This window comes from Solanum dulcamara, chromosome 9, assembly GCF_947179165.1.
Source record: "Solanum dulcamara chromosome 9, daSolDulc1.2, whole genome shotgun sequence".
NCBI classification, from domain to species: domain Eukaryota; kingdom Viridiplantae; phylum Streptophyta; class Magnoliopsida; order Solanales; family Solanaceae; genus Solanum; species Solanum dulcamara.
This window is the reverse complement of record NC_077245.1, coordinates 9,980,569-10,041,516: the sequence shown is the minus strand read 5'-3', so window position 1 is coordinate 10,041,516 and position 60,948 is coordinate 9,980,569. Positions and strand designations below refer to the sequence as shown.

The following is a 60,948-nucleotide window of genomic DNA, read 5'->3' as shown; positions in this document are numbered from 1 at the left end:
CAGATTATTGAATTAATGATTTTTAAATGATTTTATAAATTTTTTGTTGGAATATTAAGTTTTTTATTTTAAAATTTTAATTAATGATTAAATCAATAACATAATAAACCTATACTGAAATTAATTTTTTTTATCTCTAATTTTATAATAGTTAATTTAAATTTTAAATACAAATCTTATTTTCTTTTGTATTTTATTGCTGTTGTCTCTTGGTAGCGTTTTGTTTCTGAAGTCGTTGGTTTGGTGGGTTCTACCCATTAATATGAACTAGGAACTAACCTTATTTTTCGTTTTGCGAACTTGTTACAGTGCTATTGCATCAAGTTTTCTGCTCAAGCATGAAGAATATAATTTATTTGAATTCCTTCTATTTGTAATTCGTGTAGACTTTTATGCATAAAGATAATGTATAATGTGTAAATAAATTAAAAAACAAATAAAATTGTAAGAGCATTCTATTATCAATTAAATTGAATGATTAGAAACTAAAAATTAATTAGCTGAAAATAAAAAATTGATGACAAATATTTTAATAATTTATTATTATTTAATGTATTTATATATTAAAAATTATAAAATTAAATCGATAATATATGAAATCGAACAAATCAACCGATAAACACCTTGTGGGAAAAAGAAAGAACGAAAAAAACACGTCACAAACTTTACAAGCTTACATGGGACCGCACCAAGACCTCATGAACGGTGCGGTGCACCATAGCCACGGATTTCGTGCTCTCAAGTGTTTCGTCTTCTGGGTCCACCAGTGGGTAAACTAACGCCCTGTGTTCCTGCTTATAAGTACAAGCTTTAGCTCTCTCCAAACTTCGCCATTTAGCAAACAAAGCCTTAGTGTTTCTCACAAATTTTCATTTAGTTTTCTCCGTTTAATACCGGTTACTCTGAAGGACTCCGAAGATTTTTTCCGGCGGTGAAGCGGTTACTTTTTCCTTTTGTTTCTCGTGAAAATCTCTCAGCTTCCGATAATTTCAAGGTTTGGTCCTGGAACTTCCTTTTCCGGCAACTATTTCCTTCTAGAATGTACTGTAAACGACGTTTTACACTTGTTTTTTTTCTTTTCAATTTGTGTTGTTTAAGTTTCGGTTTTCTATTATAAATTGATGAATTTTCAGTTTCATTGCCTTTTTTGTATGCTAGTACCTGTGAAAATGCATGTTGAGTTTATTCTGCGCTGAGCTTTTGATATTAGTACTTAGTTTTGGTGTTGTTAAGCTTTTTATTCCACTAAATTCTGGCTTAATGTTGTTAAGCTTTTTCTCCACTAAATTCTGGCAGTTTTCTAATGTTTTGCGAAATTCACCTTGGAATTTAAAGTTTTAATGTTTTACTTAGCGCGGTGGAGCTAGGATTTAAGGGTTTAAAATATGAAAAAAGTGAATATACAAAAATCTATTATATATACGTAAAAAATATTTTAATAATATATAAATAGTATAATTTTTTTATTAAAAAAAATTTCGAAGAATCACCTGGGGCTACGCCACTGTTACTTAGTAGACATGTTTTTTTTTAAAATTAAATAAATATTCATATAAATGGTTTAGTATTTCAACTTTTTGCTAATTTGTTTGTTTAATTTCCTGGCAAGTGAAAACTTGTCAAATTAGTTCATGAATTCTTATTTTTATGCCTTTTCGAGTGCTTATTTAAGTTTCGTTTTGGTGATTTTAGGATAATGGCTCTCTCTCAAAATCAGGAGTTGGAGTATATGGTAGATGAGTACTATGATACTACTGATTTTGATGACAGCACTTTCGGGGATGAATCGCCACAAAGCACTGGTCCTGATGTCTCTGTGGACTCTGATTTTGAGGACGATTTTGAAGTGGTACAGGGACAAATTTAATTTTTTTGACATGTTACTGGTGTTATTCCCTCCGTCTTTAGTTTAACAATGTCGACTTACTGCTCTTCTCGTTCTTCAGAGAAAGTCAAAGCTGGATACATCAGCTGAAGAAGCTAGAAATGGCAAGGATATACAGGGAATTCCTTGGGAAAGGCTTAATTTTACCAGACCCAGGTACCGAGAGTCGAGGTTGAAGCAGTATAAGAACTATGAGAATCTCTCTCGCTCTCGTGAAGATCTTGAAAAGGTTTTTCTTCTCTTTCTTTTCCCTTCCCAAGTATTGGAGTGTATGGTATACCTTTCTCGTATTTTTGGCTAAGCTAAACCCTATACGTTTCTTTCCTCACCATTTTAGGAGTGCAAGGAAGTAGGAAAAGGACACAGCTTCTACGACTTCCAGTTCAATACAAGGCTCATCAAGTCAACTATTGTGCACTTTCAGGTACATAAATTCTTTAGAATTTTCTTGTTTTGGTTAGTCGGATGTTAACCTTTGATCAAGAAACTCGTTGACTGGTCTGCTTCCCTATAGTTCTTTGTGTCTGATTTAGTCTGTTGTCTCATTTTGCATAATTCAATCAAACGACTCCCATGACTGCCTTTCTCATTCTTGCCTTTCATGTTATTTTTTCCTCATTCATTTTTTAGCCTGGGGTTTTGAGGAATTTGTTATTTTACATCATTATAAGTTAGTTAAATAATAGGATTTGTATTATTTTTTTTGGTGAAACTGGTAAGGTTTTATAGGATTTGGTTATTTATAGTCTTGTCATTGTGTGAGCTTTTTGTCGATGATCCCTGTCACCTTTTTCTTCTTTCCATGCAATAACTATACTTTTGCAGGTGCTCTGCTCCTAATGTTCTGGATATTTTGATTTAAACTGTTAGGCTGTTAGTTCACCCTCTCATTCTTCAGAGGTATGGAGTTTGTATCCTCATCGAAGAATTTAGTGAGTGATGCTTGATATGGAATTACTTACTTAAACATTGACTGCATATGTCTCTAACGCATGCGTGGACTGCTTTCTGGAATAATGTCACCACAGCCAGTATGTTTGAGATGATGCCTATTATGGCCTCCAAGCTGATGAATTTGCATCTGATATAAATTTAGGGTTACCTTACCATTTCTTGATGCAGCTTTCTTTTTCTTCTGTTCAGAAAACCAAAAGGTTATGCCAAATTTGACTTTTGTCAGTTTCATTTGTTGCTTCTAGTAATGATATTTTGGCTACGTGTCGAAGCAAACAAGATTGACATAGGAACCATTCCTTCTGATATTCTGTATTTAGTTTTTAACTCATTTTTTTCAGTAAGAAGTTTAGGCTGTGCCTAGATTGATGTTGTGATCCGAGAGCCATGTTCACAATCTCCTTTTTGTGCAGATTATAAACATTTAGAGAAGTATCTCATGAAACTTTATAATTGTAGAAGATCCTTGTTTGGAGCTTCACTCTTTGAATATTTCATCATGAATCAGCTGAATGTATTTTGAGGACTGGGCTTTGATATGGAAGCTCAGGGGTGAGGACAGAACTCGGCTTATGCTGGATTTGTTGTTTTTTGCTGACATAGAATATAGTTCTGACTTCTGAGTCAATGTTGTATGTTATGTTTCATTCTACTACTTGTGTGATAGATTTAGTTTTGCAGTTTCGAACAGAATAGTTGAGGCTGATGGTTGAAATTTCCGAACTTCCATTTCCAGTTTGTGTGTACCTCTAGAAAATAATCTTGATTTTATTTCTATTCATCTGCTGTGGTCCTCCATTTTCAGTTGGTCGTTAACTAGATCTGTTACCTTTTCTGCATGGTTCATCCCTTTCTATTCAGAGCCCATAATCATTGCATACCTTTCTCGGCTGTTGCTTTAGAAGATAGTGAGTTGATGAGCATTTTTTGCTAGTCATTATGTGTAGTGCTTAAGTTTTAATTCTTGTTGTAAATGATGTTTGTTTGAATTGTATTCTTTCAAAAAATTAACCAATATCGTGTGCGCATTGCTATTGTATCTATCTTTCAGCCTTAGAAGCTGGATTGCAGTTATTATGTGAGCAGCTGGCGCAAGCATTTTCCATATGGTATGATAGGGAATATCTGCGAATTTAAGAGGCCTTTATGGTCATTCTTCTGTTTAGTTTTGAGCTAACTTGTTAATGGCAGCAATAAGGTATTAAAATATATGTGTGCTGCTTCATCATTTGAATATTTAGATGGTTATCTCTTCTGGTGAAGATGGTTGTAGTCATTATCTTGTTTATGGTTATCTCTTCTGTTGAAGATGGTTGCACTTTTTTTCTTTTTGTTTGTTAGAGATGGATTCTGCTCTAGGCTCTCCAAGTACTTCCACTGTGTGGGTTGTAAATTCTGATTGCTGTGTCACAGTTACCTCACAGTTTTGATCATTATATAATCTCTTAGCTACAACTTCTTTTGTAGCTGTCATCTGCATCTAGTAGCTGTTTCCATTAGAAAAAGAAGATTTGCTGATTTGATACTCCGTGGTCCATCGTTTAAACTTTCTGGTAACTGAATTTTTGCATTATACGAGTGGGAGAGTTAGATTGGATTATGTGTGTCATTCATTTGAGAGTCCGTGACTTCATTTTGAATTTTCAGCGACTTTATTGTGTTTTTCTTCCATTGATCAATCACATTTTTGAACTTGGGAACTTAATTGCTTACTTACTCTCTTTGTTATGTGGTGTTGTGCCCTTAATTAATCACATTGTGAACTTGAGCGCTCAATTGTTTAGCTACTGCTCCCAAGAGTTTTCCTCTCTTTCCTATATCCCTTGGTGTCCATTCCATTCCTTGGAATAGAATGCCGAAGAACCCAACACTTGTATTTGCGGTCTATCTATTAGGCTATTTGAACCCCGTTGACGTCTTTTGAAATATGTACTGTTCATTATGGTTGTGCTGCCTTATAGTGATTATGTACAATTTCCGAGTTGTTACTTGCTCTCCCATTTCCTCTATTTTACCTTTTGTGTTCCTAGATTGTGGTGAGTCATCCCTTTTGAGTCTCTGTGGCATTCTTGTTTTTTCTGCATCATTTTTCCTCATGTCATCATCGCGGTTGACATTTCTGACTTTTCTTTCATAGGTTTCTTTTCTGCTTTGATCTATAATAGTGTAGGAAAGTGAACTATTTTTTAGCTGCTCGATTTGCTTTCCAGGAAATCTGCTCTATTGCAGATGATGAGTAATAGGTAGATTGTTCAATTGTGGACTTGTAGCAAGCTAGCAGCTGTTCCATCACTATTTTATGCATCATTGACCACTAGTATTTAGGACTAACGACATGCTGACCTACGACCTAACTTTGTGTTAGGTGTTTCGTACATTGATCTCTTTTATTTTCTTTATTCCTCTAGAGCCTGACCCTGCAGGAGGAGGGGGGGAGGGGGGATTGATTTTTGTGGTCCATTCTGCATCAAGTTTGTGTAGGTTATTTATTCCCAAACTACTGTTCTCTCAGTTTGCAGTATGGTTGAGACGGGGAATGAAAACTGTCTGAACCCTGAAGTTTTGCGTGACTGCTGGTCTTATCATTTTTCTGAAAAATTTTATGAGCTTTTTCTGCAAGTGCCAGCACTCTGGAGTTCTTGTTTTTGCTTTATTTGATATTGTGTGATGTTGTTGTTTGCTTCATAGGGAACTGGTATGCTGTCCATTGACGAGTGTATCAACCTGTTTATATTTTTGTTTCAGTTGAGGAATCTCTTGTGGTCGACATCAAAACATGATGTGTATCTCATGCAAAATTACTCTGTGATGCACTGGTCCTCACTTCTCAGGAAGGGAGAAGAAGTGCTAAATGTTGCTAGGCCATTGGTCCCCACTACGGTTAGCAGTACCTTTTGTCCCCCTTCTATATACTTAAATGACCTTTGGCAATCAAGAATTAACTCTCTGGTTGGTGCAGAAATACCCTGGATCAGCGTCTCAAACACTTTCCCGAGTGCAGATCAGCACTATGGCTGTTAGAGATGGTTTGATGGCTGCTGGTGGTTTCCAAGGGGAGCTTATCTGTAAGGTAGGATGACAATATATATTCTGAGCAGATTTGTACCTTTTCTTAAGTAATGCATACTGATATGATTTCAACTCGTGCAGTATTTAGACCAACCTGGAGTTGCATTCAGTACAAAAATAAGTAAAGGAGAGAATGCTATAACTAATGCTGTGGATATTATTTATAGTCCGACGTAAGTCCCTGAAATTTGTCTCTGTAGCTTTTCTTGAATTCAATGTGAACTGTTGTGTACCAATGCTTATATGGTTCTTTGCAGTGGCTCTATGAGGGTAATCACTGCTAATAATGATCAGCAAGTCAGGATTTTTGATGCAAAAAGCTTTGCTTGCATCAATCATTATACATTCCCTTGGTCTGTTAACGTGAGTAGCGGATTTTAATTTCTACTCTGCAGTTCCATAATTTTTGGTAATGCTCCTTGGCTCTCTACTCACAGTTTTCTGTTTCATTTGCAGAACACCTCTGTTAGCCCCGATGAGAAATTACTTGCTGTCCTTGGTGATAGTCCAGAATGTCTACTTGCTGACGCTCAAAGTGGGAAGGTTGGTCTCGTCCATATATCTTTTATTGAATGAGAGGTATCAACTTTTTGATGATTAGTTGCTCATGTGTTGACCTGTGACTGATGGTTCAGGTTGTCAGCAACCTAAAAGGTCACCTAGACTATTCATTTTCATCAGCTTGGCACCCGGACGGAAGAATTTTGGCAACTGGTAACCAAGACACAACTTGCAGATTGTGGGATATAAGGAACACGTCGCAGTCCATAGCAGTGCTCAAAGGAAGGATGGGTGCCATCCGTGCAATCAAGTTCACATCAGATGGGCGCTTTATGGCCATGGCAGAGCCAGCTGATTTTGTCCACATATTCGATACACAATCTGATTATGGTGCCTGTCAAGAGATTGATTTGTTTGGTGAGATTGCTGGGATATCCTTCAGTCCTGATACTGAAGCTCTCTTTATTGGAGTGGCAGACCAAACCTATGGTAGCTTGCTGGAGTTCAACCGTAAACATTACCACCACTACCTTGACTATGCTTTGTAGTGAAAGGCACCTGCCTGTGTCGGTTAAATTCCAGCATCTGCTTGTTTGGTATATATATGTATAGTTTATGTATAGTATGAGGAGAACTTGGGGTAAATTCGTGTAACTTGGCCTTATTATGAGAATGGTCTGAAGGCAGGCCTATGATTTGGAGAAGTGTGATCATGAAAGAGCTGGGATTGTAGGTGCTGTTTCTGCGGAAGTATACATACATACAGATATAGGAAGACCTTGCAGTAGTAAATGCAAATCGGCAGTGCAATTGTATGTCAGAACGAATTATGTGATCTAGAAGTTTGTTAATGGCCAATTATATCACAATTCAATGTATTTTGCTTTCTTTTTTGTTTTAATTTAATCCGAACAGAAACAGTTCAAGCTACAAACTTGCCCTGGTTAACACTCGAGATTAGCTTGTCCCTTTTGATATTTGCTTCACTCAAAGTACTTGGTGAGCTACAAGACGAGAGGCATTTCAACTAACTTGTAAAGTATGAACATATGAAAAGTTTAGTTTATCATTTCAATTGTCATAATATCTATTTCAACGACTAGCAATTTCCAGAAGAAGCCACCAAATGTGACCAAATCCAAATTACTAAAATAAAATATCTGTGACTGACAACAACTAGACGCTGATGATCATACCTAAGCAATAAAAATGACAAAGATTATAGGATAATCTCCTTTTGTTTATCTTTTGAAGATTATTTAATAAGACTGATGTAGACTTTTACTAGTATTTTCTAAAAGAGAGAATGAAAATCAAGCCGACAACCGAATAGTAGGAGTAACACATAGCCATTTATCTTGTTTACATTATAACTCGTTTGAATAGATGATTGTTGACCCCTTCGGCAGAAAAGTATATTATTTATATATGATTAAAATAATTTTTTATGTATATATAGTAGATGTTGAACCCTTTCCAACTAATTTGTATATCTATTTTTTCAAATTTTGAATTCCCTTAGTCAAAATTCTGACTCCGCCAACATTGACTTGCAGAAACTCCCCCTCCCCTATCGAAAAATCAGCCCTACTTTTTTGAGAGAAAGAACCTAAATTTGTTGAGGAAGATCAGCTGTAAGGGAAAGAACCCGACAATCCCCGTATGGAGCCACTGTTGTTTCGTCTAGAAAAGCTCCGGAGATTCTATGGGAAATTGAAAACGTTGAAGTAAGAGCTCCACTCTATCAGTCCTATGGCCTATTGTTCACCAGTTCTATGCTGCATTTTCCCTAAAAAATACGAAGTCCCATTCATTCGTTGGTTGGTTGGTGAAGGTCAAGTTAGCAGTTAAGTATGGATTAACAACTGTCTTAAACTCCCAACGACAACTTTTAACTTTTTGTATAACACACACCAGGCAGCTGAAATTTGTTGACAGGATTTGAAGGGAATTTTCGATAGATCGATTTGGACAAACTTGTAATAATTATTAATACATGATAAATAAGACGTAGTTCATGAGGTTTCTAATCTCTAGTATATTCGGGACGTAATGATCCTGATCATCACTAGAAATTTCATAAACACACCAATAATTTATTCTTGAATATGTAACTTAGGATACAAATATAATGATTTTTATATGGCATAATACACAAATATAATCTTTAATTGGACCTCAAATGGCATTTATGATGTCCTCCAACTTTGAATGTACACAAATAAACATTTAAATTAGTATAAAGTTGAACAAGTAGACACAGGCGTCTTACATGACATAATACACAAAGATGCCATGTAGGATATTGTATATGATGGAAATTGCCACATAAGACACCAAGTAGGATATGTGTGTCTACTTGTTCAACTCTATACAAATTTAATTGTCTACTTATGCATACTCCAAAGTTGAAGAACATATATATCAAATGAGACCAAGTTAAAAAAACGTGTTTAAGCATTATGCCTTTTTATATCTATGTTTAACCTTCTTCAGGACAAGCTGCAATATATGCTCACGTTCACCATTTCCCTACGTACCTAACTCCCAAATAGTGGCTTTCAAACATTTCTAAACTGTTGGGCTAAAGTCAATTCAAGGAAACTATTAATATTATGCGATACTGTTTACTTTGATCAGTAGAGTGTGTATCTTTTTAGTATCCGAACACTCCGTTTCATTATATCTGCCGTTTTGGTTCAAAAAATTTGTTCCAAAATATTTTATTCGTCTATTTTACTTGTTTAATATTAATTTGACATACCTCTTAAGGAACAATAAATAAAATGACAATTTTATTATATTATTTTTTGAATATAATAAATTCAATATTTCGAAAGTAACAATAGTTAATAATAGGTATAAATTAGAAATTAAATGATAGATTATCTTTTGATTTTTCAAATTAGATAAAGTAAAAATGGACGAGGAAATAATTGTGTAATCTAGCCACTAAATAAGTCAAAAGGGCAGGTTTGACCTCATAAAAAAAAAATTAATTTGAGGTGGGCAACTTATCCTCAAGGGCAAGCTACCACACAGGTCGATAACCAAATCACTCATATTATTACTCATTTGTTTAACAACTTGACTGAACTTTATTTGCTAGATGAAATTGGTTTCACAAGCTTCGACAAACAATTTAAACTTCAACTTGAAGTAATATAGGTGGCATTTTGGTTATAAATTAATGTTGGGGTTTTCTCCACACAAAAAAAATGCCTCAAACCAAACTTCTAAATTCAACTTCAAATAATGTATTTTCAACCTCAACTCAGATTTTGACCAAATGTATGTTGATTGATTACCATTTTGATATGATTTATTTTATGGGTAAACAACCAAATCTCACTAGCTTAGTGTCTAATTATGTGTCTTCCTGTAAGTTTTCGAAATTATCTTTCGTGCCAAATTTCAGTCCCCAGATACATGTATTTGAACGCGTCCAGATACATGTACCTCGAATGCATGGGGTCAAAATTAAGTGTAATTTATTTCAAATACATTGTATCTAAGTGGATTCACATTGATGTTGGATACACTAACTCTCTCACTTGCCTCTCTCCTATCTCGCTCTCCTCTCTCTATGTATTTGTATTTCAGAATATATCTGGAATGTATTCGGTATCCCAAATACATGTATTTAATGTGATTCGGATGTATCTGGGATACATCTTGCCTCTCTCCAATCTCGCTCGCCTCTTTCCCTCTCTCACTCATCTCTCTCTCTATGTATTTGTATTTTAGAGTGTATTAAATAGCAAAAATATATGTATTTGATATGAAATTATTAATTCGTGAAACAATATGTAACTATTTCAAACTACATAGGAAATTAGTATATATATGATAGGAATGTTTGTAATTAGGTGTTTTTTCCTTATTTCATCAAATGCTCAGCATGACTTCAATTGGGCTGGCTTTAGAGCCCACCCCCTAAATCTCTACCTTAAGCCCATCCTGGTTGTCCCAAACCCGATATTCACTTGGGCCAGGAGGAAATATAAATTTAGATTTTTTAAAAAAAATAGTGCTTTTCCACATATATATTTATCTAATTAAGAAAATATTTGCATTATTGGTTGAAACAATTGACAATATGTTACATCTTTTACTGCTACTAATTTTAATATAAACATTTATGGAAAATATGGATTAGATTATGTCATATTGGAGATTTTGAAATAATTTTAAAAAATCAATAGAAAGAAAGGCAAATAAAAGAGTACTTAACACGAGATGGTTATAAGAATCAAATTCTCAACCTCACTTAGTAAAAATTCATACCCCTCATTTGAAATATGTTGGCTGACTATGTATAACAATAACATATTTAGTATAATTTTACGTATGTTGGCTTTATATAATAGTAATATTTGCATATAAGACAATTTTAATTAGAAAATTGCTGATTATCAGCATCAGTAAAAACAAAAGCTGAAAAGTCTTAAGAAAGTACAAATCATTTCTGAGTCCACATATATCTAGAAAATGTTAAAAGAGTCAAAAAAGAATAAAAACCAGTAGGGTTCTTCACGTGTTTTGTTGTGCATGTAAAAGACAAATATTATTTTCTTGAATCTTTTTTTTTTTTGGGTTCTGCAAAATATCTCTGGATTACAATGACCGGGTATATCTTTTTTCAACTAATAGTCTTATTTATCCATTAATTAATTAATTAACTAAGAGGAAAATAAAATGTTAATCACCTCCACTTAACTCCAAAATTCAGTTTTAGGTCGGCAACTTTGATTACTGTTATAGTGGGCTTTGATGTTTGTTGGGTCAGCTGGGCTTTAATTGGGCCTAGCCTGCTCTTTCCGAGAGAAACAAATAAAAATCTTTTGGGCCACGAAATTTTATCAGAATCTTCTCGGAACTCTTTATCTTATGGGGAACCAAAAAAAAACATAAATATCATCTTTTTCAACTTGTGTTATTGAAAAATAATTAATATCATAGAAATTGTCATGAATTTCCATTTGTAAATTTGAAATTTCAGGACAATAATTATATGGGAACTTTCAAAATCGACAAACACAATTTTCCTAATGTATATTTAACTCATATAATAACCCTTAATGTGAAACAAGAGATCATCTCAAGCTCTTTTTGACAAAAAATTATAATGTATATTTAAATTTAAAATTATTTTTCATGCTGAATCTCTTTGATTTTAATTTTATTTATATATTTACTTTTTTATATTTTGAACCCTTAATGAATGTTTTAACTCTGCCGCTGAATTCTCTACTCGGATTGCAGAAATATTCAGCAAACTTGAAAGAAGAAAACAACTATGACGTGTTTTGTCGTATAAAGCACATATTTCTAACTTTGAGATTTTTTTTATTATTACTATTTATTTATTTTCAAATACAAGTGATGATTGTATCTTTGAATACAATGACAGGAGATTCACTACATTTAACTTTTTGAAATGACTATACTAATTATTTGCACCGGACCACTCTTTTTTATTTTTTTTAAAAAAACGACTATACTACTTTTTTTGAAAATGACTATACCAATTAGGTTTCCTTGAGAGTTTTGTGAGCCCTTTATTTAGCTCGAGTTTCTCTAGAAAATGCTTGCTTTTTCCATGTTTTGAACGGGCAGACATTTAAATTTTGGACAAAAAAAAATGAGTTGTCGAATCATACTATAACTTGGAGTAATTAAGTATTTAATAAATCATTAATGGCTTAAATATGTGTCTTATTCTGGTAATGATTATAGTAGTGACTTGTTCATTTTGTCTACGGCTCTTCTAGTCAACTCAATTTTTGCCCTTTGATGTTTGAATGATGGCCGGAAACTGGATATTTTTCAAATAAATGATTCTGATATTTGATGCACCAATTTTGCAATATGAAAAAAAAAATCGAAATATTTTCCAAGGATTGAAGAGTATTAGGCGTTTGGACATAAATTTGATGATATAACTTTTTGGAAAAATAAAATCAATTAAAATTAAATTAAAAAAGAGTAATTGAAAATTGAAGTTGTATTTGAACATGCATTCACTTAAAAAATAATATTAGGTTAGAACGTAATCTGTTTTCTGCTAAAAAATGGTTTTGGAGCCTAATTTTTTTTTAAAAAAATGTTAGATCATGAGGAAAGAATTGTTCAAAACCATATAAGAAGACCAAGAACGCATCAGATGTGCGACTCCAACATTTTCAAACTTGAAAAACTTAACCCAAGTTAACTCAACTTGAAGTTGAGTGAAACAAATTGACCAAAATACATAATGAAACAATTTATTTATTTATTTTTAAAAAATAATATATATATATATATATATATATATATATGTCTTGTTTGTTTTAAAAATGGTCTTCCTCATAGAAAAAATTGAAGCAAATTGTTTTAGAACGACAATCTAATCTAGATTCTTCAAAGTTAATATTTGAAAAAAAAATGTCACATAAATTAAAACACTAAATATCATTTAAATACTTGTGTGTTTTTCGGAGAAATGAGTAACATTTGTACAGTACTAACTTTAGTATCTTTCAGTTTAAAGAATCTTTGATTGATTCCAAGATATGATGAAGAAAACTGATAAAGGGATTCTCTGTGCTTTCTTAAGAAAAAGAATTGTTTGCTTATCAAATTGTCATAACGAATCAACACTTTTTTTAAAAATTTAATTAATCCTTCTATATATGTCACACTTCATAAGAGACAAATAACAATTTTTTCACCCATTGACTTAAAAATGGAAGGACGAAAATTAGAGAATAATTTCATTACGAAAAAAGGAGTCTGAAACAGAAAAAAGAAAAGGGTAAAATTCCTCAAAAAGAGAATCAAACAGTTGAATTATCTCAATTTCGCTATGGGATAGTGGTTTTATTCTATCAAAAAGCATATATTATATACACTCTATACGTTGAATATTTTTCGTGTGGAACGTAACTAAGTCCTATTCCATGATCACATTTTAAATACTCCAACCTTATTTCTGTTTGGAAATTCTCAATAGGAAAAAGATAAGAAAAACAGAAGTAAAGAACAAAAGAATCTTTTAGAGATAATGAAAGGTTGGTGTAGGAATTGTGATAATAACATGTTAAATGTGAGTTAGATTCAGAATTTAAAATTGATTTATTAAATATTTATAGAATTAAAACTTTGTTATAAATCCATTGAATTGATGGATTCTTCATTTACTTGATACACGAACTACTTACATTTATGTATACATATCTCCTAGGTTCTATGAATCATTTTAGATAAGGATGTATCTATTAATTATGACATTTAACATATTGACTTTTGGAGTGATTTTTCAGCTTATATATAGGATTGTCCTTCCCTATTATAAGAGACACATTAAAATATTTGAATAGAACGATCTCTACACTCTAGTCTCTATATCTCTTATCTATATTTCTTGTAGTATATTGTTCATATTTTACAATAAAATCTAGATTTAATAATTTTAAAAAATTTAATTAATTTTCATATTATTAAATCAGTAATTTGCATTAAAAATATTACATTCAGATGAATTTATCGTTAAAAGCTTATATCCTCCATTGATTGAGCGCCCAATAACAAATGAGCTTAAGTGTGACAAAGACTAGTGCAAAAGAATCATTTGAACTATCATGTCATCCTACGAACATATGAATCTCTTTAAAATGTGATTAATTTTGAAAATAAATAAACTACCTGCTACAATAAATTTCCAATAAATAATTGTGTCAAAAATTCTTACATAACTTTTAATCTTGGCTTACCACTTGCAAGTTACAACTCACCAGACATGCTTTAAAGACAAATTTAATTAAAGTTTGGCTTGAATTAATTGTGATATGGTTGTTTAAGTTTTGATTTAGTCTATACTTATTTCAAACGCCAACTTAGCTGTTGACCCGTGAAATGCTGCAATTTCATTATCTTCCAATTAGTAATTCCATCAAACTGTTTTTAGATAGGAAGTATTTATAATAATCAAAGGTCTAATCAATGAACAATTAATGCGTAAAGTTCCATCAACTAATTTGTATAGAAATACTTCCTCAAAAATCTTAAACTTGTCATAGAAATGTCACAATCAAAAATCAAAATGTCCAAAACTACATTATTTGAATTAGTGTTATGCCTTTCATTTTAGTGTGAGATTCGTTTAACATACCATGCACAAGTTTTCTTTAATAGTCTGCTAGCCAAAAAGCCTGTAGCAAACAGCCAGTGGAATCTGATATGGTTAGATCGAAAATAAATTAAACATAAATGGATATAAAATCTTGTACGTCAATATTTAACATGGAATTGTTATAAAGAGTTCTATAAGAATCTGATATGGTTAGATCGAAAATAAATTAAACATAAATGGATATAAAATCTTGTACGTCAATATTTAACATGGAATTGTTATAAAGAGTTCTATAAGAAGTTGCAATTCACCTTCAAATGTTTAAATTATTTTGAAAACCAATTGTGTACTTATAAATAAATTTCACAATTAACAAGCATTTCCACAAAAATTAAAATTTCACTTAATTGTTATATTTCAGTGTACGATCGAGTCAAGTTTAAATTCAACCAATGTTAATTGTTTAAGTTTGATAAGTACTAGCCATGTTGCATGAAAATAGGAGACCAGCACATATCACCGAAAGCACTAAACAAGTGTATAGAAAATTACAAAGTTCAATAACAGTTGATTCCGCCTAGTAAGTACTCTTCATTTAATCACGATAGAGTCATAAGTACTTCTTCATTTTTAAACAAAAGTTTTGGGTTTAAGTCTTCTCGTTTTTATTAGAAAGCATTTTATCCTTTAATATGAGACTTTTCAACGTGAATTTAGAATTAGTCGGACTCCAATATAAATAGATACCGAATATTGAGTGGAATTTTAATTTTAAAGAAAGTACTCTTCCTTTATAATTAGTGGCATCACTTTAAATCTTGGATATGAAAATTACCATTTACCTGTGTTAAAAGAAGCATTTTACTCTTAAATGTAAGATTTCCCAGCAGCAATATATATGTATTCATGTCTTAATACAAATATTGGGTGAAAAAGATAGTACTATTTTCTCCGTTTATTTTTATTTGTTCATTCAAGAAATGATATAGTAAAGTTGTCATTTTTGTTTTAGTTAATTCAAAAATAATGACATATTTTTTATATTTGATAAAATTTTAATTTTAAAATATTCATTTTATCCTTAATAAAATAATTAATAGTCATACAAAGATCTATTATTTATTGTAAACCATAAATTTTAAAAATCTTTTAATCTTACTTAAATTTCATATCAAATCAAACTAAATCGTATATAATAAAATATAAAAAATATAAATTACTCTAATTAATAATATAAAATAAAAAAAAAACTTATTTCAAATCAAAATTCAAAAGACACCACTTAAATTAAATCGAATATTTAGTAGTTAGAATTAGCGGGGGGTTGAAATAAAATAAAGGAGGGAGACATTGAATGCAGACAGCTGAAAAAGTGAAGTGTTCACACGGAAGCAGGACGTAAATGCCAAATCAGCACATTTGTACCACGTGGCTACTGCTACAAATTTTGCTAACTCCGACACCTTTTTTGAAGTTGGTCTTCTCTTTCCCGTGTTTTGAATTTCGTGTAAAACGCGTTTTTGTTTCACCTGGAATTAATTGCAAAGAAAAGTTTGAACTGACAACAAAACAAAATAATTAATTAGAGCACCTATTTCTGAAATTAACTGACCTAAGTCCGACTCTTGTGTAGGTATCAAATTCTCTCTTTTAACTTATTTTTTGATGAAGTTCTATTATATGTTTAAAATTATATAAAAGTTTTCATCATATTATCATTTTATAAATAAACATATTTCCTTAATAAATAACTTTATAACATATTTTTTCTATTTCATATTAAGTGAATTTATGAGGCAATACGCATATATTAACAAAAAAAATTAAAGGACATAATTTGAACAACCATACTTTTCATTATTGTCCTTTATAAAATCATAAATATAACTTTGTAAGTAGTGTGATTTATCTCTTAAAAAAATATAAAACTTCAATAAATGAAAAGGTAAATATGAAAAAAGCTTCAAATATCTATTTTGAACTTTGAACAATTCAATTATTTTAAACAATAAAAAATTCCTCAAAAAATCACTTAATATGAAATAAAGGGAGTAATTGAAAACAATCAATAATAATAAAATAATTATATGAGTAAAAGCAATACATTAATTGTATACTTAAACTTGTCAATGATTCAGTTGGAATTATAATCCATTAAATATTTTTAAAACTTTTCAAATACTAGAACTTGACCCAAATACTAAGAATATGTTTGGAAAGTCACCTAGTAAATGGAATTGGTGTAATTACTAAGGTAGTAATTAGTAATTATACAGTGTGATAATTACGATGACTTTTTTGTTTGCCACAATGTAATTACAATTGTTCTGTTTGGTTACACAAGTGTATTTACAAGGTTGTATTAAATTTTAAAAATAAAATTTAATTTTCTAAATTTAAAATTTATATTAGACAAATAAGAATCTTTATAAATGATATTAAATTAAATATTAATTAATAAATATATGTTCTTAACTAATATTATAAAAAAATAATTTATTATATATTTTTTAAATTAGTATATTTTAAATATTTTAATCAAATAAACTAAAAGTATAAGATTGTTATGGACATCATGAAATGTATGTGTTGACAAAAGTGTTAATATTATTAATATAATGTCATAAAATTATTAAAATATTTGACAAAAAAATAATCTATCAAATTTAACTAAAAAATAAATATTTTGCTATATGAAATATCAAGTCAACAGTACTAAAATATGTGATCCGCTATAAATTATAAATGTGACCTAAAATTATATAATTTTGTTCGAACTCCGTCATTCAACATTAGTGTTATCAAGATTCAAGAGTCATAGACATTTCTTAAAGAATTAAGACTTAATTATCAGTCTACTTGTAATTATATCAACGGTTCATTTACCCTTTCAAGAAAAGTCTACCGTGAAATTGGTGCATGCCAACTAGCATCTCAGAATTATGGCCTCTACAAATACTTCAAGTTAGCCTAATATCTATAAAATATTATTTCAATATAATTTATATTATTTGCTGTGCAAAAATTCCTTTAATTTTGAGTACAAGGTACGACTTTAAATAACTCTAGTCATAAAAAGGTATAGTGTTAAATTATTCGATCAACATTTCCTTATTTTGAGTTTGTAATGAGGTATATTCCCTACGATCCTATATATTTCTTCTATCTCAATTTATGTATTTTTGTTTGACTTGATATAAAAAAAAATTATTTTTTTTTTAAATAAATTAAAATTTTTTTAAAAAAAATATGATATAAAATAAAATTTAGATATTTATGTGAATATAAATAATTTTATTAAAAATAAAAAATAATAATTTCTAATTATAAAAATATAATATTCTTTTAAAAATATATTATAAAAAATATGTCATATAACTTGAGACAAATATAATATTTACTTGTCATACATAGAAATAACAATTGTTCCAAAAACAAGTCAGACACAATTCTTTCCTTTCCACGTTGTCTCAAAAAGGAACAGTGAAAGAAGCATACTAACTACTGATTCGATCCCGGGTGTGGGGGGGGGAGGGGAAGGGGGGGTAAAAGTTTTTTTTTTTTCAAAATAAAAAGTGTTTATTTGTTTTTCAAAAATATAGGTGTACCAAGCTATACAAAAAGTATTAATTTTTTTTCAAAAAAGCTTTAAAAAAATACACTTAAAACACTTTTAAAAATTTGATCGATACTAATTATTATTGAAAAGTATTTTTCAAAATTTATTGATTAAATATAAGTGGCTTTCATCAAAAATATTTTTTTAAAACAAATTTTTTTTTAATAACATACTTCTCAAAATAAATTACTTTTAAAAGTCTGACTAATCAGATTGGACTAAGAAGAATTCAATTTTGTAATAAAGGATTAGAAATTCTTGAAGCTATTTTTCTTCAAAGGATCAATGTTATAATGTAAGTCTAATTGGATTTTAAGTGTTGTTAAGTCAAAATAGTGTTAATGTATTTTTGGAGTGTGAAAAAATTTAAAATTAAGCTAAAACAATAAAAATAACTCAAAATTCATAAGTGAGAAATTCTAACTTTTTTTTGACTTATAAGTTAAAAATCAAAAGTCAATCTTAACATGCTCTAAAGTCTGATTTTGTGAACATGTTTGAATTGACTTATTTTAAGAGTTTTTAAATCAAAATAACTTTAATTTTTTTTTGGAGTGTCTGGGTAACTCAAAAAAGTGTTTAATTTTAAGCACTTGAAGTTGTTTGGTGTGAGATATAAAGTATAATAATCTCGTAATAAAATACAAGATTTTTTTATCATACACTTGGTTGGAGGTATTGGGTAGTTTTTTAATTATTTATCCTACCATTTATATTATAGTAATGAAATAAATTATCTCATATACATGGTGAGATAACTTATCCCTAAATAATTAATCTCAAGATAACTTGTTCTTAATCAAACAATCCTTTAATTTCAAATTAAAAAATAAAAATAAGTCAAAAATTAATTATAAATTAGAATTAAAGCCATAAGTTCATCTAAGCTAGCTCAACAGACAACGGTTGCCTCAAAAGTTAGCTGTCATATATCACTGCCTTAAGAAATTTCCTTTACAAAAATCTTTGAATGTAGCAAAGAGATAAGTAGCATAATATTTGAGTGGCTCTTGTGCCTCAACACTTTAATATTCTTTTATACTCCATTCATAGAAAGTTGAAAACTCTTTTAACTTTAGTTTAACTTCAACTTCAGTCATTGAAAATTTATCCGGAGTTTACATCATCGATAATTGCAGGATATGTATACCATAACAGATCGATAATTGCAGGATATGTATATCATAACAGATATATATTTTATTTAACATGATGCTCAAAAATAATTTTTGAAACTTGAAGTTGCGATTGAATATGAAATTTCTTTTGAAAAAAATTAAAGTTTTTTTGAGTGCATGTAAAATTTCACTCAAAAGTTAATATGTATCAATTTTTGAAATTTAAAATTTTTTTAAAGAAAATTTTCAAATACTGATCAAATTTTATAAACAAACAATGCTTTCAATTATTTTTTTTCAAGAATCCACTCTCAAAATCTATGATCAATAAGAAAGTGAAATCAATTCACCATTTGTGCATTTTAATATTTTTCATATAATTCGTGCGTTTTATCAAAAAAAAAATAGATAGAAAAGATTGGGAAACAAGCTGCGTGCACAAGTATGACGGCTCAGAATTAAAATAAGGGAATTGGTTTCCGTAATTAATAATTTACTTATAAAATATACGTAGAAGACCCACAGGACATGCTCCGTGTTTGAAGAATGAAAATATTGAAGAAAATTCAATAACTTGACTCAAAATTAGCTTAACCACACCCTACTCAGATTTGCGGCTCACCATTTTTTTTAAAAATTTTGCTTTATATTTTTTGGGTAAACCAACATTTGCCAAAAAAAATTCCCAAGGAAAATAGGTTAGAGGGTGTTTGCTAAACTAAAAATATATTTCGACTTATCTACACCTATGAAAAATATTAAAATTGACTTTAATTCATAGGATTAAGGATATAGGTAATTCTTTTACTAATTTTTTTAATTATTAAATATAATCAAGGGAGGAAATTACTAAGGTTTCAAATTGAATATTTATCAATACCACTAATTTATGACTTTTAATTTTATAAATATTTTGCTTTTGGGAAAGATTTTTACTGTGTTATCCCTAATACTCTCTAGCAATATCCTATACACTCTTCTCTGAGCAAATTACATAATTCTCTTCCTATTCTATTTCACTCATTCAAATTACAATATTTAGTCGTGTTATTTATTCATTTATGATGTGCTAAAATAAAATGTATAGGTGTAAAATTTTGAATTGGAGCATAATTAAAGAGTTAGGCACAACAAATATGAGTTGTGATACAGTGGCGGACTGTATTTTTAATCATAAATTTTGAATTTGAATTTTGGATATGACGATAATTCTATTAAATGTGCTATTTTCAAACGAGTCACGCTACTCGAATTTAATCGGAACTCCGAAAAAACTAAAAAAAAAAAAAGTCAGACACGTGATGGGGGCGAATCGCATCCAGTTAATTGCGCCGCAAATAAATGGAAGTTTAATTTGAAAGGTGGGCGCCCACCTGAGAGAAGCAGCACACACCTCTTCTACGGCGCTACCTCCGCCGCAACCCAACCATAGCTTAAGTGGAGTAATTGATTCAACTGTTTTCCCATACCTATTCAGGAGAATTAACTGTTTTTCCAATTTATCCTACTCATGATTAGAATCTTCAGCCTACTAGTGTTTTTTTTTAAATAAAATAATTCTTTATAGGAATTTCTATTTTTTTAATTTTCTAAATAATTTGTTTCATAACTTTAAAATTGAAGGCCGAGGGTATTATATGAACAACCCTTCTAATCCTTTTGGCTTTATCGTCCTCATTGTTGATTTAATATTTCTTTGGATCAAATGAATTAGAGTTATTTAGACTAAATTAAATAGGAGCAAAGAAGTGGATAATATTAATCATCTAGGGTGGTCACAGAATTTCAAATTTGATCCCAACAGTCCGAGGTTATGATTATGGGTTCAATCCTCTATTTATATATTTTTTTTTCAGATCATTCCTTTTAGATTTATAAAACATCATATATCAAATTTCGTTATATCTCATTAATAATAATAATTCGTGTAAGCTCTCATACATTTTGAGGTTGACAATATTGAAGAGAAAATTAAAGTCAACAACTTTTAATTTATTAGTAACTGGGATTAAGCTTCACACGATATTGCAATTTGAGTATTCACAAAGAAGCCAACCCTAAACATCAGGTATTCCAAGCTGTCTTCGTTTCGATAAAATAAAAGGCTGGTCAATTTAATGATTAATTAAATAAATTACTTTTTGTTTTTAAGAATTTGACTTTAAACAAATTTCACTCCAATAATATCTATTAGAATTATCGCTTGAACTAGTTGAATGACTTTAATTTGTAGGTGAAATCACATAATTGAATGACTTTATAGCTAAAATGACAATAGTTGAATAATTTTATTACTTTTTGAAATAGTTATGATATTAGTTAAGTGACTTCTATATTATAAACAAAATTCAATCACTTTTGAGATAAAAATTATTAGTTGAGTACCGTCTAAAAATTAACTTTCACTTTTACCTTGACATTTAGAAATGAAAAAGATGAATTGTAATCTCAAGTTGATATCGAACTAATATTAAATGGTCAACGAATTGAAAGTAAGTGAATTGTTCATTATTTCATAATCAATAATCGACGCTGAACTAAGATAAGCACAATACAAATGATGCCCATCAATTTACTAAATTCGTATAATATAAACAAGATATTAAGAATAGCATAATTTGGAAAATGCAACAGAAATGTCATTATTCATCTAGAGGGTTCCTAGAGGTGATGTCTTCATCACATTACCACAACGCTGGAAAATATCGATTAACAACCTCAGCCAATGACTAACTCATTAAAATTATAATTAATTAAGTCACTTATATAGATAATAGACAGGGATTTTATCCCTAATCATTTCATTAATAAATAATATCTTAATTCCATCAAACCTCAATTGCATATTGTTATCTATTTTTTGAGATGCAAGGATATTATAATTTACTAACCTAATCATGTCACTAATACATAAAGTCAATGCTAAAAACAAAAGCCCAAGAGGAAAGACAAAGTGATATAATTAAAAAATAAATAAATAGGAATATATGAAGTTATAGTTGGACAATTCATATTTCTTACAAACTCCCTCAACTACTCCATAGTCCATACAACATTATCATGTGACTACCCCACGATTCTGTGCAGTTAGAATATGACAATATCATTTGAATGCCATTTATTTTAGTAAGTAAAAGTACTCACATCAAACAGAGCCCGTTTGAATCAGCTTAAAAAGTAATTTTTATGTATAAAGTATTTTTAGAATTTTGAAGTGCTGAAAGTTATTTTTATAAATAAGCAGTTGAGTGTTAGATAAAAGTGCTTAAATAAGAAAAATGATGTGAATTTTAGGGTTAAAAAAATAAAAAGGGTAGTTTGGAAATTTAGTTAAAATATAAGGGATATAAAAATAATTTCCATGGTCAAAGAAAATGACTTTAAGCACTTAAAAAAAAAAAGTTAAGAATCCTAACTTTTCATTTTTGACTGACTTTAAGAACTTTGTGGCTTAAAGTTAACATTAGACAAACACATTCAAAAGCTAAAAAAAGAGTTTAAGTTGGTTTCATCCAAACGGGCTCTCAAAGTCGAAACATTGTACCTCTCTATATAATTCAAAAAATGTAAGAAAAAAAAAGTTCTGACTTTCTCAATTAAAAAATTAGAGTACTTATCTCTTCGAGGCCCCAATTCTATTTATAAATAGGCTTAAGATATCGATAAAAGCTTAAATTTGCTTTGAATTTTTTTATTTCAATTGCGCATCTCAATTTATAATAAAGATTTTTTATTAGGTTATTAGATATTTTTAGTTTGATTTTCTTAAGTCAATCATATAAAATCTATCATATCTTTTAAGGATACACCTCATTTTAAATTAAAATAAATTTTGGAGCTTATTGAGATAATAATATGCATATAATTAAAGAATGTGGCATATTTTAAGTGTTTAATTTACCTACATAATATGCATTTAAAACTATATTTTTTTTAAAAAAAATTGAATCGAAAATATCTAATAAAAATATTTAATCATGTGTTTAAGTGTTCAACTGGAATAAATTTTAATTTAAATAGCTAAATAAAATTACTTGATGCGTATGTCTAAATGTGTTTTTCACGAATTCATCCATAATTTTCACCGGAACCTATACTTAGGTAGCTTGACAAAATCTTGAAGAGATTTCTGCGATATTCAAACACTAAATACCAAAATCCACAAAATTGGGCTCTGAACACAGAAATGTATTAGGTTTAATCCTATATAACATGTAAAAAATCATGAATTTAAACATTGTATAATGCATGTTTTTTTCATAAATATCACAGCAGAACAATCCACTAAATAAAAAGAGGAAGAAACAATAAGTGGTTAATATTGGATTTTAGTCAAATTGACGCTGAAATTTTTATACCATTAAGTTAGTTTAACCACCTATAGCAGATATTCTTTTTCGCTTGTTGCGGGTTATTTTTTTGGTTTCCACTTATGATAAATTTATCTATAATTATAAGTAAACTTAATCAAATGATATAAAAACAAATATGCTAAATTACTGATAAGACATAAAACTTGAATCTTTCTAGCAAGTATAAAAAAATATCATGTGATTCCATACTACTTATTAGGACATTGAGATGTACGTGTGGGCCTATTAGTAGCGACAAGATTAAGAATTGGGTTATTAGGGAGAAAGTAGGAATGGTCTATGTAACAGACAAGATGAGGGAAGTGAGGGTGGGATGATTTGGGCATCAGGGCATGTGCAAAAAAGGTGCATTGACGTCCTATAGTAATGAAGCGCGAGAGGATGGTTGTAGGAGGTAGCCGGAGGGGTAGAGGTATGTAGGCCAAAAAAGTATCAGAGAGATGTAATTAGATAGGATATGACACAACTTCATAGTACTGATGACATTTCGTTAGATTGACAGGAGTGGAGATTGTGTATTAGGGTAGAATGTTAGTATGGGTGAAGTGTTGTCTTGTCGTTCATAGGTTTTGGCTTGTTAGTGTCTATTGTAGTACTAGTCGTACTCTCTTAGTTTTTGCCTTACATTGTGTATTGATTCTTAATTATCATACTATTTTGTTGTTATTATTTTCTTCCTTCTTATAGGCTTACACTACAACAACAACAAATCCAGTGTAATCCCACCATGTGGGGTCTGGGGAGGGTAGAGTGTACACAGACCTAACTTCCACCTTGAAAGGTAGGACGGCTATTTTCGGAAGACTCTCTGCTCAAGAAAGGAAAACAAAATAAAAGGCCAAATAGAGCCAAGCGTATCGAAAACAAAATGAGAACAAGGATTAACAAAAGCGAGAAAGTCATGGTAGAATAGTACGGAAAGAAAGAGACATTAGCTACTATAAATAAATAAGATAATCAAAGTACAATGGCCCCACACCTATAAACAGCAATAAAATGCATAAATCAAATAAGCAGAACTACAACTACTATGGTGTAAGGATAAGTCACTTAGCCTATCATCCTAATCTGAGACCTCCACAACCTCCTATCTAAGGTCATGTCCAGCCTCTCACACCTCCGCACTGGAGCATCAATGTCTCTTCTCTTCACATGCCCAAATCACCTCAGCCTCGCTTCCCGCATCGTGTCTTCCACCGATGCCACTTCCACGTTGTCTCTAATATCTTCATTCCTAATTCTGTCCCTCATAGTATGCCCACACATCCACCGCAGCATTCGCATTTCCGCGACTTTCATCTGCTGAACGTGAGATTTTTTGATTGGCCAACACTCCTCCCCGTACAATAAAGTTGGTTTAACCACCACTTTGTAGAACTTGCCTTTATGTTTTAGTGGCACTTTCTTATCACACAACACCTTAGAGGCTAGCCTCCATTTCATCCACCGTACACCAACACGATGTGAAATATCATCGTCGATATCCCCGTCTCCCTGTATAATAGACCAAGATACTTGAAACTTCCTTTCTTTTGGATGGCTTGAGTACCAAGCCTCATTTCCTCGTTAGCCTCACTCGGTAGGCCACTGAACCTGCATTCCAAGTATTCTTTCTTGGTCTTACTCAATTTAAATCCTTTAGACTCCAACGTTTGTCTCCATCCCTCCAACTTATCGTTAACTACCTTGCGAGTCTCGTCGATCAGGACTATGTCATCTGCGAACAACATACACCAAGGCACTTCACTTTGTATTCGTCGCGTCAATTCATCCATCACCAAGGTGAATAGAAACGGACTAAGAGCTGATCCTTGATACAACCCCATCTTAATAGGAAAGTGCTCTGAGTCTCCTCCTACAGTCCTTATTCTGGTCTTAGCTCCATCATACATGTCTTTTATCACTCTAATGTACACTACAGGCACACCTTTAGCCTCCAAGCATCTCCGTAGGATCACTCTTGGCACTTTATCGTAGGCCTTTTCTAAGTCAATGAATATCATGTGCAAGTCCCTCTTCCGCTCCCTATACTGCTCCACCAATCTTCTTACAATATAAATCGCTTCTGTAGTCGAGCGCCCCGGCATGAATCCAAACTTATAGACTTACACTACTTTTCTTATTAACAATTATACTTTTTTTTATTATTTTCTTTTTTTTACTAGAATTTGATACACTTGTGTCGAGGGTCTTTTAGAAACAATCTCTCTACCTCCTCGAGATAGTTTTGAGATCTATTGTACACTCTACCTTCTTCACACTCCACTTAATGAAATTTTACTGGATATTTTATTATTGTTATTGATTCCAAATGATATCTCTTCACATCGAATATGCATTTTTCAATTAGATGATTGAAATAACAAAATAACATTGTTTGTCTAAATCAGTGTTTGATCAGTATCATTAACAATTGTATTCCCATGCACCTATTTTATCAGTTCTGTGATATTAACACAAGAACAATGTAACAATCCACAAACTATGACAATGATCATCTGTGTGTCAAAGTTATAATGGTCATGTCTTGTTTCAGTTTCATATTTTCAAATTTCAAAAGTTTGTTGGATAAAATAGAAAATAAAATAAATTGGATACTTGAAAGAATTTGAAATTTCTAATCATCATATGAAATTAAAGTTATTTTTTAACGTTTTATAAACAAATATTAATTTTACATCAAACTTAAATTTGGGCTTAAATCTCTCCACCATTGGAAATTGATGAGAGAGTTGTTAGAAACACTATTTTGATTAATATGGGTTGTGGTTAAAATTTTGGGATCGAATTTTGAATATGGAGAAGCGTTATTTCTAAATGAATCCTATAGTGCATGGCCTAAATTTAGTGAAGCTTCGGATAGAAAAAAAAATTATTTTGAATTTTTGAAAAACGAAACAAAAAAGGGAAAAAGGTAAAGTGTGAACGCTTGATCCAGTCAACAAACGCACAAAACATGTTGGTAAGAAAGAAAGAGAGAGAGTTGAATGTAACAAGTAACAGGACGCGCAAGTTACCGGTAAAAAATCCTACGTGGAACTCACCAACTGGTTCCAGCTTGTGAAAAATGTAACGTAAAAGAAAGTTTTGTTTAATTAAAGACAAGTGGAGTTAGAGAATAAAGATTAAACAAGAAAAACACAATTAACGAGGAGGGTTAAAAAGGTAAATCAACTGGCGAAACTAGTATAAAAGGGGGCAGTTGAGAAGATCAAAGACCACAACAAAAAAAAGAAAAAAGAGAGTGAGGCTGAGAGAGATATACTCATCAATATTTTTCTCACACCTGCACACACCATACACTTAAAAAAAAACAAATCAACAATTTTTTCTTTGGTTTTCTTTATATTTTTTATCTCTTCCCCCTTTCTGTAATCATCCCGCTTCTTTGATCCCTTTCTGTAAACTATCTGTGTTTTTTCAAGAAGTTTTTCTGACTTTTGAGTTTGTGTTTTTGATGTTTTGAACTTAAAAATGGAGAAAATGCAAACTTTTAATTAGAGGAAAAAGGTTTTCTTCAAACCCAGGTGTTTTCAGAATCGAGATCTAGTAAAGTAATTAAGTATATTTTTTTTAGTTTTTTTTTTAGGTTTCTGCAAAATCAAGCTTAGAGGGCTTTATTAGTTGTCCCTCAAAGTTTGTTTGCTTAAAGGAGAAAAAGAGGGGTTGTTATTTGAAGACCTCTCTGTTATTCTCTTTCTCTGTTTATAGCAAAATCACTCACCTGTTTTCTTTTATTTGATAAGAAACAGGTTCTTTCTTTTTGAATTTGTGTATTTTTAGGTATGGCTGCAGCTATGGATTATTGGAATAGTACATCTGTAGATCTTCAATCATCATCAGAACCTATTACTTCTGGTGGTGAACTAATGGAAGCTCTTGAACCTTTTATGAAAAGTGCTTCTTCTTCTCCTTCTCCTCCACCTTCTACTTTTCCTCCTGTTTTCTCTTCTCCTTCCTCAGATTTCCAACCTTTTCCTTCATTTCCTCCTCCAACTCCAACTCCCACCATTTCATATCCCTACGCTTCCTTTTACCCAACTCCTCAATCTATTATGAGCTCTGATGTTTGTTCCACTTCCAGAGATACGAATTCCCAAATCTTTTCAACTGGGTTTTCCGCGTATGGAATGGAGCAATCGGGTTCAATCGGGTTGAATCAGTTAACCCCAATTCAGATCCAGCAAATTCAAGCTCAAATCAACTTCCAAAACCAACAACAGCAGCAGCAGATGATGTTACAGAATGCTCATCATGCTTCCACCATGAACTTCTTGGCTCCAAAGCCGGTTCCGATGAAGCAATCCGGATCACCGCCAAAACCAACTAAGCTCTACAGAGGTGTCAGACAACGCCACTGGGGAAAGTGGGTCGCTGAGATCCGATTGCCGAAGAACCGAACCCGGCTTTGGCTTGGTACCTTTGATACTGCCGAAGAAGCTGCTTTGGCTTACGACAAGGCGGCGTATATGCTTCGAGGTGACTTTGCTCGGCTGAACTTCCCTCAAATCCGCCACAACGGCAACCTTATCGGTGGTGAATTCGGTGAATACAATCCATTGCATTCCTCTGTTGATGCTAAGCTAAAGGACATATGCCAGAGCTTGGCACAGGGGAAGAGCATTGATTCTAAGAAGAAAAAGACCAAAGGGTCGTCGGCATCGGCGGTGGTGAAGATGGAGGAAGAGGAGAGCAAGGTTGCAGAAGTTGGATCCGAGAGTGACGGGTCGGGTTCCGGTTCCGGTGGATCATCGCCTTTAACTGATCTGACATTTCCAGAGTTCACTGAGGAAGAGCCAACATGGGACATGTCGGAAAATTTCTTGTTGCAGAAGTATCCATCTTATGAGATTGATTGGGCTTCTCTATAAAATTAAGAAAAAAATAGTATTACTTAGGAATTAAGTCGAAGTTAAGAGGTCTCTTATGTATTTTTTGCATTGTTTATAATTGTTGATGGTGGTTTTAGGTCTTTTAGGTCCAGGGGACATTCAGTCGCTGCAATGGAGTTTTTGGCAATTGCAGGGCAAGTTCCTTTTGTAGTTTTTCGTATTTTAGGTTAAAATCCCAACTGGTTAGCTGATTTTTTTGTCTTGGCAAGGCCAGTGGATTTGATGTATTGTCATGGTTGTACTCTTTTATTAGTGTCGATATTTCTTAGTACTAATTCTATCTTAGCAGTCTCTTAATTATCTTATTCATGTTTTTAGCAAACAGATCTGGAATTATGAAAACTATTTGATTAACAAGCTTCAAATGAGTCGTAAGAGTTCCATGTGGTTAATTGATTGATAATAATGATTATTCTTGTTATATAGCATAAAAAGCTTGTTGTCCTCTTATGAGAGATTAGCTTCAAGTGCTCTTATAATAACGTAATGAAGTTGATTTTTAACTTTTTTTCAACTCTAATACATTAGGGGGAAAGAATTATGTCAATAGAAATGTCGTAAGAGGTTAAATAAAGGACATCTTAAGTAACGAGTTCTAATTTGTTTTGTCTACACACGTTGTTCTAGATTGTGATAATTGATAAACATAACAAAGATATCATGAAAAATATTTCAGAGATTTTACCCGTAGACTATATTAGCGTAAATTGAAAGGTAAGATAAGTGTTCTCCGTCAAGTGGGATAGGGGTGGAGCCATATCCATAAATGGCCTTATCTTTATTTCAAAACCATTCATAACATCTATTTTAAACTTGAATTAGTGTTTCAAATATCATGAAATAATTCAAACTTGACCTTCGATCATATATAATAAAAAAATAATAATCTTATGTTTGTATAAAGGCTTGCGATTTGAACTGAACGAACACATCGTCGAAGCACGATTCAACACTATGAAAAAACAGGAGTCACGGAGGCGGACATGAAATATTCATTAAGGAAATTCTTTTTAAAAAAATTTCATTCGATATTTGATATTCACATAAAATCTGATTAAATTTAAATTTATGTCGAAAAATTCAGAATAGTTAAATATATACCAGATTATCATATGTGCATGCTACATGTGAAAGTACATATCTATCATAAATTGATGGAATTCCTCGTAAATTCAATTACTACTACTAAAAATTATGTGATTTGACTCAATTGTGGAGCCTTAGTAGAGATTTTGAATCCCATTACATTCCTCGGTATTTGGTATTTTCACTGTCATACTTTTAGTGTGGTCTAAAAATCATCAACTTTGTTTTTTCTTACTGCCAAAATAATTAAATCTCGTGAACAAACGCAACCAAAAATAGAGAAAACGTTATTTTGCCGACTCTTAAAAAGCTTTGGATGGGACAAGTGTTATTAGACATTAAAGAGTGGATAACTGCCCTTATTAATTATTATTGTTGAAGCAGTAATAAAGTCCTCTGCCTAACCAGTAAGGCAGTAACTACTTTGCTAATTTAGCATACAAATCCATTATCATTCAATTTTCACTAATATAAATACAATGTTTTTTCATATAACAATTTTGAGTTGGAATCGTCTGACTAGTAGTAGTATACGTAATTAAGAGAAGCTATTAAATGGTAACCTTACAACTAAGTCGTATAAGATTAAATTATATAAACTCCTTCCATTTCATTTTACTTGACTCAGATTAACGTCACTTGATACTCCTAGATAGATTTTTTAAAATTTATTTTATTAAATAAATCTTACTTTTTCTATTCCATTACTTAAATTTTTAAGATAATGCACACATATTAAGAAAAACATTCAAGAAAAAAATTTGAACCACATTTTCCCTTATTATCCTGTTATTTAATCAACCTCATAAAGAAAATTAAATGTGAAATCATAAATATATGAATTACTTTATTGGAGTATAACTTTATAAGTAGTGTAGTTTAACTCCTAAAATATTATAAAATTTCATTTATGGAAAGGGTAAACATGAAAAATGTTTCAAACATTTCTCTTGAACTTTGAATAATTCAATTATTTTTAACAATAAAAAAATTATTTTTAACAATAAAAAAATTCTAAAAATTCAGTTAATATGGAATAGAGGGAGTATTAATTATACTTTGAAATCTAAATTTGACTAATAGTAAAATATGTAATTATTTAATGATAACAGTAGTATTTGAAACTTTTTTATCTTGATCTGCTAACATGAACAAATAAAAATAATATTTCATTTTTAGTAGACGGACCGAGTAAAATGAAACGAAAGAAGTATTCACTAACACAGACAGATTACAATACATCTTATAATGAGACTGCAGCAAAATCTAATAGCTTAAGTTAATTCAAATTTTATAATTGTGTTAGAAAATTCACTTAATATATATAAACAATTTAAGTTTAATTATAAGCCAAGTAAAGAAAAAGATTAAAACTCATAAACTTAAAATTTAACCCGCTTGAATTCACTAAAATACAATTCCAATCCAGAAAAGATAGAAGGAAAAGTTAAATGTCGGACATAAAGAACGATACGTTAGAATAACGCAAATACAAAATAAGTCACACAATTAGAGCTTGTTTGAATTGGTTTAAAAGTTGGTCAAATCTACTTTTAAGTCGATTTTTGACTTTTGAAAGTGTTTGACAAATATAAAATAACTTAAAATAACTTTAAAACCAAAAGTAGGTCTCTCCTATTTTATTTTTTTTGACTTAAAAATCATTTAAGTTTGATTTTTTTCCGCTTAAAAACTACTTTTTTAAAGCCAATTCAAACGGACTCTTAGTGTCAAATGTGTTTGAATATTTTTTTTTAAAAAAAAATAATAGGAGAATTTTAATATATATCATTCGACCAACTAGTTTATCAATGACTAAAATATACACAATATATACAGTATGATCAATATATGTATCATGCATAGATATGTGCATGCATCATATGTATATTACATTTATATTTAGTATAAAATACAATATCTATATATTTTATACAAATTTTGTAAACTAGATGGAATTCAGATCTGTAATTATCCCTAATTCTAGTTCTCCCGATGACATTAATGTATACGGATGGCTCATTGAATTATATGGTTCCGATCCGTTTAATTAAGTTGGGTGTTACTTTGAATTGTGAGCAGCCTAACGCGTACCCCACTAGCTAATTGTAGAGGGGAAAACAAGTCTTTTTCACCATTAATATGAACATGACACTTCAAATTTAGATAATAATAAGTATTTTGACGATTATATTTTATACCATGCTCTAATATTTTAATTGATGATTTCATCATATACTAGTTGATATGATCTTGGATAGTCCGGACAGTACAGAACGTATTCCAGAGGATTCTGAGATGTTTAATAGTTAATACACCGTTGACTCATTTTAAGACCAAGAATGTCCGAGAGGAATACACACTACTACTAAGAAATACGAAATTATCGATAATTTCTAACTAATATGTCGCTAAATAGCTGCTCCTAGCTGATTAGATTTTTATATAATCCGTTGCTAAATGAGATTAGCATGAAATTTTTGTTGTTTTGCTCAGAAATTTTGTATATTGTTTTTTCACTTGTCACCACTTATATTTTTGAAAATCAAACGACATGAACTTTGACTTACATTTTAATATATTTTTTTTCATTAGTGTCGACTATTGTTTGAAACGTAGGTATATACGTAGAGTTGTGTATTTTTTTCTCTAATGTATTTTTTCATTAGTACTTTTCTTCAAATGTCGCACTCATAGCTCAAGAGGGAAACTAGTGTACAAATATCTCTTCTCCATTCATTTATTCCTTGTTTGAATTTAGTAGTAGCAGTAAAAGCTTGTTGAAACAACTTAGTGGAATCATATCAAATCTCAATCTCAATCCCACATGGTTTATCCACTACACACCAAAGTTGGCGGGATGCATTAATTACCTCTCAATTTTCAGACGTGGTTATAATTATGGTTTCACTCTTTAGTTAACCTAGATTCCATGTGCGCATGAGCTACCCTTGGAGAAAAGTATAAAAAAAAACTAGAATTACTAAAGACAAATTCTAATGAACATTTGTAATCTGATTGTAGAATTGAATTGATGGATTATTAGTTTGGAAAAGGGAGCAGAAAAAGTTGTTTCAATTTGTTATGCTCTACTAATATATGTTGTAGGTAGAGAGAGGCGATCTCACAAAAAAGTTGGGAATTTAAGAAAAAGGGGATTCAATGGGGAATCTTAATTAGCTTCGTTGTTGACTATATCATGAATTTATTTTATTTTATTGAAAAAAAATTGATTTTTCATCATGTAATTTTGTCCTTCATTTGTCCTCCCTCTATCCTTTTTTCTTAAAAAAAAAAAATCAAAGTAGAAAAGAATTCTTAGGTCAAGAGGATTTAATAATTTGTATAGATAGATAAGAGAGGGTTAGGCGCTAATCCACCTCCAATTCCAATTCTACTGTTACGTTTGAATTATCAAGAGAACAAAAACGATGAAAGTTGCGAAGGGGTATATATATGCAAATGAGATTGTTTCCTTATTTATGTAGTAATAATACTGATTACAATTTGGTAGTCATGTCAAAAGACGATTACTTTTTTATAAGAATAATAATTTTTAATTTTTTATATCTCACAATAATATTACTCCACTCTATTTTCTCACAAACTAAGAAGTAGTTTATGAATTACTCTCATTACTCTCTCTATTTTGATGTGTATATTAGTCTGGATGAAATTATGATTTTCCCAACAACGTGATATCAGAGCGAGGTTTCAACTCTCCTTTACCTCCGTCCCTGAACTTTTGGAGTTCAAACTTGAAATCTATAAGACTATATACAAGCATACAACAATCACTTTGATTCACTGGTTTCAAAATATGCTATTTAGTACATATAAGTGAAAGTTTTAACATATATAAAGTCTCTTTAAACACGTATTATTGATGTAAACTAGTTTGGAATTAAGACATACTCCTGGTCATTTTTATTTGTCAAGCTATGTTTTACGAGAGCCACGGAGCTAAATAGAATTTGATTAATTCAATAATTTATATTTTAATTACCAAAAATATTATAAATTGCAATCTTTTTCATATTGACTTAGATGAAAAAAAATACATCTTAAGAATATTGATCAAAATAATATAGTTTGACTTTCAATAATCAAAACATAACAAGTAAAAATGAAGGAGAAAATAGTTAAAGAATCCTATCAACTAAAAGTGTTTCGAACTTGAAGCCATTTTTCTTGTTCATTTTGACTTGAGATGCTGATCAAGAAAAGTTTAAGAAAAAGAGGATTTTGATCTAAAGTTGTAACGCGAATTTATACTAGGAGTATTAAATTCTCTCTACAAAGAATTAAGTCATATTGACTGGTTCAAATAGTCTTTCTTCAGCCTGAGTTAACATGTGGTAGTTGAGTAGAAAAGTCAAGATTTCTATTTGAAGTTGTGTGGACAACACTGATAAAAAATAATAGACTAATAATGAAGCACGCCTGCGCAGTAGAATCGGATAGGATCAAGAGAGTTCATTTGAATTTTGTTTTTATGAAAAATAATAATATTTATATATTATTATTTTTTTCAGTTGTCATACTGTATTTTTTGAGAATTAATTTAATTAATTTTTAAAGTTAAATTAGATTATATTAATTCAATACTTTAAAATAAATTTTTAAATATTTAAAAATTATATAAAAAAATATTTTAATTATAATTTTTTTTATATTAATATAATGGAAAAATAAATTTTAAAATGTTAATCAAAATAAATATTGTTTGATTAAAAAAAAACTGTGACAATTAATATTTTAAATTTTTTTAGTAAAAATTCGGATTCTCGCACCAAAGGCAGAACCATTCAAATTCTTGTTATTCCTGATTCTAGAAGTTAGGCATGAATCATGAGCAGCCGAAAACTCTCAAATGCTACTCATTCCTTTTATTTTCACTTTATGTGATTTTATTTAATTAAAACTTAAAAAATAATAAAAGCATTTTAAATTTTATAACCTTAAACATAGACATGTGTGGTAAAAAAAAGAATTTTATCATTAAGAAAAAAACAAATTAATATATATATATATATATATATATGCAAGGTGAAATAGAGATATGGATTTCCAATTTACTATCTTAATCCACTCGGCTACATCCACCCCTACTGCTGCACAAGTTAAAGTCTTTGTCTACTATTAGATCCTACTGAGTGTTATAACGAAAGGACGTAAATTCAAAAACAAAGAAAATAAATAAATAACATCAAATTTAATGGGAGAAAAATCCTTCAAATAGAAGGTAACAATCAGGGATCTTCGAAATTCGAATTGCTCCATTATAACAATAAGAGAATTACAAATATTTTCCCTAAATGTCTACACAATAATTGTCAAGCAAGGAAAAACAATAGTTATACCAACAAAAATAATAGGAAGAAAATCACTCAAAACAGAGCTACTGTTCAAGACCTAAACTGAGATGTTTCTGACCTAGAAATTCGATTTCCACCGTTCAAATCAAACAATAAGATGTTAAAAACACTCAGTAAAAATTTCAAGCCAATCCAACAGTTAATGAATCAGGAAAAATAATTTGAACGTTTCTGGTCGGAGAGGCAAAATTGCTGCCGAAAACACCCTTTTCTTTTCTCTTCTCAAAGCTCTCTCAAAAACCTCTCTTATGTACCTAATGTCTGTCAAAGACATTACATAATTCTCTCAAATCTTCCTATTTATAGAGTGATACTTTTTTCTAAAATTAAAATCAACTTGGATTATAATTTCAATCCTTTTCCAAATAGAATTGGAAATCAAATTAGAAAAATTATTGCAATTCTTTTATAAATAGGATTAGGCAATGGGCTGAAACATGGGCCATATCCCAACGAGTTTGGAGTACCAAATTTTAGAAAAAGAGGAAGTATATAATGATGGAAATGGAGAATTAGAGAAAAGCCAGTGCAATTTCCTAGCCGACTTACTACTTTTGAAAATGGAATTCCCACAATATAACCATATCAAATCTTTTAATCATAATGAATTTCAACTCTCCAGCCATCATTTTATTTGTATTCTCATATTCTACTCAAAATAATTCCAAGTTTACACCAGGCAAAAAAAAATCCCCAAGAACAATATAGAAAAGGAATACAAGTGTAATGTAGAATCATAACACAGAAAAAAGAAAGTTCACACTTAATATTTGCATCAAAATTAATAAAGTAAGATACTTTAGTTTGTGACTCTTAAAATTAACTATCCGATTTGATGTAGTAATTAAAGATTTTTTTCACCGCACCATTTCTTTTTATCAATTTTACCAGCATAGTATAACTAGTAAAATATCGATTTTAGGGATAATATTTTTCGCTATCTTTTTTCGAGAACCGCCCAAAGTTTCTACTAAAAAAACTAAAGGGATAAAATAATTTTTCATTATCTCAATTGAAGTACGGAGCCTCCCATACTTTTACTAGTCTCCATGATCGGGAGGCTCAGTTCTTCAACTACTCTCCATGTTTCTCGAATGGATAGGATCTTTTAGTTGTTGAGAAGGTTGCCCATATATGACTCAAGATTCTATTTTATCTAATTCACTTATTAATTATAATTAAAACGATCGAAAAGAAAATATGAATTGATATATGTTTTTAAGGTTGAAGATATGGTAAAAAATCTGTGTGCGCGCTCATAATCACATACAGTAGCAGTCATTATAAAATTTGATCTTCCTTCATTTACGATTTTATCTCATTCCAATTATTCAAACTAATGCAAACTATTACTATTGTTTTCTAATATTTTTCAAAGTTGATTTGACGTTTTAAAATACTACTGGTAAATTTCTCTAACTTTCTTTTTATTATATACATTTCAAACTATCAACATGCACACAAGTCAATTTTGTCGAGCTCATAGGGAGGAGCGTCATAGAATTTCTCAAATAAAATGATGCGATTGATTTGATAATTATGACCATGGATAGTTTTTACTTCTTTTCTGAATAAATTTTTTGAAAATTGTTTGGATATAAAATTAAATTATTATTATAATAATTTTTTAAAATTTTAAAAAATTGGAAAAACATCCAAAGAGTTGTTTTCACAATTTTTACTCCCAAATCACTTATAAAGATTCAAAAATAATTTAATTTGTATTCACATCCAAACATAATTTATATTTTTCATTTTCACTTGAAAAAAGATATTTACTTTTTCTAAAAAATGTGATATATATATATCACATTTTTTTGTCCCACATAGTCTACCAATAATTAAAAAAAAGAACTATAGAAATTAAAGAGATTTTGGAACCTATACAAGTGATTTGAACAAGAGCTTCTCACCGACAATCACACTGTAAATAAATATCTATAAATTATTTTAAATCACAAATTTTTTTTAAAAAGTAAAAAAAATTATGTATCGAATCAAATGATATCACATGAAATAAAATACATGGAGTATATTTTTACTGACATTTGTTCCTTTTCATCCAATCACAAGATAGAATCACGTGTGAAAGGAAGAAGGTGAAAAGTGGATTCTACTCTATAAATAAAAATATAAAAATAAATGGCTTTCTATTCAAGTTGGAGAAAAGGACATGCCAAGTGGGGTGAGTTAATCTTCAATTAGCAAACAAAAGGAGAAAAGGATATGTAGCATTTTATGGAATCTTTTTGTTCTTATGTGAATTTTGGTTTGATCTTTATGTAAAGGCAAAGTTGTCCAAATGGTTTTAAAAGTATGTATACACGTATTCTTTTTTGACATGACAAAATAACAAATCATCTTGGATCGAGCAGAGAATCAAAATTAATTTTAGCGGTCCTATTTAATTATTTCAGTGAATATTTAGAGCCAATAGGGCAACAAATTTGAAAAAAAGAGCATTTTATTGTCATGAACTTATTTTGATTTTTAATTGGGGAAAAGGCATAAATTCCCCTCTAAAATTATACCTAAAAGTCAATTACACACTTAAACTATTATAGCGACTTATTACACACCTAAACTACCTAAAAGTAAAACTATTGCACACATAAACGCATAACACCATTCTCATGGTGTATAACACTCGCAGCCACGTCATTGCCACATAAAAAATTATGATTTTTTTAAAAAATTCTTTTCTTTTCTTTATTGATTAACTTTTCTTTTATTAACCATATTTTATACTAATTAACTCCTAATTAATTATTAACCACTCATCCGACACCCCCTTCCCAAAACCCCAATCGTCTTCTCCACTAAAATGGGGGAGAAAAATTAAAATGGGAGTAAATAGAGGTGGGTGTGAAGAAGAAGAGGGTAGGCGGATGTGAAAAAGAAAGGATGTGAGGGTAAGGTGATTTTATTTTTTTAATTTTTTTCTACTTTACAGAATCTGACGTGTTTTTTTTTGCCACGTCAGTTGTAGGGGTAATAGTTTCACTTTTAAATAATTTAAGTGTGTAATAAATCGTCATGATAGTTTAAGTATGTTACTGATTTTTCGATACAATCTTAGAAAAATTTATGCCTTTTTCTATTTTTAATTTGTGTTGTTGCCTACTATTCCTGAAGCCATGGATAGTATGGATGGATATCCGTCGGCTAATCTAATGGGCGAGTCATTATGAATTTTAATATATGTTTTAGCTTTATTAAAAATAACAATACTTTTTTATTCAAAATAATTTTAAAAAGAAATATTTTTTCTCCATCTTCCATTCTCTCCTTTCTCTTTCTTTTTTCCGCTTTCTCTCTCCTTTTCTCTTTCTTTCTCTCTCTCCTTTCTCTTTCTTCCTCTCTCCTTCTTTTCTTTTTTCTCTTTTGGACCCTTTTTTTTCTTTTTCGTTTTCTTTTTCTCTTTCTCTTTCTCCCTATTTTCAAAATAAATATATGCTCAAATATATCATCAAAATTTGAGAAAAAACTTATTTGTACCATTCATTACAAATTTGACTTATTTATGCCATTTTTTTTTAGAAAAGACTCTTCCATATCATTATTTGTAAACTAATTTTTTTTCCTTTTGCAAAACTATTTTGTATAAGTGGTCATTTATGATTCGACCACATCATTAACTAAATTATTATTCAAAATAGAAAATGTTCAAATATGTCACCGAACTTTGAGAAAAGACTCATTTATGTCATCCGTTATAAGTTTGACTCATCTATGCCATTTCAGTTAAAAAATAATGGCATGGATGAATCTTTTATCAAACGAAAATGTCATAAATGAGTCAAACTTTTAATGAATGGCATAGATAATCTTTTTCTCAAAGTTCAATGAGATATTTGAGCCTTTTCCATTTTAAAAATGATAATTAATTATTCTAATTTAAAACTTAATTTTCAATTGGATATTACAGAAATGATGATTTTACTACTTTCTAAATTAAATTTTTTTTTAAATAATTATATAATGCATTTCTAACCAATAAAAAAATATATAAACAATAATTGTAATACATTTTGAATTCAAAATATTATACATATTATAGACATGTTTCAATGCATTTGCTGAATCAATAACTAAAATATTTTTAATACAATAATATATTCCGTTAATAAGAGAAATGAATAAAAAATAATTATAAAGATTTTGAATTCAATATATTATATTATAGGCGTGTTTCAATGCACGTGGTGAATATATAACAAAAATATTTTTAATACAATAATATATTTTAGCACCATTAATAAGAGAAAAAATCAAAAATAATTATAATATTTTTTTAATTTAATATACTACACATATTATAGGCATGTCTCAATGCACTTGGTGAATATATAACTAAAATATATTATAAGTATTATGTGTGAATTTGAAACATTTCAGTACTATTCAAATTAATTTACATTGTTAGAATTGTATTATATTTGTTGAAGTAACAACAATCCAATTTATAACAATGTATAATATTAAATTCGAATTGTAATACTATTATAGGCATGTTTAAATACACATGCTGAGTATATAACTAAAATATTTTTAATACAATAATATAATCCGTTAATAAGAGAAAAAATAAAAAAACAATTATAATAGATTTTGAATTCAATCTATTATAATTAAAATGTGATGAATATATAATTAAAATATTTTTAATACAAATGTATTATAAGTATTATGTGTGAATTTTAAATACTTTGATGCTATTTAAATTAATTTTAAATTTAGATAATTAATTATTATTTTTAAAAGAGGGAAAAAAAGAAAGATGAAAAAAAAGAAGAGAAGAAGGACTAGAAAGAGAGAAAGAGAGAGAAAAAAAAGAACCGACGCAGAAAGAGAGAATGGGAGAGAGAGAGAGGAGGTGGGGAGGGAGAGGAAGGGTTAATGAATGATTTTAGTTATTAATTAAAATAAATATGATATAGATCGTATTAAAAAAATATCCTAAAAAAGATAATTATTAATCAAAGAGGAGTTTATTTATGTAAAGATTTCTATATTTTATCCAATTTTTGTTTAACCCATTTTCGACTGCTCATATTTGATCTGACGTGCCCTTTTGCCCCCTCCTACATCTTTTTTGGGAAACTTACGTAGATAAGTTATATTAAGAAAATATTTACCATTTATAGAAATAACATTTTTTTTACTGCACTTATAATTTAATTTTAATATATATTATCGAGAATAATGGTCTGGGGAGGGTGTGGAGGACACACATTAGGGTAGAAGGCTAGTACATAATGGTTTTATTCTCCTTTATTCGTAGGCGTAGTAACGCACTATGATTTCTTGTACTCTGATGTATGTTATTTATGATATTTATGTTATTATCCAATAATAATATCTACTGTTTTTGTGCTTTGATTATAATATTGTTTGAACCGTTTTCGTCATCTACTTACTTATTTATTCTAATATTCTTGTCTGACCTTTTTCTATGCTTTTATTGAGTCGAGGGTCTTTCGAAAACAGCCGTCCTACATTGGTAGGAGTCAGGTCTGCGTACACTCTACCCTCCCCATACCTCACGATGTGGAATTTTACTGGGTTGTTGTTGTTGTTGTATTATCGAGAATAATTTATAAAACACATATAATACAAGTTTTAATACATATTAACAAAAATAATTTATAAAACACATAATACAAGTTTTATTCATGGATAATACATTTATCACACTTTAATACATTTATAAAACATTGCATCAATTTCTTACCAAACAAGCACAATATATTTTAAAACACTTATAATACATTTATATTACATGCACAATTCATTTTAATACATAACAGATTATCATAGTATTATTATATATTACTATATATAATAATAAATAAAAAATATCGATAAAATCAATAATTAACCGACATACAAGAACGTTATATCAGTAGCTAATTTAGCTTTCCTGGAGAAGACTCGTTTAGCTGATTAATTGGTGGGCCTGGACCAAGGATCAAATCTTTACCATTACACTGGTTTGGTCCAAAATTTGCTAAGACTTCCAAATTGGGCAACTAATAGTACTCATGCCTACTTATCTATTAATTGGTAATTGCAGTCGGGCTTTATACAAATATAATTTCGAAACCTTGGTAAGGGTTATGTCAAAATTGCTTTATGGACAAACTAAATTTTAGGCCGAGATGCGTCAGTTTTAAGTTTTAACCCAATCTAGAACTTAGACATTAGCTTGCTCCACCCTTCGTCCTGGATATGTAGGCTAAATACACACACAAAAACACGAGATATTTAATGATAGGTGTAAATTCCAATTTTCATTAGGATCTTCTACTCCCTTGCACCCTAAGGGCCTCTGATCAAAGACTCACCAAGGGCAGGGGAAAAAAAAAGGAAATGTTTCCACTGGTCCAATGAGGTTCCTCTCAATCCTTGGAATTCCCCATGTACAATTTTTAAGTTATCTTTAAAGTGAACAAATTCTACCCCTTAAACAATTCCCCTTCTTCTTTGCATTTGATTTCCTGTAATATCACTAGCAGAAAAACTGATCTCAAAGTCTACAAGAACACAATAGAAAAAAGCTACTAAGATCCGATCAATTTATCTCAAGAATAGCTACTGTAATGCAAAAGTTAGTTGAACCTTGTCACAGCTGGTCCAACCCTATTGTCTCCCTTGCCTAGAGCGATTCTGTCACGGTAAGCAACACCAAGTAAGAGCAACACCAATCAGCTAAATTTACCAAGTTCCATCTTTTTCTTAATCGCCTTTTGACCGTGGTATACGAATGAATCAAGTATCCCTGACACAGTGAAAACACCTGGATACAATTTCCAGAAATTTAGAACACTAAGGGGGACACAATCAAACATCACTGATGTGATGCAAGTGCTATTTTGGTCTAAACACAAGGGCTAAAACCTTAGTTCATGAAATGAAAAGAGATTCTTCTGAGTATATAACCAAGTATTTTCACACACAAACAAAGAAAAGAGCATGGTAAATAGGCAATATGACAAGGCAACTACAATTATGACCAAACTACATGATGTGATTCACCGTGGGAGTAAATCATAGATGGTTATAGACTTATAGGTTGCATCAGTGCTGTAAAGCTACAAAGTGGTGTTTCCTATGTGATCGGGTCATAAATGTCAAAAATTGCAGATATATAACATTATCAAAGGGAAAGGACTTCAGTAGCGCTAACGAAAGAGTAAGAACAACCAGAGGGCAGACTTGGGATTTAACTTTGATGGGTTCAACTTTAAAGGTTTTGATCATTGAACCTATTAGACTTCAAAAATTATGAGTTCAGAATTTAATATTTGTTGAATTTCCATATATAAATTTATACTCCATGGCGAAAATGATGAGTTGGCAACTCCGCGAATAATTGTACAATCCCTCTCAAAGGTTCATTTTCCAATAACAGAAAGAAATTAGAATATATAGGTGCACCAAGTGATATAGTGTAACATGGAGAAACATTGAAAACAAATTGTCTTCTAATAAGAATTGTTGTTCTATATTTAACAAATTCTTAAAGTCAGTACTCCCTTCGATCCAATTATATGATATTCTTTCAATTTTGAGACATTTGAAAATGTTTAACACCATCTGCCCAAGTCTTGGTGGTAGAATTACCCAGCACCTGTGTTGGTGGGAGGTAGTAGCTACCCAGTGGAACAGTCAAGGTGCATGCAAAATGGCCCAGGCACCCCATTATAAGAAAAATGTTTAACGCCACTCCGTTGCTATATGACTTTCAAGATTTCAAATTCATTAATTTATTCAAATTTTAATTTTCATGTGATGTTTCTAGAAAAAGTAACATTAAACCATCACTTTAATATACTTTCACCATCACTGAGATAATGTACAAGTCAAATTAACATATTACACTCCGTGTCTAGTTAAACATTGTCACGTGTGATAGAATAGAAATACTTTTTACAAGATGTAATCAATATCAGCTAAGAGATAAACAGGGAAAGGGTGAAGACTATAATTACCTCCAACTATAGCACAGACATTCGTCAAGAAGTGTAAGAATGACACGTGTTGCTCAGTAAATGTCACCTGCAACAGGGCCAGATATGTAATTAAGGACAAGAAGAAACAGGTGAAAACAGGAGGGAAAAAAATCATATTAAAGAATTGAGCAATAACTTAGTGGCAATACTGTTTCCTTCCTTCCTAAAGTGTAAAGGCTCAATGGCCCTTCCCCCCTACTACCCCAGGCCTCCACCAACCCCATTCTTTTTAAAGAGAAAAAAGCTTCAATATAACAATTTACTGAGGTTATGATGAAGCAAAAAAATAGGTTTCAGAGGCAAATTAACGGCTTGGAAATTTGAGCAATGAAGCCAATGACAAACCTTGATTGGTGAAAGGTCATAAAAGAAGAAAACACCAGGAATAGACTGAAAACGGCCAAAATCCGCGCCTTTATAATGTTCAGTTACAGAGAACTGCAAACGATAAGCTAGTGTATCAGATCTCGTGGTCTAGTACAGTAAATGCAGATAGATAACTTGAAGAATAAAAAAACCTGATTTGACTGGATGGTATGCCCACTGACATCTGTATATACTGTAGGTACCACCTGTAGCAAATAACTAGATATTACTATTAACAATAACAGTAACTTTCCCTCTATAACTCACAAAAAATTAGGTTATCATAATGTTACAATGGTTATCATATTTCAGAGACAAGAATTAACAATCCGAGAACAAATAATGTGCCATGTTCAACCTATAAGAGTGCATATACTGCAACATGGCAATAGCAAATGCCAAATGGGCAACCAAAATTAAAGAATGACAAATGAAGGTTTATGCAATTTTTATCCAAATGGAGAAAGATGGTTACAGATTATAGATATCATCTTTGACATTATTCTTTCCACAATAACAAAACAATAACAAGAAGAGTATCTATACTGAAACATGCCAAGAGCAAATACCATATGGACATCAACAATTACAAAATGATAGAACCAGATATAGGATTATGTTTTTCAATCACAAATAGAAAAAGTTGTTACAGATCATAGATATAATTTTTGACCTTATTCTTTCCACAATGACAATAATAATCTATGATGCTCGGACTCTTCAAAAATGTTGCCGTACCAATGTTGGATACTTAAAAAACACTACTTTTAGAGTATTTGACATGTGCATTAGTCGATATTTTTAAAGAGTCTGAGCAAAACAGATGATAATAGTTACCAGCCAAACAATCAAAATGAGGAATCTTTTCCCTGGGAATACAATTCTAACACTACCTGGTTATCCCACCTTAATATGATATATGTTCTACTTCAAATGCACAAGAGAATAAAAGTTGTACTATAGAACAAATCAAAACAGTTGAGGTAATAGTGAGAGTCCACAAAACATAGCAGACAGCATGAACAAGCAATTAGATCAACTTACACTCCTTTAATTTGAGTTTTGTTAATAAAATATTACGATTTGTGCTTTTTCATCACCTTTGCGCCATTTTAGATACTGTTTAGTATTTAAATCATGCATTCACTTACAAACCCATGAATTAACTTTTGCAAGAAAACAGAGTGAAAGCAGTATCATCAAACTGTCATTACAAGAGTTGCTATGTTTAGTGTTCAATGACAATTGCTGAAACATTTGGGATTCATACGGTATATTTAGTTTATGAGGAAATGAAAGAGAAAAAGTAGTACAACATACACAATGCAATCCCACGATTGCGGTTTTGGGAAGGTGGTGTGTACGCAAGCCTTACCCCTACCTTGGGAGGTAGAGTGGTTGTTTCTGATAGACCCTCAGCCCAAGGAGAAAAGGAAGAGTAGTCTCGGTATGAAATAGGGTCTATTCCAACTCTTTTTGATAGTGTGGTGGAACCTTCCTTTCCTAGAAAGGTAAATTGTTTTTGAATTACTCGGAATGAAAAAATATTGACTTGTGAAAAGGAAGTAGGAACGAAAAAATATTGACTTGTGAAAAGGAAGTAGTTTGTATCTTTAGAAATGATTATCTTTCCTCCTCCTTTTGGAAATGTAATGAGAAAAAAAATTACCATCTTGTGGATACGTCAACTAGTCCACTGGGAACTTGCTACAGCCCACAAGAACAGGTTTCAAGCTTTTGCCACCAAGACTGGGCAGATGGATATCCTTGGGTAAATGAGCTCATACTGATCATAGGGGTTTCAGAAGGGTTGAATTGCTTCTTAAGCTTGGAAAACCAACTACTTACTTAAGGACTTAATCTTAGTAACTCAAAGAGCTACTCTCTCTCTCTCTCTCTCTCTCTCTCTCTCTCTCCCTCTCCCTCCCTCCCTCCCTCCCTCCCTCCCCCCCCCCTCCCTCCCTCCCTCCCCCCTCCCTCTCTCTCTCTCTCTCTCTCTCTCTCTCTTTAAAGAAAAAAATACAAGTGGCAAGGGGATTGGGGATTGGGGACTGGGACGGGGAAAAAGAAAGCTCTAGGCATTAATCCTTGACCACTATATGGAAAGTAAGCCAGGAAACACTAAATGAGGTGAAAATTCCAAACTCACAGAACTTCATATAAATAGCAGAAACAAGGAAGAAAGGAAAAGTATGAGGGCAGTCACATGAAAAAATGCCAACCTTGATAAAATACTGATACATGCCGTGGGGTGTTTCTTGTGTCCATGTCACACTGCAATTTGGATTGAAAACAAAAAAGGGACAGTCAAAATACACAAGTGTCCTCGTACACCCATCATATAAAGACACCAGAGAACAAGGTATAGACTAGCAAAAGTGATGTACCCATCAAGAGGATTCACAACACCTGGGAAGTATTCTCCATAAGTTAATCTATTGATCTTGTGACTAATCTGTTGAAAGTAGTTTTTAGTAAAGTTACATTAAGGCAACAAAAAACAAACATGAACAGATGAACCAAATTCCGAAAACATCTTACATTATAACTATCCTTCTGAAATGTGAGCAAATCATGGACATGAACATTTGACTGCTGAAAACTCTTCCCAGGTGCAAAGTGGAAATTTCCAGCCACTTTATTGACCTCCAAGAACCCATACATATTGCATCCTTCACCTTCTTCCTCTTTTATCTTTTCTAGGAAACCCTCTCTTTTACACTGACTCATATGAATGTCGAAAGAGAGAGAAGAAAGATCAGCCATGAGTTCGATCAGCACATCATGAAATAATTAAGGCTCAATAACCATGCGTTCTTTTCATAATTAATTGAATAAATAGGTACGCAAAATATGTTAAAATATATGAAGAAAAAGCAGCATAGTTTGGAGGTTTGTCATCAAACAATGCTCGTGTTCAGGGGAGTGTGACGCGAAAAAAGCAAACAAGGCCTTGCTTCGCTTAAAGCGTGAAGCGAAGTGCAATTTTTTTAAAAGACCAAAATAAAAATTACACAAAGACAATATATAAGGAAATGTTCAACCTTAAATGGAGTAATAAGTAGATAGCACACAATCCTCCTGGGACAAGCAAATCAAAACTAAAACATAAATAAATCAACATCTTATCACATTTGAGTCTATAACTCAATTTCTATCCGATAAACTTTTGTAGTTCTTCCTTCACATGAGCTGGCAACTTGGACAAGCTGTAATGTTCGGATTACCATTTTGTGATCTTGTTACAAATGAGACATTTAATATAGGTCTTGTTGGTATCACTAACTTTCTGTTCATACATCCACGACGGGTCTCTTCTTCTTCTTTTTTTTTTTTAACTTGTGACACCATTTCTAGTTTGGCTAAAATTTCCCACAAACCAAATCCTGCAGAAATCACAGGCTATTCATCAAGAGCAAAAACCCATTTGATATGTTTCTGCTCCATCTTTATTTCTCATAAACAAAAAAGGGACTTCCATCCAACTATTTGTCAAACAAAATGGTTTAAAGATTCGATCTCTCAAAATAAACACTTATTTAGAAGATTCAGCCTACACTCAATTTCTTACCATTCTATAAGTTAATCACTTTTAAAAAAGAACAATCCGGTGCACTAAGCTCCGCTGTGAACAGGGTCCAAGGAAGGGATGAACCACAAGGGTATATTGTACGCAACCTTATCTTGGATTTATGCAAGAGACTATTTCCACGGCTCAAACCCCGTGACCTCCTGATCACATGGATAACTTTTGATTAACAAACTGTACTACTAATTACATAAATATATAGAGGTTCGATCATATTTTAAAAAAAAAAACACTAAAAGTAATGATGACCTCTCACCTAGTTGAGGATTTAGGGAAACCATACCACTTTATTCTCAGAAGTGATGGCGTTGCCCTACCATTTTATTCCTTACTCTTTTCTCAATCGGCATCTAAATCTTCCAAAGTTTGACATTTTCCCATTCACATTATAGAAATGGTTTTACTTTATTCATTCGCATCTCTACCCAATAAAAAAAAGGAAAAACAATCCAAATTTTAATTCTTATTTTAAACTCTTTTTTCTTCGTGATTTAAGTTATACGCATCATATGTGCAGAAAGTAGAAACTGTGAAGTTTATCGAAAAAGACTAATTCTTGAAATGGAAGAAATAAACTCATCCATATTCTAGAGTTTAAAATACAAGTCATTAAATAAGTAGCTTCGGGGTCTTGGAAGCTTTTTATTGCAAAGTTGCTCGAAAAATGTGTCTTACAAAATCAGCAACTCCTTAAACACCTTTTAGAAATGATGTATGGTAATCATATTTCCTGTAGTGTCATCAAAACTAGAAATTCTTTGTGAAATGTATCCCAAGTAAATTTTTGACTTTGTGAATGCCTAAGTATTAGTTGTACATTGATTTACATATGCTACAGTATTTGGCTGTCACTAATATTTTACTGATAAAAAAATCCATATTTTAAAAGATGTCACCTACAGGCACATTTGTCCCCTTAACATGACCGAACTAGTTGTCTTACAGAAAACTAATTGCAGAAGATTTGCTAATATGAAAATAACATGAGAGATCTTTGTGATCAGAATAAAAATCACATAAGATTTTTGTAATTTCCGCAACATAATTCTACTAAACAAAATCAATTGAATATAATCAATCTTCAAACGATAAATAAATGCTATCCTCACAGCTAATGTGTAAAATGTACAACGTCGAATGGTCACGATTGACCTTTGCATATAGTTAAATAGAAAGTTAGATCAATCACATTCATTCCATTTAACATACATGGATAAAAATTATCATGTCACATTTGTTTGTTTGAGATTGTGAGACCATAGTGCTCACAGCTCTTCTATCACATCCATGTTATGTTGCATAACTTCGACACGAGATGCGAAATGATTTGGAGAAGAAGAAAACATACAAAACATGTAACTCCTTCAATGATCCATTTTCAACGTACCTGGTCGATTTCATCTGGGTTTGTCAATGCCCAACCTTTCTTTCGATAGGCCTCACGAACATCTTCACAGGTGTTACAACAATGATCATCTGACTGCAAAGTTGACAGGAATTCAGAGTTGGTACTTGTGAGAAACAGTTTAATGAGATAATTATCTGTATTTGTGGTATAATCAAGGACAAACAAAGAGATTGGATGGATGAAAGTAAACAAAAATATGAGGTTAAATTTACAAAGAGAATACTAAAGCTTATACCATAATCTAAGAGAGATTTCTAGCACTAAGAAGTAGGAACATACCCCTTCAGCACCATAGCAGGAACCACAATATGTTTCGTTGTGTTCAAGTCTTCCTCCATGCCTTTGCAAAGGCCTATCAATCTGTGTTGGAATAGAGTCATAGACTCAGTGCTTGAAAGGAATAAATAGAACATGTTTCTTAGATCAAAAGTCAATCTTGTTATTTGATCCATGAAAATCCAGAATGCAAATAATGGCCAAAACTATTTCTTTAAATCCAGATATTTGGCAGCTATAAAATTTGTAATAAAGCTTAGTAATTTTTTACATCAGCTACTTTTGATAAAACAAAGAGTAACTTGTATCTCACCGTAGGAGCACCAATGCCCTCCTTCCTTGTCTCAATAACATTTCCGAGAACATCAATTCTTTTCTTGATGATGTCATGTCTCTGCAAGCATCATTATAACCACGTCATACAAAAACCCAAAGAGTATATGCATCGGCATTAGAATTCCAATATATAGTGCAAGTAGCTTGCAATTATCTTTACTTTCACAAGTTTGGTTATTATTTTCAAAATGGCTTTAGCTTCTACTGCAATAATAGCATGTATCATAACAAGCTGAGAGTGATGCGCTTAGCTTCATGTCCATACAGGCCTTCTTGCAGCCTAGTTTACAATGTACTGTTTGCCTTACACAATTAAGCATTTCTTTCTTGATAATAAAGAAATTACCGTTAGGAAAGAACATTAGGTCAGTTCCAAGGAAAGAGAAGATTACACACTTAAGTGTATTCTTTACCCACCATTTTGATCAAATAACACGGGCGTGTTTAACCAAAAAACTGAGCGTGTTAAATTATAAATATTTAATCCAAATCTTTATTTAAGTGTCAAATGTTAATTTTTTTCCCCTTTTTTTTCCTAAAAATCAAATAAAAGGGAAAAGGGAAAAGGTTCCAAACCCTCTCCCCACCTTTAGGCCCCAGTTACTGCCTCTACCCCAGCCCCCTTCCACAATCTTCTACTAGACTCCCTCCCCTTATCTCCTCCTAGAACCCCTCCTCCACTATTCAAGGCAAAGCATCCATATCCTCCCCTTGAATTTTCATCCTTGTTTCTCCTGGGCCTTTTTCTTTCCTTTTGCCAAATACAGCTATTCGTAGGTGATGCTGTCTTGTCAAAGGCATGCTTAAAGTGTGCTTAAGCCCAGAAGCGCGGCTCAAAACGTATCGAGCGCTTCGCCTCGCTTAATGTGAGCTTCAAGTCGTCATCAAGGTTTTAAGACATACTATTTCTTGCCAATGAAGGCAACACTAAACAATTGATATTTCACTTCATACTAAATTTTCTCAATTTCTTTGTTCATATATTTGTCATTCATACTTATAATTATTAGTCTTGGACTAAACATATATATTTGTATGTTTTCTCCCTTAGCACTTTTTTTCATTAAAGCCCACGCTTTATTTGCACTTAAAGCCCAATGGACCTTAGAGCTTTGTTACATTTTTTGCTTTAGATAAAACTGTGGTGATGGAAAATTTTGGATGGCAAAACAAGAGTTGTTTAGTAGAGAATAACTATGGTGGATGATAAGAGTTTTTGTGGTGGCATGTTTTTGGGAAAGATGAAGGTTTTGTGGTGGTGGACAACGTCTCCGGTGGTGGCAGCAGCCATGGTGAGCTTTTTTCTTCTTTCAAGCCTTTTCATTTATTCCTTTTCAATATTTTCTTTTTTCAAGAAAATAATAATACCACGTGTCACAATCCTATTGATGGGTGGCATACACTTATTTGGAAAATGTGGTTAAATATCAAAATGGTGTAAAAGGAACAATTTTGAAACATTTGAGTGTGTCACAGGGATTCTAGGACAACCACAGGGGGCAATCTAAGTATTAAGCCTACAAAAAATACTTTTCATCACAATTAGAGCTGACTTGTTTAACATTCAAAAAAATTATCAATTTTCATTTTTGACAAATCCTTTAGAGAGAAATGCTTTACCTTATCAACTAATCAGTCTCCAACAACTTCAAGAGAGTTTAATTTTGTTATACTAAGGGCATAAAAGGCGAGACCGCCATCAAGCAAAGGTGGCAAACATACTACAAAGAAGGGGACAAAGACATTGTGCTGGCCGAACTGGCGCACTCTGAAAGTCTTCGGGATTTTGGGTTCTATAGGTGTTTTAAGGTTGAGGAGGTAAGGCGTGCTGTTAGTAGGATGAGCAGGGGACGAGCAACCGGACCCGATGAGATTCCGGTGGAATTTTGAAAGAGAACAGACAAGGCGGGGATGGAGTGGTTAACTAGGCTGTTTAATGCTATTTTTAAGAAGGCTAAAATGCCTAACGGATGGAGGTGGAGCACAATGGTCCCATTGTACAAGAACAAAAGTGATATCCAAAATTGTAACAATTACAGGGGTATCAAATTGCTAAGCCACACTATGAAAGTTTGGAAGAGAGTGGTGGAAATGAGGGTGAGGAGAGGGGTGTCTATTTCCGAGAATCAATTTGAATTCATGAAAGGGAGATCGACTACTGAGGCAATCCCCTTATGCGGATACTGGTGGAGAAATATAGAGAAAGGAAGAGCGACCTGCATATGGTATTCACTGATCTGGAGAAGGCTTATGACAAAGTTCCGAGAGAGGGTCTTTGGAGGCGAAAGGTGTCCCAATGGTGTATATTAGAACGATAAGGGACATGTATGATGGAGCCAAGACTCAGGTTAGAACGGTGCGGGGGGGGGGGGGGGGGAGGGGGGGACCGGATCCCTTCCCAGTAGAGATAGGCCTACATCCTTGATGCTAAACCCGTTCTTATTTGCCGTGGTGATGGATGAGCTAACGCGGCATATTCATGATGAAGTTCCATGGTGTATGCTATTTGCGGACGACATAGTACTGATTGATGAGACTTGAGACAGAGTTAATGATAGGCTGGAGGTGTGGAGACAAACTCTGGAGTCCAAAGGGTTTAGATTGAGCAGGACCAAAACAGAATATTTGGAGTGCAAATTCGGTGTGGCATTGGCTGATCCGGCTGTAGAAGTTAGGCTTGCCTCACAGACTATTTCCAAGAGCAAAAATTTAAAATATCTCGAGTCCGTCATTTAGAGTAGTGGGGACATCGATGATGATGTCACATATCGCATTGTGGCTGCTTGGATGAAATGGAGGCTTGCCTCTAGAGTCTTGTGTGACAAGAAGGAACCACCTAAACTTAAAGGTAAGTTTCACAGAATGGTGGTTAGACCGTCCTTGTTGTATGGGGTGGAATGTTGACCAGTCAAGAACTCTCATATTCAGAAGATGTATGTCGCAGAAATGATGATGTTAAGATGGATGTGTTGGCATAATAAGAGTGACAAGATTAGGAATGAGGTTATTCAGGAGAAGATGGGAGTGGCTCCGGTGGCGGACATGAGGGAAGCGAGACTGAGATGGTTTGGGCATGTGCAGATGAGGTGCACCGATGCACCAGTGAGGAGGTGCGAGAGATTGGATGCAGGGGGTATACGGCGGGGTAGGGATAGGTCGAAAAAGCATTGGGGCGAGGTGATTCGTCATGACATAGCACAAATTCATATTACCGAGGACATGACTCTAAATAGGAAGAAGTGGAGGTCACTTATTAGGATAGAAGGCTAGTAGAGTTAGAGTGTTGTCTTGCCGTGTAGAGGTATAGCGCAGGTCATAGGTCTTGCCCTTATAGGTATTGCCATATGTTGTTTATTGCATTTTGTTTATCATTTTATTTGTTGTTGTTGTTGCTGTCTTCTCTCTTATGCTTGCTTCATTGTTTTCTTCTTTTTTCCTGGGTTTGATTCACTTGAGCCGAAAGTTTTTCGGAAACAGTCTCTCTAGCTCCGCGAGGTAGTGGTAAGATCTGTGTACACTCTTATCTTCCCCAAACCCCACTTTGTGGGATTCCACTGGGTATGTTGTTGTTATTGTTGTAAGGGCATAAAAGGAATTGGAGCCAACTATTTTAGAGAAAACCTAGGAGTGTGTGGGTTTGTAACTCATCTATATTTGCATCATATATTATCTTATAATCTTCTGAGAGTTTGGTCTTGGCAAACAGTAATCTCTCCAACATAATTACATATTGAAAATGCATATATTGGCATGAAGGTATAGTCATACAACTAATTGTACAATTCAAATTCCAGCAGAGACAAAAAAACACAAGGTCATTCTTCTCATCTGCTCTCGCCTTGGTGGACAGAGTTACCTCATACATGTAGCTGGTAGGAGGTGACAGATATCCCATGAAATTAGTCGAGGTTCGCGAAAGTTGGCCCGGACACCACGGTTATCAAAATATCTCCTCTTATAAGATAGCAGGCATAATCAATTCTAATTGTAGCTTTATACTATTATTTCCCCTAGGAGATGACGTACTCAGATACACACAGGGAGCAGATATTCAGCCATGTGGAGTGGCACACAATACTTCACAAAGATAATCTGGTCAAGTCTCATTTAACTTCACAACTCAATGAGGACCATAATTCTAAAGGAAAATTAAGTCATCTAACTCTACACACAGAACTAGCATTCAAGAAAATGAAATCGTGTGGGCTTGGGGAAAACTAGGAACATAATAACTGGACAATATAACCTGTTTACTGCACATACAATGTCAAGATGTTGCTCTCCACTGATATCCATGGCATCAACACTGAGAATTGAACACGGAAGTGCTGGAAAGGTGATATCAAACTGCAATTTCAGATCAAATCAATGTTACAATCAGTCTTTATCGATAATCGCCTCAGAAATCCAGATCAGCTTCTTCCAAGCATCAGAAATCAGCCTAGTTTCTAGGCCGTGCAATACAATACTATAGTGGATGAGACTGAAATGTTCTAAAGAGGGAGTACAAATGAATGATTTGGAGCATTCAGACATTCAAAACCTCAAAAAACTCAGATAATTACATCACTCAGTCTCAAGGTGGGAGTAACATTACATTGATGCGCAGTGTTTCTCCTCTTGAAGTATCCACAACAAGCTTTGTCTCAGTGACAGCATGCAGATATAATCCTACAGAACAGCCAGGAGAACAATAAAGACAAAGAACATGGAGCATGATAATAATACATCATAACATTATGTTGGGCTAAAAAAGAACCCCCCCCCCCCCCTTCCCACAAAAGAAATAGAAAATGTCTATTATCCAGTGCCATACCACCTGCATATTCACTATATATCACTAAAGGTAACATAAAAATAGGGAGCTTAAACACAATGCACTTCAGCAGCCAAAATATTAGCAGTCCCTGATGCAATTGGCTAAAACTTGATTTCCATTTAACTTTAAAGAAATGTCCAATAGGCGCAGTCTGCTAATCCCAATGCACAATAAATACAAAAATACATTCATAAAGAACTTTCAATTTCACAGATAAGGATATCCAGAGACTTCTGAAAATTGCCCGACTGAAAAATATAACAGAACTGAGTACTTAATAAATTTGCATAGCTTAAAGAGATATCTGTTCCCATATCCGTTCTTTATTTGTCATCTATTCGTTATTTGTTTGTTGTTTTTCTCATAAAGCTTTTAATTTTCTATTCTTATCTAACATTTTTTTATGCATTTATGCTTTTACTGAGCCGAGGGTCTCCAGGAAACAGCCGTCCTACCTTGGTAGGAGTAAGGTCTGCGTACATTCTACCCTCCCCAGACCCCATGTTGTGGGATTTCACTGGGTTGTTGTTGTTGTTGTAGAATGTACACAACGTTGATGATACAAAAGGAACTACAGTCCACTACTTGTGCTAGTTTGAACATCTTCTGCCAAGCTTTCGACAATTCATATCAAAACGCTGGAGAGAAAAGGAATTTGCTTCTTACGTAAATTACTAACAATATTGTCAAATGGAATTGACAAAAATGCATTAAGACCATTGAAGACTTCGTGAAACCATGGATGGTAAACGTACCACATATTGGAAGTATGCCAAATTTAGTATAACTGTTGGAATGATAACATAAGTAGTCAGGGATGTCAGAGACCAACTCTTTTTCTTTCGTTTTCCTTTTCATTCTTCTTATAAGAATTAAGGATGTGCAAAAGCTAATCTTTCCTTGCTCAACCACTCATTCATGGCACAAATAACAAGGCAAGAGTCATCCTCCAAATTGGGTTAAATGAAGACCATTATTAACAGATTCTATAGCTGCAGATTACATTCTGGAAGCACCAAAATAATCATTCTTTCACTATGTGCATAGTTTATACAAATTCGAAACTAATCAAGAAATTCACTTGTCCTACTGTCTCCTTGAAAAACACATCAGCACCAACTTCACTTGAGAGAGAGCATACTACCAAAAAAAAATATGAATTTTGAACACTTACCCTTTACCACTCTCTGCTGTGGATTTTTATCAATCCTAGACACATTTTAAAAATGTGAAAAAACTTCCAAAATGGATTTTATTAGGTATGAAAAGTGTCCAAAGCTAAGTTGCTAGGACTCAGGTGTCCGATGCGGGTGTAGATCTAGATGTCAGATCCTTCCTCATTTGAAATTTTAAGATTCGGGGTATGGATCCCAGGTGCGGGAATTCGGCTAAAAATAATTCAAATATCTAAAAATAGATTTATAAAACTACGCCTAAATTATGGACTATTTAGAAGGAAAGGAATGCATGAATCTTTGGGAGCAAGTTTGAATCTGTAATTATTATTAAGTACAAATGTATCTCCATGTTTTTGCTATGTAACATGGATATTGCAAATGATTTAGAGGGCCATGATAGACTTCTTGAGTTCATTGCACATAGTGATGTTGACTTGTATCCTTAAAGCATCATCTAGTTGCGGATTTTTAATACAAAAAAAATTTAACAATAAAAAAACATACGCCTATTTATGATTTCACCTTAGCTTTTGTTTTGATTTCCGAAAACCACTGTATCTATCTCGAATTTTTCTATCGATTTTGGTCAAAGTATCATAAATCAATTGACCATATCCAATATGGGTCCTGATTGACCATATCTGGTATGTATCTCACACCCATGTCATGTTGACACAGGTGTGGCACTGAAAGTGAACAGTTTGAACAACTTAGGTCCAAAGAGGCCATAAATATCAGAAAACAAAAACCAGAGATTACTCCTCTTAGAGTGAACAACTCTTTATCATGCCTTATCCATGACGGGGGATGTGGATACATTTACATACCAAGCAGTGGCGGACCCAGGATTTTAAATAAGGAGGTTCAAAATCTAAATAAGTAGACACACGAGCTAGTCAAAGGGGGTTCGACATCTATTTTATATACATAAAAAATTATTTTAACCATGTATAAATAGTATAATTTTCCGCCGAAGGGGGTTCGGATGAACACCCTCGGCACAAGGTAGGTCCGCCCCTGATACCAAGTAGATGCCCCGTCCCAAATGTGATACAAGAACCCCGTTGTACCTCTTACATAATGAGAAGTACTTTCACTTTTTTCATTGAAAATAAGTATAAAACCAAAAAGAAAGTATTCTTCACTTTGCCCTTAAGCAATAAGCATAAAACCATGCAAGATAGCTTTATATATTCATATTGCTAACCCCAACTAGTTTGATGAGGCGTATTAGCAGAATCTCAAGCAAAGCAGCTCTGTATACTTGTATTACAGGCGAGGCGTGGATTTCAGATATAGGTTCCGCAAAACCCAATAGCTTCGGCCTGACCCGTTATATCTGTTAAGAAATTCACTAAATATGTAGAAAAGTTAAATTCATAACTCAGTTACTAACACTAGAGGTCGTTATCCTAGAATCAAAAACTCAAAAAGGTCAAATCCTGAATCTGATTCTGTAGCTGGGCGAATTCATACTGACTAACAATAAAATGAAACTGACAACCTCAAAATATAGTACAAATGCACATAGAATAATTCAAAAAATGGGACAACAAACTCATGCATTCATTTCAGAATAAGAAAATACATCAATATGTACTGCACAGTTCTGTGATTTCATATATTCATACAATATATGCTGATGGAGAAAAAAAGAGGAGGATACATACGGAGCTCGGAAATGAAAAGCAAAGTCATGATGATGGACGAAGCTAAGGTAATAACACCTCCGGAAAGTGTTCTGCTGTAGAAATCCTCGTTGATCTTGGGATATGCATCCAAACTTCGTATTTTACTGATAAAACTATCCATATTTTCCGATCCTTAAACTGGAAATGCTCTACAAATTCTGAAAATAAATACCGAAATTAAACAAAACAGTAGATTTGAGATTTATGCCCTCGTCGATGAACGACGGATCGACAGTTTGCTAATTATACAAACCAAGCGCTTCAGAGAATTCTAATTCCGACGGTAGAATAAGTGAGTTCTCTTCTTCGTTCTCGTCCTAATCCTCCTTTGAGTTTGTGAATCTGAGAGCTTTTATTTATGAGGAAAAGGACAGAGAACATTCGCCGGAGAACTGTGTCGTCGTTTTTTCATCTAGCTTGATCTACCGTTTTACGTCTCTCTTTTATTTGGGCTCATTATTTAGGCCCTTCTTTTTGGGCTAATATAGGCAACAACAGATCAGGCCCAGTAAAGCCATTTCTCATTAAACTATGCAAATTGGACTCGTTACGCAAAGTATTTAGTATAACTTACATAAATCACATAGTGTAAAGATTTAATTATCATTTTTCTCTATCATGTTTCAATTTACATAAATTCCTTAAAAACATGGTAATCCGGATACATTAATTCAGAAATCCGGACACTAATGCAGTAATTCGGATACATTGATTAAAATTTTATGTATCAGCATGTAACATTTAAAGCATGATACATTGAACATAGAAATAATCTATGAATCAAAATTAATGTATCTAGATTACTGAATTAATGTATTCAAATTACTGAATTAATGTATCCGGATGGAAAGAAGGGAATTTTGAATTTTTTTGAAATGGATGAGAGTAATGAAAAATATGGTAAATAAAGGAGTGTAATTAAGTAATTTTTCCAAGTATTTATCCAAATTGGATACAATCCAAATTATTTACCCTGATTGGATTCATGACCCAAATTATTTACTCGACTGCCCCCTTATATATACACACCCACTCATGGTATCTACGTTCTCTGATAGTATCTATATACTTTGATCGTATCAAACAGTAATTAAGCATTCTTTTCACTGAAACAGTGCATGTTATATATATATACACTAATGGTATCAAAGAGTAACTGAGTAGTGTTTTCACTAAAACATTATTTTTTTCTCTTTGATACCATAAGAGTATATATATATAATTTGATGATATCAAGCAGTTTACGTGAATTAGTAGATCAAAACAAAGGAGTATGAAAGTAAGGAGCTAGCCGCTTGTAAATAGTTTCCTTTTTTGGAGTACAAGTATCTTTTGTCCTTTCTCATTTCCTAATAAAATTAGAAGAATTATAAGTGAAGACATTTCTTTCATTTTTTTTTTGTTCTAATAAAATTTAGATTTATATCAATAAGTTCCACATTAGAGGGTAAAACGTTTTCTTACAAAAATGACTCCGTATCTAAAAAGATTTGAATCTGTGACCTCTGATTGAGGATGAAAAGTACTTGTTACTTCACCATCACCCTTGTTGGGAGAGAAGACATTCCTCGAGTTAATAACAATCAATTTAAGAAGCAAAAATCAGCTAGAATTAAAAATAACCATTTTTTTAAGTTTTAATTGAAAAATATTCACAACTTCAAAAGTCATTAAAAACAACCTTTTTTTAATCCATTACAATATCAAGGATTTCAAATTATATAAGTGAATATCCACCAGAGTATTTCGTATGAAATTCAGACTATTGTCGTGGAGTTTCGCTCATAGATTTCAAGAATCATGATAATATCTTGAATTTTCACCTGTTTAAATTCAAAATTCATGAAAATGTTGTGATTTCTTATTCAAAAAGTGGCTACTTTTCTACAAATTTTTAAATTAATTATTGTTCAAAAATAAATCCGAAAATTGCCTATTCAATATTACTGGGGCTTCTCACATAACTGTACAGGTGACCAAAAAATGCAACATAAATGGTTGCATGTACATGTAATGTACCGATATTATATAAATAGCGTACTAATATGGATACATGATGGATAGCAATGTATCAAAGATGTATATACATCCATATACACTATTTATACATTGGAGCAGTTCGTCTTTCTCATCGAATTAATTTTTTTTCCAATCACAACCATCTCAAATCTCCTTCGAACACTTCCAAATTTTAGATATGAGCTCCTCTAAATGCTTCGAATCTTTGATATATCATTTTCTCAAAACAATTCACATTTCTGGCAAGTAAAATTTTAAAATTTATTCTTCGAAATTCTTCAATGGCGGATCCTTTCATTTTTCTTTGTCATGCCCAAATCATTTCAATCCTACTTCCCGCATCTTGTCTTCCACTAAAACCACCCCACCTCGTCCCAAACGTCCCGAACCATTTTCCAAACACCAAAAATAAAAAAGGGCTATGAATTGTACAACCCAAATCGGCAATTCTCAAAAACGAGGCCGGGGCCCATTAGTGATGTCGATCCAGTTTCTCACACAGTTCATGCCCGAAAAAGGCTCATTTTTATCCTTTTTATCTAATTATTATACATTTTTCTTTTCTTTTTCACCATGAAAAAACAGAATTATTTTAACACAAATAAAGGGTGGGGCGGCCTATATGTATAAGTAGATTGGTCCCGTTAAGTAGGATTCAATGTAATATCTATTAAAACTTCTTTATGTAATGTAATTAACTTTCTGCGTCGGATTATACTCCAAATTCAGAAAAAAAGAAAGCAATAAAAAAAATGGATCTTTGAATTTTCTAAAGGAACATGTATTATTTGCAACTGGCTAAAAAATAATTACAAGTTGTGTTAATCTTTTATGACCGACGAAAGATGCACATGAAATTAGATTAGTCAAACTTTTTTTTTCCCTCTCTCAATATTGAAGATTAAAAATAATAATAAAAAGGCTAAAAAAAGGAACAAAATCAATAGATTCTCAAGAACCAAATTCTATCTTCTTGATATATTTGTTCCTTTCCAATTGGAAAACATTTTCATTTCATATATGAGAAGGGAATTATATTCTTTTGAGATATTGATATATGGGGGCCATATGGCCTTTGGACTATTTAATTGATTTGGTTCAGATAATATATTTCTTATAATTAGTGTTACTACATCAAGTGACATGTGCCTTATTCTCAAGAATAATCTTCTATGAATGATCAATATTTTAATGAGTAATTGACTTATAATTATGTAGAATGTAGAGGAAGACAGTTGTAATTATTTCAAGTAAGAAATATAGTTGCAAATGTGTAGTGATTTACATTTAGATAATATTGATACGAACTAGCTAGTAAAATTCTAATTTTAGAACTAATTAATGTATTATATATTTATGTAAAAAAAAATACAAGACATAAGATAAAGGAGATAAATGTGGTACTGTATCATTTATATGACGGCTGATAAGTGATAAGAATAGTTGTACATGTAGTATCTTACAATATATAAGCACGTGAAACTTTTTGAATATCTGCAAATTGCGGGCAAATCAAATCACATTTCAACTTTGATTGGTTTGTGAGATCTTATGATAGAAGCAAATAGGGATTTAACAAATCTAGGGACCTGCACGCTTGACAAAATTCTGATAAAATCAAATCCTTCCTTTTTTTTTTTTGGTATATATCTTTTACCATGTTCCAAACTAATTATTTGTGAATAGAATATTCATGTAACTGCCTGGTAGTCTATCGAGTTGATTGAGCAAGGATCTTCTAAATAAAGGTACTAAATTTTATGATACCATTTGTATGTGTTTTTCCGGTCTAGTTTAATATGTTTGTTTAGTATGATTTATATTTTTTATGTAATTTACGGGCTATTATAATAAAATAAAATTTATTTAAAGTGCATCCGAAGAATAGTGATCACGGAATACTATTACATAAAAAAGGAAGAATAGAACATTTATGTAACTGTTCAAAAGGACTATGATTGCCATCTCTACTTTCACATGAATATTAATTTTCCAGCTCATACTTTTTTGTTGTTATTAGTATTTTTCTATTTATCATAATTAACTTTTCATTGGCATGATATCTCAGTCAAAAAATGTACTTTCCGACAGCTTGCTTCTTGTTGGTGGAAGAGTGACTAACCTATGATTTTGGATTATCTTTTTTCTAATAATATACACTTTCTATCAGTCGGTACTAATCTAAGTCCAGCCTTTTATTTTTTGTTTTTTTCAGTGGGGTTCACACGTATTTAACATTTTATTTTTTTCAAAAACAGTTGTA

General features: G+C 31.9%; 3 protein-coding genes across 6 annotated transcripts; 2 read left to right on the top strand and 1 right to left on the bottom strand.

The window, feature by feature from the left end:
* The first annotated feature begins 823 nt into the window (after nucleotides 1-823).
* On the top strand, nucleotides 824-7,364 carry LOC129902227 (uncharacterized WD repeat-containing protein C2A9.03). Of its 4 annotated transcripts, XM_055977336.1 has the most exons (10): nucleotides 824-994; nucleotides 1,693-1,849; nucleotides 1,947-2,114; nucleotides 2,223-2,309; nucleotides 5,585-5,719; nucleotides 5,799-5,909; nucleotides 5,990-6,081; nucleotides 6,166-6,271; nucleotides 6,365-6,451; nucleotides 6,544-7,364. In XM_055977336.1, exons 2-10 carry the CDS (start codon nucleotides 1,697-1,699, stop codon nucleotides 6,955-6,957), a joined length of 1,353 nt encoding a protein of 450 aa, XP_055833311.1. In that variant the 5' UTR covers nucleotides 824-994; nucleotides 1,693-1,696; the 3' UTR covers nucleotides 6,958-7,364. The 4 variants fall into 4 exon arrangements, with proteins under 4 accessions (XP_055833311.1, XP_055833316.1, XP_055833313.1 ...); XM_055977341.1 differs by lacking the exons at nucleotides 824-994; nucleotides 1,693-1,849; nucleotides 1,947-2,114 and adding an exon at nucleotides 3,891-3,948; XM_055977338.1 differs by lacking the exons at nucleotides 824-994; nucleotides 1,693-1,849; nucleotides 1,947-2,114; nucleotides 2,223-2,309 and adding exons at nucleotides 2,316-3,391; nucleotides 3,891-3,948.
* Nucleotides 7,365-26,845: 19,481 nt separating this feature from the next.
* LOC129902563 (ethylene-responsive transcription factor RAP2-4-like) lies at nucleotides 26,846-28,799 on the top strand. Its single transcript, XM_055977879.1, has one exon. The coding sequence runs from the start codon at nucleotides 27,418-27,420 to the stop codon at nucleotides 28,501-28,503; it is 1,086 nt and encodes a 361-aa protein (XP_055833854.1). The 5' UTR covers nucleotides 26,846-27,417; the 3' UTR covers nucleotides 28,504-28,799.
* Nucleotides 28,800-41,233: 12,434 nt separating this feature from the next.
* LOC129902606 (uncharacterized) lies at nucleotides 41,234-57,093 on the bottom strand. Its single transcript, XM_055977935.1, has 14 exons — nucleotides 56,920-57,093; nucleotides 56,646-56,824; nucleotides 53,576-53,649; nucleotides 53,242-53,325; nucleotides 48,956-49,036; nucleotides 48,646-48,726; nucleotides 48,346-48,438; nucleotides 45,911-46,090; nucleotides 45,757-45,824; nucleotides 45,592-45,643; nucleotides 43,522-43,575; nucleotides 43,349-43,441; nucleotides 42,983-43,049; nucleotides 41,234-41,787 (listed from the first exon to the last, which is right to left on the bottom strand). Exons 2-14 carry the CDS (start codon nucleotides 56,785-56,787, stop codon nucleotides 41,696-41,698), a joined length of 1,161 nt encoding a protein of 386 aa, XP_055833910.1. The 5' UTR covers nucleotides 56,788-56,824; nucleotides 56,920-57,093; the 3' UTR covers nucleotides 41,234-41,695.
* Between the last annotated feature and the right edge of the window lie 3,855 nt (nucleotides 57,094-60,948).

Excerpts from the sequence above, each read along its gene's own strand:
- LOC129902227 (XM_055977336.1), top strand. The coding sequence starts at position 1,697 with ATGGCTCTCTCTCAAAATCAGGAGTTGGAGTATATGGTAGATGAGTAC. Across the intron at positions 6,272-6,364 it reads CATTCCCTTGGTCTGTTAAC|AACACCTCTGTTAGCCCCGA; the intron begins GTGAGTAGCGGA and ends TTTCATTTGCAG. Across the intron at positions 6,452-6,543 it reads CTGACGCTCAAAGTGGGAAG|GTTGTCAGCAACCTAAAAGG; the intron begins GTTGGTCTCGTC and ends CTGATGGTTCAG.
- LOC129902563 (XM_055977879.1), top strand. The coding sequence starts at position 27,418 with ATGGCTGCAGCTATGGATTATTGGAATAGTACATCTGTAGATCTTCAA.
- LOC129902606 (XM_055977935.1), bottom strand. The coding sequence starts at position 56,787 with ATGGATAGTTTTATCAGTAAAATACGAAGTTTGGATGCATATCCCAAG. Across the intron at positions 43,576-45,591 it reads TGTATCAGTATTTTATCAAG|GTGGTACCTACAGTATATAC; the intron begins GTTGGCATTTTT and ends TATTTGCTACAG. Across the intron at positions 43,442-43,521 it reads ATACCATCCAGTCAAATCAG|TTCTCTGTAACTGAACATTA; the intron begins GTTTTTTTATTC and ends TATCGTTTGCAG.